Here is a 72089-nt window from a genome sequence, read left to right on the forward strand (position 1 = left end):
TAGATGCTTAAAGGATCCTCTAGCCAGAAATGAAAGTAGTCTCTAATTCCTAGCATTTAGATCAGCTTGTCCTGTATTATCGCTCCCAAAACAAAATGAGCAAAAGCAATATTGGTTATTTAAGAATTTCAGAAAGAATATTGGTTATTTCAGAATTTTTCACAACACTATAAAATGTGATGAGAAGAAGATTTTCATTATTCAGTAAAATGTGATTTGGAATGGCTTCAAAGTTCTCAACTCTGTGTTTTAGATTGTTCTAAAATGCTTGATTAGATTGCTTTCCTAAAAGTTAACCTTGACCATAGCATTATGAAGAATCCAGAATTCAATGGGTGCATCACTTTCCAATATGGACTTTATTCAGGTGATAATAGGAAATTTTAGGTGTTCATGACTATAGGCTTCAACTATAGCAGAGACAACGATTTGCTGAAGCAGCCTTCTACCACACTGACAAGCAACTCAGGCTTTATCTGGACACATCCTCCAAATATCCTCCTTTTCATCCCCTGGGCGATCTACCCCCATATCTGGTCATCAACACAAGTGGCATTCAGATTATTTCTTCTGTAGTGATGATTTTTTTCTAATCACGCTAAATAAAAATTTGCCCAACACTAAGCACTCACTCGTGTGTGTGTGTGTTTGTATGTATGTGATATATGATGTGTTCGTATGTGTGCACATGTGTGCACAAGCATGTGGGAGCCAGAAATCAGTATTGGGTGTCTCCCCTACTGCTCTCCAATTTATTTTTTTGAGACAGGGTCTCTCCCTGATACTGGAAATCTCTTATTCAGCGAGACTGGCTGGCCAGCAAGTCCCCAGAATCCACCTCTCCGAGCCTCCCCAGCTCTGAGATTATAGGTGTGTCCTGCTGTTCCAGCTTTTTACATATATGCTGGGAATCTGATCTGAGGTGATCATATTTGTACAACAAACATTTTTACCTGCTGAGCTATCTCCCCAGACTCCGAACCATTAATTCTTATAAGATGGTCACATCTCAGACATCACTCTAAGGTGACAGGGCCCAGGACATAATACTCCAAAATATGGCAGCTTAGCCACTGAGAAAACAGCAGGGGTAGGAAAGTCCCTTGGACCTTCTACTGCTTTCCCCTGAGGCAGACCATAAACGAGAAAATATCCCTGCTTAGATCCTTTTCCTCCTTTCTCCCTAATTGTCCTCATGTGACAGATAACCTGCCTTATCCATGGAAAGATAACATGTCCCACACAAAGGCCAAGAATCCAAGCAAGCAGGCCTTGCTAAGTTTCCCTAGTTTAATACAGAAAGGTCATGTGTTTTATCCTTGAATCACATTCCTGGTCCAACATCCAGTAAAACATACAGTTTTCCCTGACTCTTTGAGTTTTCATTTCTGAGGGCTCCTGAACTACATTTCAAGTTTATATTTGGGCCAGTGAGGTAGCTCAGCAGGTAAAGGCACTCGCCAAGACTGATGACCTGAGTTCAAGCCCTGGGACCCACATGGCAGAAGGACAATATCAACTCCTGTACACCATCTTCTGCCCTCCACACCAACGCCATGGTATGTGCATGTTCATACACACATACAAATAAATAAATAAATAAATAAATAAATAAATAAATAAATAAATAAAATTTTAATTTATAGCAAATGGGGACAGAAGGATTAGAAGTTCAGGTCATCCTCATCTACATAATGAAGTTCAAAGCCAGCCTGGAGCACATAAGACCTTGCCTCAAAAATATCAAAAAATATATATAAAATCAATTTGTTATGATATATTAAATCAATTCGTTTCCTCTTGGTTTTTTTGTTTTGTTTTGTTTTTTTATGAAGTATCAGTCATAAGCCTTGTGATCAGTAGGGAAAGAAATTTTTTCTCCCTTCCAAGGTATAGGCCACTTTTCACGCACTGGTTCATGGAATCTGTAAAGTTCTTAAGAATCAAGGAACAAAGGCCAAACATTGTGTCCTGTTAGAAGTTATCTTTCAATTGCTGTTCTGAAAATTCGGGAGTTTGCTTACTGCGTTTTCTCAATAAAGCAAAATTTTTTCTGGAAGAGAAAACTTGGAAGTATACTAAGTTTTCCCAAGTTCTGTAAGTACATAAACACCCACAAGAGTGGAGTTGAGTTTAATAAATTTTGAAACTCTTCAAAAGAACACCTATACATCCACTAGACCAGAGTTAAGCTGGAATTTTACTTTAGCCGTCACAACTGAAAAAAATACCAAGGTGTCTGGGTAACAGAAATAGATGAATTTATATAGTGTATATGTTCACAGAGACTTGTGTAGAATTTAGCCATATTTCAATTGCACAAATAGTCCACTTTACTGCAACAGTTATTTCTTTTGCAAAAAGCAGCATTAATTCTTTTGCAAGGAGCTGGAGAGATGGCTCAGCAGTTAAGAACGGCTGGTTGCTCTTCCTGAGGATCTGGGTTTAATTCCCAGCACCCACATGATAGTGGCTAACAACTACCCGTAACTCCGGTTTCAGGGGTTCTGATGTTCTCTTCTGGCCTCTGTGTGCATTGCATGCAGATGATGCACTTACATGCATGCAGGCAAAACACTCATACATGTAAAATATAAATTTTAAAATATTTTTCATTCTTTTGATGAAGCAAAATAAAAATACATTTTTCTTTCTTTTGAATCTTCAGAGCATCTAGTAGTCTGCTTTCTCTGTGCTTGCATGTGTTTGTGTCTGTGTCTGTGTGCGTCTGTGTGTATGTGTCTGTGTCTGCATTATATCTGTGTAATATATTCATGCACAGGAGCCAGACAGGAGCATTGGGTTTTTATGTGGGTGCTGGGGATTTGAACTCAGGTCCTCATGCTTAAGCAACAAGCTCTCTTACCCACTGAACCATCTCCCCAACCCCTAGAAACTTGCTTTCAATGTTCAAGATAAGCTTTGTATGTTTCAAATTATGTACCATGCATTTCTCATAAAAAAGGAAAGATTGTTCTATTTTTTTTTTGTTTCATTTTAGACAGGGTCTCAGGTAGCTCAGTCTCACCTCAAGCTGAGGATGACCTTGAACTTCTGATACTCCTGTGTTCACTTTCCCAATACTGGGATTACAGATGTGCACCCTCACACCCAGTTTATGACGTGCTGGGGATTGAACCCAGAGTTATGTGCATGTTAGGCAAGGACTCTACCAACTGAGCTAAACACCCAGACCATAAAGGAAAATATTCTTAAGTGGCATAAATCATTATTTTCTCATTTGTTTTGTATTATTTCTACTTTTCCTTCTTTCCATTCTCCTTTCTTGACTGGAGGTGAACTCAGAGCAGAAAGAAATCGGTGAACAGAAAGGATGAAGTGACATGGAAAAGGAAGGGAGCAGAGGCAGTGTGAGCTTTTTTCTAGCTATTGATTGCTTGACTCTGCCTTCAGTTTCCATTGATTTGTTGCTGTTGACTGGATTTTCTACTGCTATGTTCGGATTCTATTTTGCCTACAGCAGCATGTCCCTCGTGTGCAGAGGTCTCCCAGAGATCTCAGCCTATACAGAAAACAGGCAAGAGCTAAGAAGTAAGCAAAATGGACCTCTGAGCAGCCAAGATAGATGTCACCATCTCTCCACACACATTCAGAAAGCAGAACAACGTCTGGAGAGCTCTGCGTAATGCCAGTGAACCCAGTTGTGTGGTTTTCCTCACAAGGCACGTTAGAAACAGCAAATTTGTTGGGAGGTTAGGATAGGAAGGCTGCCAAGGTGGGATACCCCGGGAAAATGACTGCCGATAGACTGACTGAAAGAAAGAGACCAACAGCAACAACAACAGAAAGGAAACCTGCAAAAACAGAAATCAAGAGATTTGATCTTGCCGCACCAAGGCAAACAAGCTATCTTTGAACTTTACATGAGAACGTCATTGTAGTTGAGCAGCAGAGAAAGACTGACATTCATCGTGGCAAGCTTGAGCTACAAGGAAAAGCATTCAGAAAACAGTTGGAAATGATATGAAAGTGCCAAATACATTTTAGAGCAATTTCTGATCAAAATGGTTGTGCGTTTGTGTTTGTGTGTGTGTGTGTGTGTGTGTGTGTCTGTGTCTGTGTGCATGTGTGTCTGTGTGTTTATAGGATTAAACAGTAAATTACAAAAAAGAGATTCATAAGTCAATGATTTAAATATACTACTTCTTATCTAATATACTGGATAAACAACATTATTAGATTTCAAACTAAACAAGAAAATATATCTTTAGAAATCTCTTTTTTGCCAGGTGTGGTGGCACACGCCTTTAGTCCCAGCACTCGGGAGGCAGAGGCAGGCAGATCTCCGGGAGTTTGAGGTCAGTCTCGTCTACATCGTGAGTTCTAGGCCAGCTGGAGCTACAGGGAGATCCTGTCTCAAAAAATCAAAAAAAGGGCTGGAGAGATGTCTCAGCAGTTAAGAACACTGGCTATCATTGCAGAAGACCTGGTTTCGAATCCCAGCACCCATATGGCAGCTAACAACTGTCTGTAACTCCAGTTCCAGGGGATCCAACAGCCTCTTCTGTCCTCCATGGGCATTGCACGACACGGGTGCACTTACCTACATGCAGGCCATACACACATACACATAAAAATAATAAAATATTTTAAAAAAACAAGTGTATGAAATGTACAAGAGCTCAATTAAAATATTAAAAATGAATTTAAAAAAAGAAGTCTCTTTAGTAAAAATGCCGCTATAACAATAATGATGCAGTTTAAGAAAGGGAAAGGGAAAAAGAGAGACAGAGAGCTAAGGCAGCTCCCTGGCGCAGGCCATTCCATCTTCCTTGCCATTTCTTCCCGATACATACGCTCTCAATTTCAATGTAACTATTAACACAATATATAATGTATTCTGCTTTTAGTTTACTTACTGTTTATCACATCCTTTACAGGCACCTATATAATAGTCATAATTTCCATTTCAATGGCTGCTTAATAGTCCATTCACCTAAACGTCTTCCAATTTAACTAACTGTTCATAAACAATAGGGTAATAAACATCTTCACATGTATAGCTATTCAGTCCTTTTATAGTCTTGAATTACTGTCGGTGGATACATTCTCCAAAATGGAATTTTAAAATATATCTAAAGTACATTACAAAATGTATTTCAACATTGACCTGGTTTACAAGATTGTGGCAAAGATGAAGGCAACCTCCTAATATCACCCAAGGCCTCCTCCTCCTCCTCACTCACAGACAGCTTTCTCCCACAGCCCTAAACTGCCTAAGAATTCTGAAATTCATTCCGTTAAACTCTTTGCCGGGGTGGGGGGGGTACTAGAGAATCTGACCTCTGATGGGTAGGTCACAATGGCTACTGTCACTTCAGTTACTTCTGTCTGTGACACACAGGGGTCATGTGTCTGATGGATGCCCATGCTCTTACACTAAAGCACACAGCATCCATCTGCAGAGAGGGCCCAGTGTGCATTACTGTTCCTCTAGTAACAGATAAAGTCAGAGACGATCTAAGAAGTAGTGACCCAAACAGGAAGGAAAAAAAAAATAGACATAGACCAGGACTTCATCCACTACACAAGGCAAGTTCGTGTAACACTCATGCCAAAAATATCTGACAATACGGGAGGGCCACTATTAAATTGATCTTTTCTTAATTTCAAAAGATGACACTGCACAGTACATGGAGATAGGCTTCACTTCTGGGTCATAATCTCTAAAACATCTTATGAGGACAGAAAACATACCACATGGGAAACTATGCTCTACAAAAGTCTTATACATTATCAAGATCAAACAATAGCTTAATAGTGTTACTTAAAGAATAATTATAACCCAATTCTGATGCTACTGAAGATGTGATAACAATGAAAGGAGCAGCGTTGGAAATGCAATAATGCAATACCATCTAGAAACAATACATTATTGAACTTTAGATGTACAGCATGACTCATTTACATGTCAGTGATATATGTCACCATAGTGTATGAGTGACAAATTAATAAACTTCCTCTCAACGTTACAATGTTTCTCCGTGGCTATGTACAATTGTGCCCTCTGGTGGATAAAACTTGGTACTGTTTTTTGATGCTATACTTAGTGCTTTAAAGTTATTTATTTAAAATAATTTTCAATGCTTGAATTCTGAAGAGTATATCAGAAATTAGCTGGTTTCCTCCCAAATGAGTCTTCTAACACCCTTTTCAAATTACTAGTCTTCTCATCTACAGAAGATTCAAGTCGCTGCTGAAGATTAGCTCAATACTGTTACACTCGCCACTTCTCTAAAAAGGGCCCATTCTTTAAAATAACAATATAAATAAGGATTCATCTATAAAGCGTGTCCACATCTCACTAAAATGGAAATTAAGCTTTTGATCACAGAACTTAGGTTTGTAAAGAACCAAATAATCACAAGTGCTGTCCCATTTCATTTCACAGTTTCATTTTGCCACAACATAGCATGACAAATTTTGATAATACACAACCAAATAAAGTGTGGTCCCAATTCTCAGGAATCTTATCACTGAGTGGCAGGTGGCAAGAGCTAAATTAATAATTGTAGACTATTTCATGTGGCAAACAGTGGAATTCTCTAGATTCTCCTTCAACAAAAGACTTGTTCCCGTAGCAGACAGCCACTTCTTGCAACATCAAATTCCTTCCCAGGGCCAGGCATCCGCTTACTGATCCACATCTGAGAACAGAGTTTCTGCAACCTCAGCACTACTTCCTACAGCTCAGAAGAACCATTCTGGATTCCGAGATCACCACAAGGTCCACCGAGGCTAATGTCTGCTCCCATCTGATCTCAACCCTTCTCACTACCCTGGTGGTTTTAAACTAGGAGCACTCTGGATATCGAACCCCTAGGGTGTCTCCAATGTGTGGGGTTGCTATTGGCACCTAAAGGATATAGGCCAAGGATGCTGTTAAACAGCCTACAGTGTGTTGGAAAGCCTCTATCACAAGAAACTACACCCAGCCCAATGTCCGTAAGCCACGCTTGAAGATCTTTGTGCTCCACCCAATCCTGGTCCCCAAATCATTCTTTATTAAATAGCTTGCACCCTAAACTCCATCCTAACAGACAGTTTTCTAGGGAACAGTTATATAAAATACCTCTAACAAGAAAATATTTGACTTTATCCATGTGTAAGGAGTCCAGATGTCAATATATTCAGCTGTAAATTCGCTGCTATAAAACAAAACTGAGGAGAAAACAACTTTTGAGGGGTTACTCTAAAATAATGCTGCTGAGAGTTACTCTTTTCATTTGGTTGGTTTGGGAGTTTTATCTTGTTTTATTATGATTATTATTATTTGTGGGGGGTTCTGAAGATTGAACTTGGATCATCAGGCTTGCATGACATGCTCTTTCACCCACTGAGCCATCTCACTGGCCCTGGTTTTGTTGTTGTTGTTGTTGCTGTTGTTGTCGCTGTTTGAGAGAGAGGCTCTCACTATGAAGCTGAGGTTTGCCTCAAACTCTCAGTCCTCAAGTCTCAGCTTTACTAGTGCTGAGATCACAGGCATGCATCATCACACTCAGTGCCAGTGATTTCTCTTTTCCTTTGGGCCTAAGTTGCCTGCATTTTCCATAATTTGTGCTTTTATTGTTCTATCTAGCTATCTCTATCTCTTCCTTCCTTCCTCCTTCCATCCCTCCTTCCCTGTCTCTAGAAAGCACATGTTGCTTTTGCAATCTGGAATGGATGTTCCAATTGCAAAGAAAGGGAGCACGGTCAATTAGTGTAAAACACTGCGGGAGACGTAGAATGGTAAGCAGCAGATCAGAAAGGTCCGCAGTGATGTCAGGGAGACAGATGAGGGACAGCATCAAGGATGAGAAAGAGTTATCTAAAGTTCCTCATCGAAGAGGACCCTTTAAAGTTTTTCTGTAATCCACTGAAGGGTTACTTATCATTTGAAGTTTAAGCCTGGGACAAATGAAAGAAAATACCAGAATATAAGGAATGAGCAATCGCGTTATAAATTCCCACCAGGTGGCGCTAAAACACAAGTAATAATCCAACCTCCTCCAGTTTCCCCCTTCAATTCAGTAGGGTAGTGGTATTGACCATCCTTTTTATATGAGAATCACCTTTTAAGTGCTCACTGTTAAGCATCACCACTATTTTTATGCAAGTAGATCAAAATAAATAACCACTAAAACTCAGCCAAGAAGATGAAGATAGCCACTTAAATCAGAGATGTAGGAGCGAGAGAATCTTCTTGCTTCTTGACTTTTTCTTTAGCTGGACCCCTGGCCACCTGAAAGACAGAAAATTCCAAAACTGCTTTGTCCCTACGATGACTGAGTCATGATGTTCAAACCGTTAGTAGGATGTGAGCATAAGTGTGGGGAACTTCTAAGACAATAGTTCTCAACTGGGGATGACTTTCACCCCAGGGGACATTTGACAGTATGTAAGAACATTTTTAGTGTTCACAATGGAGGAGGGAGTGGATAACTTGCTAAATATCTTATACAGAACAGCCCTCAAAACACGGAATAATTCCAACTCAAATGTGGCTGCTGCTGAGTTGGAAAAACTCCATCTTGGAGGAAAGGGGTGTCCAGTGGTGTTTCCCTCTACCTCTCCCACTGACTAGAAGAAAGGGGTATGGATCGGACAAGTTGAACTAAGCTCTCTCTAAAACAAGAAAACAGGTGTTCAGAGCTTCAAGATAGGTAGAGGGTGAGTTTCTCATTCATGGAGTTGACACGCTACTCTGGATTCGTCACACCCACACTCACTGCTGTGAGAAACTTTGGGATCTCTGTGACAACAGCCAAAGCAAAAGTAATATTCGAGTAAATAATACAGTCTACTACACACACAGTGCATGTATATGTGTGTATACATCCATGGTATTTGAGGACTACACTATTTGAAGCAATTCTACTTTCTAAGCCTGCCTTGTTCTGTCTTTCCCAAGAGCACCTCACCTCTTTCTGTTATCTTACCCACTCTTTTCTTTTCTTCTTTTCTTCCATGAGCATTTAAGTGACCTGTTTCAAGAGACACCTGGAATTTCGCCTAAACTAATCCCCTTCTGTATATATTTTTTCTGCTCCTTACTGTACTATGGTTTTTTTATCATTATTTTCCTTTTAATTTTATGTGTATGAGTGCATTGCCTGTGTGTATGTAAGTGCATCCATGTAGTACAATGCCTTGGAGGTCAGAAGAGGGCATCAGATTCCCTGGAACCGGAGTTAACGATGGTTGTTAGCTGACATTTGGGTGCTGGGAATTGAACCCAGGTCCTCTGCAAAAGCATTCAGTGCTCTTAACCACTGAACCAACTAACTCTCCAGCCTCTTGTATTATAATGTCGTCATATAACTTACCACAATATGCTGTACATGGTAGTGCACGCCTGTAATCCCACCACCTGGGAGACAGAAGCAAGAGAATCGGCAATTCAAAGTCATCCTCAGCTACATAGTGAGTTCTAAGTCATCTTGGGCTACATGAGACTGTCTCAAAAAAAAATAATACATAATTACTCTATTTCATTTATTGTCTTTGCTCTCTACCCAAAGATTGTCCATTTATGGGGTCAAAAACTATCTTACTCACCAGTGTATATTCACTTAAATAAACTACTACTCTCCATTAGAATGATAATGTATGACAAATATATAATTTCATGTTCTAGTGGATAAATTAACAAAGTAAAAATATAAAGATGAAACAATTTTACTCTTATTTAACAAACTGTCCTTCCTAGGATAAGGTTTTGTTGTTGTTGTTGTTGTTGTTGTTGTTGTTGTTGTTGTTGTTTTTCTGACACAGGGCTTCATGTATCCCAGGCTAGTCTCAAAGTCACTATGTAACCAAAGACAATCTTAAACTCCTGACTGTTCCTCCTGACTCCATATCCAGAATGCTAGGATTATAGGTGTGCCACCATGCCCAGTTTTGCATTGTGCTGGGGATCAGACCCAAGGCCTCATTCACGCTAAGCATGCACTCTGTCCATTTAGTTACATTACTGGTCAGGTAGAGAATTGTTTAAAAACTGAGATATTTATGCTGGACATGATGGTGCATGACTTTAATCCCAGCACTGGGGGGGGGGAGAACGGGGAGGGGGGGCAAGTGGATCTCTGTGAGTTCAAGATCAGTCTGGTCTAATAACAAATTCTGGACCAGCCGGAATTACATAGAGATATCTTCTCTCAAAAAAATGAGATATTTTATATTCTATTCCCATATTAACTCTTTAAAAATCCACTGCTTAATTTACCTTACCAACATATCTCAAACTATCACATTTCAGTATCAAAAATCCACATTGCCTAGTGGCCACAAGATAATGCAGATACTTGGCACATAGTAGGCATTCAATATATATTTGTGAAGTATTCTTTCATACTATTTTGATTCGTCCTAATTGTCTTAAGCAAGAGGGAACTCTTGTCCGGCATTTAGACCGTTTCCAGTTTTCACTTTTTGGAAAATTACTGGAATAAATTCCTACAAGACAAGCCCCCTTTTAGGTCTCCCACATTTTGCCAAATAAACCCAGTAATAGTATGCCACTTCGGGTTTTCCTCCTATCTGAACAGGCTCACACCAAGGGACATTTGGGAACACAAAGGTTGCTAAATAGGCCTTAACATATATGACAGAATACATGAAATCCGGTGCTTGAGCTATGGGCTGCTCAGATATGAGGGGGGGTTGTCTAAATACGATCAAGATGAATTGTATGAAATTCTCAAAAATTCGATTAAAAAAAGTAGGAAAACAGCAAAAGAGAACCAAAAAAAACAAGAGCTAAGAGTCCCCCTTTGGCTCTTACCCCGCCTCCAAACAGGCTGGGAACTCAGCTTGCCTGTCAGGACCGCCCTTCACCTGCCTGGCCAAGCCACGCCTCAGGAGCCAATTTCCTTCCCGCGCCACCCTCCAGACTGACGTAAGTACTGGGATAAAAGTGACGTCTGCACCGTGGGCGGGACTTCCGGCGCTCCGCGACCAGTGCCGGAAGCACGCTTAGTTGTCTTGGCAACACCCCCTCCCTTTGTGTACCCCGCAGAAAACTAGGCCGGAGCTTGTCCATCGCCTGTGATCTGCTGCTGCGTGGCCACAAGGTGACTCCGGGGAGTGCTGGGTTGTTTTGGGGAGTAAGGGACTGGCCTGCCACGCGGGGCCTGGCGTCCTCACAAGCTTGGCTTGCCGGTATCTTGCCGGTCACGTTGTGGCACTGAATACCATCATCCCATGGCAAAAAGTGGGACTTGGAAGCCTGTAACAGTCCCTAAGCCTTATGGATTGTTAGAGGAGACTAGTTCTAAAAGCTCTCCACCCGGTCGTGCTTCCGAACCCCTGGATGACTGTATTTCTGGAAATGAGGCTCACGGATGGGGAACTTTTTTTTTAAAGCTCACCCTGTAATTCAAACGTTCAGCGAGTCACCGTGTTACGCTGTTTGTAGGTGAACTGGCATTTTGTCCCTCCAACCCAATGTCTGACTAGAAGATGGCCCAGGACACATCCTTGGAGAGATGTCTAGGATATTGGCCCCCAAAAAACCTGAGTTTCCTTTCATCTGCCTTGCACTTTGGGTGCTATAGATCAGAGGTTTTAGTGGAACTTACCTTGAGAGCATTTGGCAATTGCTATTGATAGATGGACAAAACCTTAAGTTCTGAAGCATTTGAATTTTTTTTTTAAAGAAATGATTGCTATAAATTTGTTTCACAGGCTAGGCCCTGGACTGAGTTGTTTTCACCCTAAGTCAGAGCATCACTTCAAAACTCTAGACTAGAAATTAATAACACAAGCCTTCTAGCTTTCTTTACTCTCACCCCTCCTCTGAAACATGGTTAGAGTGTAGATTAGAGTTAAACTAGCTGCAGAACCGTCAGAATTACTGATTTCCATTAGGAAATCCACCCATTCACAGAACAGTTGGACAAGTGAATGCAGACTGTAACGAGCTGATTAAAGGCCAGATGAATTGAAGATATATTAATGTATTTAAATATTTGCTTGTTGAAAATACTTGGAGCTTTTTACTGTTATTTGAGATGATAATCTGGGGGAGCAGCGATAGAAGAGAACATCACCAGGGATATAACAGACAGTGCCCACAATTTCAGTAGCTTCCAGAAGCAAAAGGTAATAGCTATTATTTCCATGGTGGAAGAAAGGGACTCAAAAGGAATGACTTGTAGGCTCTACCCCTCAGATTAGTGCCCAAATATGCAAAGCACATTCAGTACAGTATTAATTCAGGAAAAGAGAAATTAGCATGGAATAATTATTAATATATTTATAGAAGAAAATTTGAAATAAGTCTCTGGAAATACAAAAGTGTCCTTAACTGCTTAGTCGAGGTTGTTGCTGTTCTGCCTGTAATTTTTAATACCTGTTTATTTGGCCCTTGATCATTTTGGGGATGTGTTGTAGGAAAGATGTGTGCCTGAAACTGAAATGAATTTGGTCTGTTTCTTTTGAGCTGTCTGTTCTGGGTTATCCAAGTTTTCACTTCTCCGGCTGCCTGTCCTGTTGCCTGTTATGTTCCTGAGTCTGAGTAAATTTGCTTTTTCTTGGCCTCGTAGTTCCCTTCTGACTGACACTAACCATAAAGTTTCAGTGAATTTGCAAATAAATCCATTCATAAATTCATCACCCTTGCTATTAAATTAAACAATGCCTTTCTGTGGGTGCAATGTGATTTGTGTGGAGAAAAAAAAAGGCAATTGTTAACTACATCTTTTCAGCCTTCCCCAGCTATGTTTTTTTTTTTTTTGGTTTTGTTGTTGTTGTTGTTTGTTTTTCTTTTTGTTTGTTTGTGGTTGTTGTTGTTTTGTGAAAAGACATGAACATCCACGCAAGTATAAACTGGAGCATGGAGTTGAGAGAATGAAAAGGAAATAACTAAAACTGTTTCATCTCCCTTGGTAGCCATTATGGACGGGAACACAGTAGCATGTGTAAGCAGGCCTGTGGCCCACCAAAGATAGAGCTTGGTGAGATGGCTCAGCACATAAAGACACTTGCCACCCACTCTGGCAACCTGAGTTTGATCCTCAAGTTGTCCTCTGATCTCCCATTATACACACCACACACACACACACACACACACAATACTTTTTAAAAAGATAGAACTTGAACTTCTCCTGTGGGTAGAAGAAGGCCGTTAGGACTTATGCCATCTTTAACATCTAAATGAATAGTAGGGACCATACAAACCCCTAGGAGGAGTCCCATGAGTGTGTCCAGCCCAATGAGTTCACCAGCCACCACAACCAGCTAGGGGTGACATCAAGGCTGCCAGAGTAGGTGGTCAGGAAACAGAAGTGCCAGAAATCCCTGTTTTATCCATTTTCATTGTGAATGTGCCTTCGGTATTTGTACAATTGAAAGGCATTTCTGGTAGGGTTAGAATTGCTTGTTTAGGGAGATTTCTTAAATCCCAGGTGACCTAATTCTGTTACTCAGATTTATTGTGGTGCCTTCATTTATTTTGCTGCAGTCCCTAGCAGACCCCCTTTCTACTTTGCAGCAATGTATACTGAGGGTCTATTATACCCCCAAAATCTCTGGCTGGCTCAGAGCCAAGTCAGTGGGAACTTCTATGGAAAAGGTGCGACTTTCCAGGTTTTAGCTGCAATGACTGATTTAATGATTGATTGTTAATGTCTTTTTATGCAAAAGTAAAAACAAATGAGCTTTCATGTATTTGATTTTCAGAACTGTAGTAGAAAAGGAAGATAAGGTTGAAAGGAAAATCAAGTTATAGAGTATACATTATTGTTCAGAAGGGAATTTGTGGTTTTAATTTACATTCTGGTTGTCACAACACGTCTTACATGCTATATTTATAAGAATATAAATATGCAAGAAAAATATAAATATGCAAGAAAAAGAATACATTTGATGCCACTGCCTTTCAGCAAAGCCATATTATATGTGGAGTTTTTTTTAATTTAGTGGAAGTAGTCACATTTTATCCATTGAAAAATGACAAAACTTTTAACTGTTGTTCGTCATGTATATTTATGCATTTAAAAATATATCTTTGAGAGCAAGCAGAATAACTGTTGAATAAATGCTTTTTTCTTTTTTTTTCCTTAGAGAGGCTGTATGGGAAAATACATCATTCAGGACTGGGAGGCTCTGTCTTGTCTGTAGGCCTCAGCAGTGTTAGTGAATGACCTCAATGCTGGACTTTTTTTCCCTCCCTTCTTTGGTGGTTGAGGACAGACAATGAATGGTCTCTGTATTCCTGGAGCTCAGCTGGGTGGTGACCATGATGCCATTGTGTTCGCTGTGGAGGGCTGCCCAGTTTGTAGAGCTGTGGATCCGGCCTTCCCTGACATTGCCAATCTCTTTTCTTTCAGTTCCACCAGCCCGTTAGAAGAAAACTTGTTCAGTCCCAGAAGGCTTGTGCCAGAAAAAAAGTAGGAGACTGCTGGGTAGGTGGGGAATGAAAGATAAAATGAAAGACCATGGAAAGACGTTCAGACCCGCTGCACCTGTAAGCTTCCGTGAGACAGGAGTGTTGCTGTAATACCTGGGAATTGTGCAGTGTTGGGTTTGCCATTGAAGCCAGGCATCTGCCTAAATCCTTAGCCAGCTTACAAATGTTATCAGGACCCATTTTCAGAGGCGGGTCTCTTCCCTTAGGAGTTCATAGAAGCAGATGAACAGATCCCTTCACGGGGAAGAAAATGTGTGTGTTCCTTCCAGTTACACCTACCCACAGCTCCATTCTGCTTGTATCCTTGTGTTCCTGTCTAGCAATGGCAAGACAGCAGGCTCTCTATCTGAAATCATGGCACTGCCTGTGCTCCTAAGCCCTGTTGCTTGGTATTGTTCTGCAGGTCTTTGTTCTTGTTTCTGCTGCTGTTGCTCTTAATTAAGTCTCTAGATGTCTATGAAGAACTTTAAGAAATGTCCCAATTTCCTTATTTAGGAAACTTTTTTCTTTCTTCTTTTACCCCAAATATGAGAAATCACTCACCAAGACTAGAGTTGATCCTAATTTCTTTCTTTCTTTCATCATAGATAGGGCTTAATAATTCATGAAATATATGAGAATTGCATGGTTCCTCCACTTACTTCCAAGTGGAAAGTAAGCACAATTAGGATGCCCAACATATTAAGGACAGAATATTCAAGGTAATATCATGTTTACGTAAAACAGAGTGCTCAACAGGGAACTAGGACTTGTTTTATGTGTTTTAAAGGGTTGTGTGGTAGGAGAGTGCTTTTATAAAGGATATGAAGGTTATGTGGAAAGCATTGTATGTGGCCCACAACCCTTAGGTATTTCCTATCTGGACCTTCACAGGAAAAGAAAACGACACTATGCAGAAGAGAGCTGCAAATGGCGAGCTTCTCATCAAGCCCTGTGCACACTGCTGTTCCTTTACACACATTCCCTATGGTTTATGTTATCTGTGTCTGAGAGATTAATTTGTAAACTCAAATCAGTTCTTCAAATGATGAATTTGAATATTTATAGGATTTTCAGGATCTTGAAATGTGAAAGAATATGACAAATGAGTTTAGGAATTTGGGGAGAAAAATAATGAAGCCAAGAGTGAAAAGAGCTTTTCTGACGTCAGCCCAGTGACACTGCACTTGTTGAAGGATGGCAGCGAACTTGATTATAATTACCCCAGTGGCCAAAACTAATTTAATTCTTCTTCTACTTGGTACTCAAAACTCATCTTTACTTCATGGACTAGGTCTTAAAGGAAACTAGCACCTGGGAAGGGAGTATAGCTTGGTGTAAAGCGAGCATGCACAAGGTCCTGGGGCCATCCTCAGCATGAGTCAGGGGGACTTTGATTAGTTACAGTATCTTATAGATGATGAGAAACAGGAGGTCCATGTGAATTGCTTTTGGTTCCAAAGCTGTAACGGGCTTTCTTTAGTCAGCAATGATTTTCCTGCCTCCTGGCTTGCAAAAACTGTTTAGAGTGAGCACCAGGTGACTTTCTGCAGCACAGTACCACTGCACTGCTGCCACATTGTGTGTTGAACCAAAAATTAAGACCAACCTTCCCCTTTCTAATCACAGCCATTGCTATTTGAGCGTCCACGAGAATATCACGAACTATCCTTTAACTTCCTCAACAGTAATCCACTTTATCACAGGGTCTGAACTTCTAGCTGTAGCAGAAGGGCTTCTACTATCTCACGGATTTATTATAAGGCATAGAAAGCAGTCTAGATTCCATGCAGTTTGGTTCAGTTCAATTTGATTCGATATGGTTCGGTTTGGTTTGCTTTGCTTGTTTTTTGAGATGGGGTCTCAATATATAGCTCAAGCTGATCTGGAACTTGCTAATGTAGCCCATGGTGGTCTCAAAATCTCTGTCCTCCTGCCCCAGACTCCCAAGTGCTGGGATCACAGGCATGCACCACCGTACACAGCTAGGGTGCAAAGCTCTTAATTTCCAGAAGACTCACAATGTCTCTTAGATTTTTCTTAATTCCTATGCTACTTGTTAATCTAGAAAACAAATTCAATTAAGACATGCCTGGAGTTCACTTTAATGTCATTAGATGCTGCAGATTCTGAAGGCTGTTTAGAGTTCAGTGATAGAAATAGGAAATGGCTCTCGTGAATTAGCCATCTACGGGCTTCAGCTTACAGTTTAGCACTTAAGTGTGTGCTGATTTCTACCATAATTGCATTAGTTTTCTTTCTTTGGGTGGTAACATACCCAATTACTGGCTGTTTTGTATTTCTTTAGTAGCCCATCAAGCACATTCACATTTAGCTAGGTTTTCCGGGAATGGAACCTGTTTTAAACCTTTAAATTCCAGTTGAAAAGTAAGGTTAGTTCAACTTACACATTCACTACATTTGAAGTTGCTGGTGATTCACACTCACTGCGTGTGTGCCTAGTCCTGAATTCAGGGTGACAAGCAGGAGGTATGGGCTATGTTTAAGATAAGTTTGCAGAAGGCCACGTCAGCCTGTTTGAAAGCTTCTTGTGTTTAAAGGGCATATGCTTGGTTCTCTTGAGGCTGAATCCGAAAAGACGGTGGTCAGTGTACTGCCTCAGTCTTTATCATACACGTGGAAAGCATTTCATGGAGGTTAAAAATAAGTCTGGTTTGTTTCTTAAGGCTCGGGAATTTCTTTAATTTTACCCTCTAGTTAAGTAAGATAAATAAGACCCTTCCAGTATCTAGTTTCTAGATTTTCAAAGTCTAAGTATCCCATTGTTTGTGCTTTTGTCTCATAGAATCTTAAACTGTGTGTGCATTTTAGGATATCATTTTTGTTTAACAATTTGTTTGTTTTTTTTATTTGTGACAAGATATCACTCTGTAGCCCAGGCCGATCTTGACCTCACTGCCAACTTCCTGCCTCAGCCTCCCAAGTTCGGGAATTGCAGGCATAAGCCACCGTCTTATTTTTTTTATTATTTCTGTGTGTGTGTGTGTGTGTGTGTGTGTGTGTGCGTGCGCGCGCTCACGAGCACACACTCATGTGCATGTACACTAAGGTCAGAGGACAACTTTTAAGAGTTGGTTCTTTCCTTCCACAGTGGGTTCCAGAGATCATTGGGTATTTACCTACTAACCATACAATTTATTTAATCTCACCAACCATACAATTTTTTTAATTTTTAAATTTATTTTTATTTTATGTGTATGGGTGTCTTGTCTGCATGTATGTAAGTGCACTATGTGTGTGACATGACTGTGGATACCACAAGAGGGCTTGGAATCCCTGGTACTGGGGTTACCAACAGTTGTAAACTGCTATGTGGGTGCTGGGAAACAAACCCAGGTCCTCTGTAAGAGCAGCCAGTGCTCTTAATCACTTGCGCTATCTTTCTAGCCCATCCCCCTTAAATTTATTCTAAGTGGACTATGTGTGCAGGTTGGTAGGTAGGTTGCTAGGTAGCTGGAAAAGGAGTAAGACTGGCAGAGCAATGCCATTTGACAGAAGCAGTTAGAATATGCCATGGCTCAAAATCCTCCTCCTACAAAGAAGAAGGGTGATTAGGGAATATCCTATGAAACCAAAACAAAAGCTGAGGCTATAGAGATATCTTGTTTGAAGAGGCTTCTCCAAGTCCCAAACATAAGGCAAAGCCCAACAGAAACTTCCAGTCACCTGGAAAGATGCATTCTTCTCAAGCCTGGAGAGAAACCAAGGTTAGGCTGGCAAGATGTCTCAATGGCTAAAGGTACTTACCACCAAGTGCCGTGCCCTAAGCTTAATCACCAGAAAACACAGGGTGGAAGGAGACAACTCACACATAATAAATAAATATTAAAAACAAAAAAGACAGGCAGAAACCAAGATTATTTTAAATATACACTAACCTATGTTTAGAACTAGTAAATATACATGCTCTGTATTTTATTTTGTATGTGCACACTACTAAATAATTGCGTGATTATTTTTGTAGACTGTTTTTTCAGTAAATAAATAAGTAGAATACTAAACTATGCTGGACGCTTTGAGTCATACATAAGGGGGCTGTTCCTCTCCAGACCACAAGGTCACAACCTAGGTGTCAGGGTCTTGATATGTAAAGATCGGCAGGATGCTGGCAAGAAACAGCCTGTTAGGAGCCCTTTTACAAACCGTGAAATAGCCCCAAATATCCCATAGCAGTACTGATCAAATGTTCACACTATGCTTGCTTTCTTACTTTCAGAGCCCACTTTTCCAGAGATAGCAGCAATGGTAAGATTACCTATTTTTCTTATGAATTTAAAAAAGAATTACCTTTTCAATTCTTGATGTTTGGAATGGGGATGTAGCTCAGTGATAGAGCACTTGCCTAACATGCACAACACCATAGGTTCAATCACCAGCATTACTCCTGCCACCAAAAAAATTCACAGTGGACTCATTTCATAATGCAGACCAAAGTACAGATTGAGTATCCAAAATTCAAAATGCTCCAAAATCCAAAAAGTTTTTTTTTTTTTTAATTTTTTTTTGGATTTTTGAGGCAGGGTTTCCCTGTAGCTCCAGCTGGCCTGGAACTCACTATGTAGACCAGCCTGGCCTCAGTCTCACAGAGATCCACCTGTCTTGAACCCTGGATTAAAGACATAAGCCACACCTAGCTTTCTAAAAGTTTTTCAAGATGCCAACATGACACACTTAAAAGGTTTCAGATTTTGAAGCAGTAAAGCTTTTGGATTTTCAGAATGTGAATTTTCAGGGATGCTTAACCAGTAAAATGTATGCATATACACCAAAATCGAAAGACCACTGAAATTTGAAACAGTTCTGGTCCTAGCATTTCAGATAAGGGATACCCAGCCTGTACATCAGAAAACTAAAAGTAAAGGTGCCATCTAGCACATTATTAGACATCTGTCTCAGACATTAAGAAGTGGGCTGAGCCAGCAGATCCGTAGAGAACAAGAAGGAGAACCAAATGCCATGGGTCATTAGAATTGGCAAGTCATTTCTGACTTGGAGCTAGTACTGATAGCAAAGATGACAGATAATCAGGTCTGATATCAGATAGGAGATCTCTCATTTTATCAATCTCAATCATTAAACTAGAAAGGGGACTAGTTGAGAAGAAAAAAGATATCAGGGGTCATGAGAGGGAGATAAAAGAAGGTAATGGGGGGGTGAATATGATCAAAATCTGTTGCATACTTGTATGAGGATGTTATAATGAAACCCATTGTGTATGATTAATGTATGCTAATAAAAAAGTATTCAAAATTAACAGAAATAGATATTGGGAATAAAAGGAAGGAACTTTTCTTTTAAAGTTCAATTTCTTTTAAAGTTCAACAATCTTGTAGCAATTCTAATATAAAATATTTTTAAATTAAAAAAAAACAATATTCATTAGCATGTGTCCTAAATAACTGGTTTCTTTTTCCTCTTGTGATGAAATACTCATGCAAAAGAAATTTAAGGGAGAAAGGGTTATTTTGACTCAAAGCTCAAGAGTTCAGTCAGTCCATCATGGCAGGGAAACCAAGGCAGCAGGAGCTTGAAGCATGTGTCATATTGCATACACAATCAGGAACAGAGGGTGATGGAGGCATGCTGCTGCTCAGTTTCCCTTTCTCCATTTAGACAGTCCAGGATCCTAGCCAGGGGAGTGATGCAACCCACAGTGGATGGGTCTTTCCATTTCAATTAACAGAATCTAGGTAATCTCCCACTTGCATGCCCAGAGGCCCATTTCCCCGGTAATTCTAAATCCTGTTAAATTGTCAATACAAATCACCACATTATATAAGGCTCCATAACTTTAAACTATTATCCTGTCAATATCCTCAAAGGTACATATCCTCAAAGAGCAAGTATATGTAAATTTAGTTTCTGTCCAGGGTGCATACCTGTTTTACAGTTTTTTTAAAGCTCAGCAGCATCCTCATGGAAAGTAGGCGTTTAGTAGATACTCAGCAAATGGCTCTCAGTTGATTATACGTTTAAAGATTCTCTAGAGGATGAACCATTTGATGCCTGTCCTATGTGTCCCTTCATTTCCTAGGCGTCAAGCTGGAGTGCTCCCACATCATGGTATTCTCACCCAATATATGCAAGATACTGGCAGCATTATCATCTTGCAATGGCTTGGATGCAAAGCCACCAGAATGCCTACAGAAATGCCAGGGAACACTGTTTGATTTCCCCATGGTACGTCCCTCAGTCAGTTCTTCCCTGGAGCACTATTTATTATGAGGCTGGGGATCTTCAGTCTCAGGCCTTCCAAGGCCAACACACAGCCTGGCAGAACTCTCACTACAGTTCTTCACATTTTGAAAGCTCTGGGCAGCCTCTGCATGACAGCAGCAGGGCCCAGCCATATGCAAGAGAAGACCAAGCTCTGTATGAAGAGGAAGAAGTGGAGTCAGAGTCAGATGATGGGATAGAATGTGACCTGAGCAACATGGAAATCACCGATGAGCTCCGCCAGTTCTTTGCAGAGACTGAAAGGCACAGAGAAGAGCGACGTAAGTTCAGCCTCTCCTTGTGCTTTCTCATTGCCCTGACTTGCATGTTTTTCTTCTCTAACATATCAAGTTATTTTATAACTTTTCATTTGGGTACAGTTAATAATCTAAATCTAGTCATAAACCCAGAAAAACTATGGTGATATTTTACCTCAATAATATTATTCCCCAAAGTTATTTTAATTTTTACTTTGGTTTTTGTTTTGTTTTGATTTTGAAACCGTATCTCCCTATAACCCCAGCTAACGTGGAACTCACTATGTGGACCAAGCTGGCCTCCACCTCACAGAGAACTGTCTGCCTCTACCTCCTGAGTGCTGAAATTAAAGGCATGCACCACCATGCCATACCTGGCTCCCATCAGATGGAGTGTGTTTGTGTGTGTGTGTGTGTTCTCATCTACACAGCAGTCCCTCAAGGTTCTAAACTCATTTTACAAATGAGGAAAGTGAACTTTAAGGAGGTTAATTACACAACCGCTCCTTCTTTGTCAGGATTCACATCATGTCTGCCTGACTCAGCCCTTCCCGTGCATCTTCGTTGATGTCACACTTCTTGAGACTACTGGGTTTCTGAACTGCTGTATTTTCACCACTTCCCTGGGACACAGCTCAGAGGCTGTCCTAATTGTTGTACCCCTTCCAAATCCTGCATGACTCCCTTCAGTGTAAAGATAATTGAACCTAAACACAATAACAAAATGCCTCACACCTGTAGCTTTCTTTGGTCCCACCTTACAGGTTAGCAAATTGCAATAAAGGTCTTATGTCTTTATACCTTCTATCAGAAAGCAGGATTTTGTTTTTGAAATTTCTAACCTTGCTGTAAAGAATTACCAGTACTCACCAGACCATTTAGTAGTAGTAGCAGTAGCAGTAGTAGTAGTAGTAGTAGTAGTAGTAGTAGTAGTAGCAGCAGCAGTAGTACCCGTGATGAATTGACAAATACTTCTCTCTCTACTGTAACCAGTATTTGATCTCAGTACATTTTTAGTAAGGTTTAATGGTATATTATATATAGAATTTTCCCTTGGTTTTGGGTGGGGATTGTTTTGTTTTTGAGACAAGGTCTTCCTGTATAACCCAAGCTAGCCTGGAGCTCATGATCCTCCTGTGTGTTGGGGTTATAGGTGTACCACACAAATCCTTGCCTAGAATTTTCTAATAAACAGAAACAGAAGCTTCAAAATAGGAATGTTTCATTTCTGTTTTTAAATATCTGTGTGTTTCTAGCAAGAGATTAGCATTTATTGATCCCCAGTGGATGCCAGGAACTGAGCAGTAGGATTTGGATAAGGTACTATGTATTTTAGTGTCTGCCCTGTGATTCTTCACTAAGTCATTTGCTGAGTTACTTTTAATAATTTTCTCCAGATTAAACTGTTGACTTTTTTGATGCATATTAGAAAAAATACCCAAGCAAGTGTTATAAAAGCAATACTTTGTGTTATGCAATGAGTATACTTCTTATTTTTCATTACATTTATTTATTTATTTATTCATTTATATTTATTGTGGGTGGGGCATGTGCACATGTGTGGAAGTCAGGAAATACCTTTGTGGAATTGGTTCTTTGCTTTTGTGGGTTCCAGGGATCAAACGCGGGTCATCAGACTTGGTGACAAGAGCCTTTACCCACTGAATCATCTCACTGGTCTCATATAGTACATTTCTTTCCTTGATCTTCACTAATATATTTTAGCTTTTCTCAATATTCAGTACTTAGTCTAATTTAGACATATGCAACAAATAAGGAGAACAGACACTGGAACGTTCACATGTGCTTGAAATGCTATGTGTTACAGCATTCACAAAAGAAAATGTGGTAGAGGTAGGACTTTTTCCTGTGATTCTAACCAGAAGGTAGAATAACATGCTTTTCTCCCAGACATTGATACTTTTTTAGTAGAAGATGTAATTGAGGATGGACACAAATGTCCACCTTTTTTTCTTTTAATTTGTTTTTGCTTTGGAACAGGGTTTATTCTGTTTATTTATCATGCATGTCTGTACACACAACCTAGGATCGGGGTCAGAAGACAGCTTAAAGAAGTCAGTTCTCTCTTTCCACCATGTAAGTTCCAGAAATCAACCTTGGGTCATCAAGTTTGGCAGCAAGCACCTTTACCCACTGAGCCATCTCATTGGTCCAGATTTCAGACTTCTGACCCCCCCGACCCCCCCTAGATCTTTGAGACAGTGAATGTCTTTTACCATAAGCCACTCCCTTCATGGTACTTTGGAAGCCCTAAGAAAGTAATACAATGGTCCTGAAGAATGTCTTTTGTTTCCATTGTACTCTGTGACTACAATATAAATTAGCCACACAGCTTTTGCTATTTCTGGGAAGAGATGAAAATGTGCTATTTGTTTTACTGTGTTGTAGACAGCAAACCATAAAAGAATGGAAAGGAAGGAAGTGGCAAGAGCGAGGGAGGGAGGAAGGGAAAGAAAGGATTTTAGTTGGATATTGTGATGTACTCCTATAATCCTAGCACTCAGAAAGTAGAATGAGGATTGTGAGTTGGAGGCCAGCCTGGGCTACATAGTGAGATGCTGTCTCACAAAGAAAAACAAAAGGAAAGAGAAGGAGGGCTGGAGGGATTTTTTAAAAGACCTTTACTGTCTCCATCGTCTGTAATCTTACTCCCCAATACATATGTTATTGTTTGAAACAGTATGGAAACAGCTGGAGCAAACCTGTTCAAATCGCAGCCTTATTTCTCTTCTTAGCTGGACATTCTCATCCTCTTGCGGGCTTTCTGCCTTGGCTATGCAGTGGGAATCCTAATTAATAACGTGATAATCATGTAAACAAAATGTGGTAATAGCAAGAGGTTTTTGGGTGGCGCTTGGTACAAAGGCAGGCCCAATCAGTGTTACAGTTACTAGCTAGTAATCCATCATGCAGTGAATAGACTATTAACCACACATTAGTTTTATGCTCTGATCACTTTGGCCTGATTTGTGCTTGGGTGAGATTCTGTGTACTTTAAAATAGAGATATTTGGTAGCTTTTAACAAGTCATATATTTTTCCTCTAGGCCACTCCTTTCAAACTTTTAAACTGATTTAGAATACTGAAAACATGGATGAATTAAAATTTTGGTATCTGTGTAATTTAGAAATTAATACAATTTTTAGTTTTGTTTCGAGGACATTCTTGCTTGATAAAATTTAATTGCCTTGTTTGGGTTTTTTGTTTGTTTTTGTTGTTGTTGTTATTTTGTCTTTTTTTTTTTCCAGAACTGAGGACTGAACCCAGGGCCTTGCGCTTGCTAGGCAAGCACTCTACCACTGAGCTAAATCCCCATCCCACTTGATAAAATTTAAAAGAAATGGGGTCTTACTTTCAAGTTCTAGGAGGCAATCAAGGGTTGTGGTAAGCCTATGTAAATCTTGGGACTCTCTTGGACTACCCTGGTGTATTAATCACTTTTCTGTTCCTGTGCTAGGAACACTGACCAAAACAGTTTGTAAAAGGAAGAGTTTATTTAGCTTATGGTTCCAAAAGAGAATGGGTCCATTATGTCAGGGAGGCATGGTGGCAGAGGGGGCTGGAGTGAGAGCAGAAGCTAAGCTCTCACATGTTCCAGCAGGCACAGGAAGCAGAGAGCAACTGGAGATCTGGCAAGGCTTAAGAACTCTCTAAGCCTGCTCCCAGTGACATGCTTTCTCCAGCATGGCCACACCTTCTAAGACCTCCCAAAACAGCGCCATCATCTGGGGACAAAATGTCCAAATACTTGGAGCCTGTGAGGAACATTCTCATTCAGACCACCACAGCTGGTGAACAGCTCGAAGGGAGAAGGGAGGTTTCTCCTGTCTGGCACTGTTTCTTGTTAAATAGCCTTCAGCTATACACATGGACTCATGCAGAGATACTGTATGTGTAATTTTTCAGTAGCTTTTTGAACTAATACATTTCCCTCTGGTTTTTCACACAAGCTAAGCATTATTTATCTACCCCCCCCCCCCGCTCCCATCTAACCCTTCCTGCTCCCTCCCTAGTTAAAATACCATTTTGCCCATTTCACCCTTGATAATACCTATCTCCTATGATCTCCCCTCCCTTAGCTCCTTCTTCCTACTTGCCCCGCATAGTTCCTTGTATAACCCTCTCCCCCTCCCATTTAAATACCCCCATTTTACCCATTTCCTCCTTGGTAACACCTGTCTCCTACTGTTCTTCTCTCAAGCTCCTTCTTTCCTTTTACCTCCCTGGTTCCTTTCCATTTCCCTGGCTCCTGCAATTACATCAGGATATATACTCACATATGAGGATTTGATGCGAGGATCCACAAATGAGGGAGAACATACATTGTTTTTCTGAGTCTATGTTATTTCTAAGAAAATGAACTCCCTTCCATATCACTGATGGTGCTAAACACAACCATCAGGTTCCTTTTGCTTTTAAAATGTGTAGTGCTGGGGGTATACCTCAGCAGTAGAACACTTACGTAGCACACACAAGGCCCGGATTCAATCCCTAGCACCACACAGATAAAATAAAATGTGTAGTTAAAGCAGAATTTACAACTACTTGTCCCAGAGTCTCTTCAGGGCTTTTGTTTCCTACAGCCTTCCAGGACCATTATCAGGTCCCCAGGAGATGTGAGAATTGTCTGATGAGGGTGAGAACAGGTTATAGTGTCAACCTCTAGACTTAGTCTTTATTAATTTATTAAAAAGAAACTGCTACAACTGATCTTGTACCAATAAGAAAATAATGAGCAGCATCTCCCTAGTATTTTTTTCTCTAGTACTTTTTTGGGTACAGGGTGGATATATGTTCCTTCAAGCAGGAATGAAGGGTGGAATTCATATATAAGTAATTTGACTGTTTTATTAAGGCCTGGAATTTAGCTCACTGATAGACCTCAGTGATGGAGGGGGCGTTGCCTCACTGTTCCTAAGGTTTCAGTTATTGCTTTGAACCTGTGGAAAGGCAGAATGACCTGGAGGGGAGTGGTGACATTGACTCACCTCATGGCCAGCAAACAAAGAGATAGAGAATGGAACTAGTAGGGACAGGATAATATCCTTCTAGGGTACAACGCCAGTGAGAGTCTTCCAGCAACTAGGCCTGCTGCCTAATTCTCACCAACTGCCAGTAATGCAGTCAAGAGCCAGGTGTGGGATGAACGAAATGGCTCAGTGGATAAAGGCATCTGCCACAAGCCCTTGATGACCTGAGTTTGATCCCCGGCATCCACACGGAAGGAGAAAACCAACTCCCACAGGTTGTCCTTTGACCTTCATGTGCACACTAGGGCATGTACATGCAAGAACACATACAGATTAATTTTTTTTTAATTAATAAAGTTTGGGGCTGGAGAGATGGCTCAGCAGTTAAGAACACTGGTTGTTCTTACAGAAGACCCGGGTTCAAATCCCAGCACCCACATGGCAGATAACAACTGCCTGTAACTCCAGCCCTAAGAGATCCAACAGCCTCTTCTGACCTCCACGGGCATTGCACGACATGGGTGCACTTACCTACATGTAGGCAATGCACGCATACGTATAAAATAAAATAAAATAAATAATAAAATTACATTTTTTAAAAACTTAGCTTATAAAAAACATTAATAAAAAATTTTAAAAGAGCCAGACATGGTGGTGCACACCTGTAATCCCAGCACTTAGCAGATAGAGGTTGGAAGATCAAGAATCCAAAGATAGCCTTTACTACATAGCAAATTCAAGGCTAGCCTGGGCTATATGAAACCCTATCTCAAACCGAAATAATAATATAATAATAATAATGCCATCAAATTATGAATCCATCTGTAGAAAAATAAGTCAGGCTCCTCATGGTCCACTTACTTCCCAAAAGCCCATCTGCTAAGAAGCACACCTTTCGCACATGGCCTTTAAGAGCCCAGCGGTACCAAATACCCATGGCACTTTGCGACCCATTGCTTTCCCTAGAATTTTTCATGGAGGATTGGTTAACATATACAGTTGAGAATAGCTTTGCTAAAGAGTAATGCGAATAATTGCTTCAATTTTTTGTTCTTTGAATGGGATAGAAGCTGCTTGTGCAGTAAGGGCAAATTCCCATTGGAGCATGAAACAGAGAACACAGGATTTTTAAAACTTAACATTTCAGAATTATTCTCTCCTATAGAAACATGTGACTTTTGCCATCCATCTTCATCTGAGACTGATTTAATACTTTCTTAGAATAAATTGTTCCCACTAAGCAGCATGTTCTTGTCTATGATTTCTGCCCTTCCCCATAATTATTTGACATCTTTAAATCACAAAAGCATAAAACATTAAGTAAGATAGGTCCTAGAAAGCATTAAAAAGATGGCTCAGTGGATAAAGTGCTTGTACAAAAGCAGGAAGACCAGAGTTTGGATTCCCAGCCCCCACATGAAAGCTGGACAGGCATGGCAGCATCTGTATTTCCAGGGCTTGGGAGGCAGAGATGGCATTCCTTGGGGCAGGCTGCCTAGCTAGGCTGCTCGAAATTGGTGAGCTTCAGGTTCAAGGAGAGTCCCTACCTTAGGAAAAAGTTTTTTTTAAGTGGAAAGCAATCAAGAAAAATACCCAACACCAACTTCAAACTTCAGACCTCTACAGGAACTCTCTCTCTCTCTCTCTCTCTCTCTCTCTCTCTCTCTCTCTCCAAAAAATTCTCTCTCTCTCTCTCCAAGAAACCTCCTGAGACTGTGGCTGTAGCTTAGTGGTGAAATGCTTACTTGGCATGCACATGGTCCTGGGTTCTATCCCCAGCACCACAGGAAGAAAAGCCATATTTTATGCATTGGGAACGTGTATGTTTTTGATTATGTTACATGTCATTGTTTCCTCGAAACATACTTCCTCAAAACGTCAGTGATAACATTACTTATGAGAAATAGACAGTTGTGAAATTTCAAAGGTCAGCTGTGCTTTCAATTATGTCTCAGGAAAAAATGTTTACCATCAAAAGAGTATTTTTTAGTCATAAATGGTCATCAGTTGAGACTGCATGACTATATTCCTCATACTTAGAGGGAATGTTGATGACAGTTAACATCCCCCATAGAAAATAAGGCCCCCACCCTTGGTGCTGGAGAGATGGCTCAGTGATTAAGAGCACTGGCTGCTCTTGCAGAAGACCGGGGTTCAGTTCCCAGCACCCACATGGCGACTAACAACTGTCTGTAAGTATGGTCCTAGGGGATCCAACACCTTCTTCTGACCTCTGTCAACATTGTATGTCACGGGTGCACTTTTATATATGTAGGCAAACCACTCATACGTATAAAATAATTTTTTAATTTAAAAAGAAAAGAATGAGGGGTGACACCATCATGTGAGAGAGAGAGAGAGAAGGAGAGAGACAGAAAGAGAGAGAGAGACAGAGAGAAGCAGGCCCTTGGAAACAAACACTGCCCCTGTGATCTTAGGGTTGTGCCAATCAGGTATTTATTCAGTGTGATTTGGGGGTGGATGCTGGGTCAACAAGGACATATTCTAGAGAACATGATATTCTTAAATGAAGATGAGAAGAGGAGCGAAAATTCTATTTAAAATGAAGCGTAGAGGAGCGCCTCTAGGCGTATGGGCCATGATTACTGATGCAAGCAAGGGGTGAAGCAAGGAGTGGAGCCCATGTCCAGGGCATTGAAAGGAGAAGCCTCACCAGGTTGCTGTGGAGACATGGAGCATACTCTAGGCTTTGAGCAGTACGGTCTGTTTAGAATTAGAGAAATGATAAATTCACCCCTTGCTTAGGCACTACTCTGCTGTTTTTACCAAAGGGCCCAGGTATGTTTATACATCTAATGGGAAACCTAGGCTCCAGTACGTTCTGTGCACTCCAGTCAGAAGTTTCCACTCTAGTGTCCATAGTGACCCTTTAAATAGTGTGCTGGAAACTCACCTCCTTCAATCTGTCCTCTAGAAAACCTAGCACATACAGCGGAGCTCCCAGTCCAGGGTGTGCTCGGATGTTTTGGTTCAGACTACATGGTGAAAGTGTGGAATCACAGAGACTGAGCAGCATACCACCATATGTGTTCCTTTCATCTAGTACAGATGTTCAGAAGAACATAAAAGTGATGGGTGAGATGATAGGTGTGGAAGGTCATAGGAAAGTGGAAGGGAGGACGTAAGCGCACTTTCATTGTCAAAGCTAAAATGGCAATTGTCCACTAAGTTCAGTGTTCCATCTGTTGTGGAACAAGGGACACAGGCTGAGAAGGCCCATCACATGACTGCTCCTCTGCTGACAGCACCTGTGTTCTGCGGCTGCTGCTGGCAAACGAGGCATTGTTGATTTAATCAAGTTTGTGCTGTCATCATTAATTTTGGCAACATAGCAGAAAATCTCATCAGAAAGACATGGTAATCCTAGAAAAATGAGAAGGAATAACATTCCTTAACACGCATTATTGTACTGCTGGTCTCTCAAACTCTTCTGCCTATGAGCTAATAATTATCGGAATAGTAAATGAGTGTTGTCCTGCTGCGTAAAATTCCCCTAAAGTCCAAAATTCCCCAAAGTCCAAGTAACTTCCCATGATCGCATTTCCCATTATATAAGGCTGCATTAGTAACATCTTTTTAAAAGATTTATTTATATTATTTTCAATTACATGTCTGGGGGTGGTATTTGCACAGTGCTCCTGGAGTCCAGAGATATCAGATCCCGTGGAGCTGGAGTTACAGGTGGTTGTGAGCCACCTGATGTAGGTGCTAAGAACCAAATTCAAGTCCTCAGCGAGAGCAGTACAAGCTCTTAACCACTGAGCCATTTCTCCAAGCACCCAGTAACATCTTATAGATGCATAGACTGAAGCCAACACACATCAGAACCGTGTACCTTAAACTTAGGTGGATTTTAGTAAAGTTTTTCATTAAAAATAGATCACTGATGGGGAGGGAGTTAGCCCTACATACGCACTAATCCTTGTATTCTTTTCCTAGGGTTGCTATAGCAAATTACCGAAAATTTCTTGCCTTTAAACAAAAGTTTACCCTCTCAGAGTTCTACAAGTCCCAAATCAGGGTGACAGGAGGGCCACTGTCCTACAAATGTTTGAAGGCCTTGTTTCTTCAGCTCCTGGTGTCTCCTTGCATCCCTGGCCTGCGGCACTATCACTGCTCCTACCTATACAGGGCTTTTCCTGTGTCTCCCTGTCCTTTCTCTTTTGTGTAAGGACACAGTCACTAGATTTAGGGTCCACCCTAATCTAGTATAATCTCCTCGTTTATCTTTTATCTGCAAAGACTCTATTTCCAAATAAAGTCCCACTCTGATGCTCTGGTGGTAACAACACACTGTGTGCCTACTTCGGCCCTGTTTTAAAGCTGGACTAAAATCTAAATGCTGTTTCTGATTTGTGGTTAAGCTGATTCCCTTAGGCAAATACCCTTATGTTAGTCAGATTTTCCATTGCTGTGACAAAATACCTTTCAACTAGGAAGGGAAGATTTATTTTGCCTCTGAGTTTCAGAAGTTTCAGGCCAAGATCAGTTGGATCCATGGCTTTGGGCCTGAGGCAAGGCAGAGCATCGTGGTGGCAGTAGGGCGTGGTGGAAGCAGAGTGAGTGAGCCTGGATGCCGCTTTCCCCTTCTTCCCCTTTTGTTCTGTCTGAACCCCCAGCCTTTTGGATGTTCCCACCCACCTTCAGGACTCAGCTTCCTCCCTTCGTTACCCATCTCTGGAAATACGCTCCTAGACATGTGCAGAGGTGTGCTTGGCTAGTCTCGACAGTAGGGCGTGGTGGAAGCAGAGTGAGTGGGCCTGGATGCCGCTTTCCCCTTCTTCCCCTTTTGTTCTATCTGAACCCCCAGCCTTTTGGATGTTCTCACCCACCTTCAGGACTCAGCTTCCTCCCTTCATTACCCATTCTCTGGAAATACGCTCCTAGACATGTGCAGAGGTGTGCTTGGCTAGTCTCGTAGGTGGCCCTCGGTGTAATCAAATTGTCAAAACTTACCATTACTACCCTGCAGCTGCTTTCAATTTAAAAATGACCCAGTCTGTTGCCCAGGCAAGGTGGCCATTCAACTGTGTCTCAGCGTGTGATGTTCATACTGCTTAGCTGCAGTTGGATGATTCACCATCCAGTTGGCTGGGCCCTCACCTTAGAAAATGTGCCAGAGATCAAGTATCATTTCTTTCAGTGAGATGGAAGAAGAAAGCAATAAATAGAAAATAGACTCAGTGGATGCCTTTAGGCTCAGGAATTCCATCCTACAGTCCTTGGTCCCCTAAATCAGTATGTTTTAAAGTACTTTCAGTTGCTAGCTGTGATCATTAGTGCACAGCCAGACAATCTGGGAGTTTGATTTTGAGCTAAATGCTTGGAGCAGAGATATAAGTCAGTTGGTAGAATGCTAACCAAGCATACACAGGGCCCTGGATTCCATCCCCACCACTGCATAAACCAGGAATGGCAGAGCAGGACGATAATCCCAGCACTTGGGAGATGGAGGCTGTAGGATGAGACATTCAAGGTCATCTTGGCTGCATAATGAGTCTGAAGCCAACCTGGGCTAACCAAAGATCCCAGTGCTAAACATTGACTGTATCTTACCAATCTGTAACTGCCCCTGCTGTCCTGGGTCACCCTTCCTCAACACCAGGCAAGCCAAGCTCCCCTCAAAGCCCTGCCAGAAGAACTGGCATTCAGTGATCCCTGGACAGAGGCAGGCCCTGGAGAAGCTAGCCCCCAGCTGGGTGTTTACCCTAGCTACGGTATCAGGAATATGTGGCACCGGAAATAAGAGGCAGACACAAACATCGAGTGCTTTTCCCTGACCCACTTCTGACTTTTGTTCTCCCCCTAGAAGCTAACTTGAAAGTCAGAAAAGTGTCTTAAATTGGGTTATTTTCTCCAGGTAATTGGGATCCCGTTTGTTCACCGTCACACTGTTTCACCAAAACTCTGGTTTTGAGATACGGAATTTAAACACCTGTGAAGACAGAGCAGCTGAAATACTGATATTTTTAAACTTGGCAGAAAGACCAAAATTTTGAGCTTGTTAACCTCCAGTTCATTTGCATATTAGATCAGTTTTGTGTTTCTCACAATAAGTCATAGCTCTTTGGCTAGCAGAGGGCATTTCTTTTGCTTGACAGTTATTTGAGTTAGCAACATATCACTTACACATGTAAAAATAAAGTGCAGGTGTTCTAAGATGGCCGTGTGTGTGTGTGTGTGTGTGTGTGTGTGTGTGTGTGTCTGTGTGTGTGTGTGTGTCTGTGTGGCCATATCCATTTTTAAATTTTTTTATTTGTGTGTGTGTGTGTCTCTGTCTGTGAATGTCATGTGTATACAGGTGCCCTCAGCATATCCTTTTTTAAATTTTTTTATTTGTGTGTGTGTGTCTCTGTCTGTGAATGTCATGTGTATACAGGTGCCCTCAGAGGTCAGCACTAAACTTAATCGTCAAAAGAAGCACTCAGAACTTTTGAGCCATGTCTCCAGCCATACCATATCCTTTTTTTTTAAGGCGCGGTCTCAATATATGTAGTCCTGCTTGGCCTGGAACTCACTATGTAGATCAGGCTGGCCTCGAACTCAGTGATCTGCCTGCCTCTGCCTCTGCCTCCCAAATGCTGGGATTAAAGGCATGCACCGCCACACCTGGCTATATCCATTTTTAATAACAGTTCCAAGTTTGTAAAACTCCTTCCTTCCAACTCCAAGGTGCTATTTGTAAAGAAGGGGATTTATGAGAATGACTTTCCAATAGTCATATTCTGCTGTCTTCCCTTTCAGATGCTAGCAGAGAGAGGCCCAGCCAGGGAAGAGTGATTTATGTCATTGTTTTATTCCCCTCCAGCCATTTTTACTCCTTATCTCCAGGCATTCCTCTCAGTAACAACAGCAGCCACAGATAATGCACCTTCTGCTTGACAGAGTCACAAAATCTCTGTTGAGTTGGCTGCATTTTACCTTCTGCAGCATTTCCTTCATTGACATTTTTATGTCACTATTTACACAGAAATAAAAATTATAATATTGAGACTTGCTGTGGTTTAAAAAAAATCTAGAGAGAGGGAGAGGGAAAGAGATTGCATAAATACTTGTTTTACAGGAATCCATTAAATTAGTAGGACTTGCAGTTTCACCTGGGCTAACCTGGGAAGTGGCACTTGGAACCCCATAGTGAGAAAAGCAGCCCATGTTTCGCCTCTGTTCCTGTAGCAGGAAGGCTAAGAGCACGAAGCCCTCACTCCATTTGGAGAGGCTGTTCCTTTGCCCTTCTGCCTCCAGTGAGTGTTCAGTGGTTGGGTTCTGTTGTCTGGTAGGATTTGTGCTTATTGTTGTGATCTGGACTTACCAGGACTTATTCTTTTCCAGCTTCCCTAAAATCAATACCTCTTTCCGAGGGCATAACCCCACATACACAGCTCATTTGTGGTACTGCGAACTGCTTCTTGGGGGCTGGGGAGATGCACAATGAATGGGTAAAGCACTTGCTGCACAGGCATGAAGCCTGGGGTTTGCACTCACATAAATTACCAGGTTGGCATGGCAGCCCATCTCTAATCCTAGCACCTGGGAGAAAGGTGATACCCAGAGCAAGCTGACCAGCCAGACTTGAAGAATCTGTGCGCTCTGGGTTCAAGTGAGTGACCCTGCCTCAATATAAAAGTGATAGAGGAAGACACCTGATATCAACCTTTGGTCTCCATGTACACACACGTGTCCCCACATACCAGCAAACCACACACACATACATATGCGCACATACAAACTGGGGCCAGTGAGATGGCTTAGTGTATAAAGGCACTCATTGCCAAGCTGATAACTTGAGTTGATCCCCAGGACTCACATAATGGAGAGAACTGACTCAAAAGTTGTCCTCTGACCTCCACACATGTACTGTGACGTGTGTACACATGCACACACACACACACACACACACAGCTAAAATTCCTCCTGGAGGTGCAAACGATGTCAGGCTCCATCCTCCCTTGGTACCTACAACAAACCAAGATACAGTTTTGCCAGACTGCAGTCTGGGAAAACCAGTGAGCTTATTGGGCTTACTTACAGAGCAGTGGGTGAGAGTTTACTTTCAGGAGTGCGTTCCCCTCCTAAGGCTGCACTAGAAAGTCTCCACCCAGACATGGATCGTGACTGCCCGACAGCCATACAAAATGGCAAGAGAGTCCATATGGCTTCCTCAGCTTATATACCCGAAGCCCCTGTCCCTCCTTTTTTGCAAAGTGTAATAGTCAACAAGTTTGACTTGTGATGATCCTGGGTTTCACCAAGCTTGGGAAGAAGGCATCTGTCCATAGTCTGCTGGCCAGAGGACAGTCCTATATAAAAAAATAATAATAAATAAATAAATAAATAGTAATTTTCTTAAGAGTGCTTCTTGCAGGGTCTAGAGAGATGGCTCAGTGGTTAAGAGCACTGGCTGCTCTTGCAGAGGACCCAGGTTCAGTTCCCAGCACCCACATGGTGGCTAACAACAATCCTTAACTCCAGTTCCAGGGAATTTGACACACTCTTCTGTCCTCCTTGGGCATTGTACGACACAGGGGCACTTACATGTATACAGGAATAACACTCATCCATATTAAATAAAAAAGTTATAATTTTTTAAAAAGAGCCCCTCTTGCAACACTGGACTTTCCAGGAAACTTCATTTCCGTCCTGGAACAGCAAATGAAAGCAAAACAAACAGCATCAGCTATCTGTGACCAGCGAAAGTTTGGTTTTGTTCCTGTATTTTCAAGGCGTGTTGCAGAGCTTTGATGGATTGGAGTGCTGCGGGTTTTTTTGGTGGCTTTTTGCCTTTTCTGTTGCTGTATATTAGCCCCTAAGAAGTGAGCAGTGAGCTTACTGACTAAGTAGCAGAGAGTGAGAATCTGAAGGTCATGCCTTATGATCTGCAGGTCCCCTCAGCTGGCCTAACAGGGCCCAGCTTGACAGTTGGAGATGGAAAGAGGGACCTTGGGGGCCACAGGCAGCATGCATAGTGATGGTAGCAGAGGCAGCAGTCTCCAGACCAACCACCTGTCTGTGCATGCATGTTCATGGTCATGTCCTTTTCCAGGGCAGCAGCAGAAGTTGGATGCAGAGCGCCTGGGTGACTATGTGAATGCTGACCACGGTTTGTACTGCGACTACCAACGGTCAGCGGAGCCCCCATCTGAGAGGCCTGGCGAGCGGCGCCAGGCTGAGATGAAGCGCCTGTATGGAGACAGCGCTGCCAAGATCCTAGCCATGGAGGCTGCCGTGCAGCTGAACTTTGATAAGTGCTGTGACAGAAAGCAGCCCAAGTACTGGCCTGTCATTCCCCTGAAGTTCTGAGTCCTGGACACCGGGACCTGAGGGACAGCTTCCCTAACACATTCGCCAGCCTCACTCCCTTCCTTTTGGGTATATTCTTTGTGTCTCTCCTGGGTATTTCTCAGGGAAAGAGTCCCATATAGTGATAGAAACATTTACCAAAGTCCCAGTGGGCCCCTCCCATGGTGGATTCACCTGTCAGCCACTTAGAATCCCTTAAGCAGGATGTATATTGTTGGCCAACATGTTGCTTTCCCTTGGCGTTAAGTGTTGATCGTGTGCATTGCACCAGTTCCTCACTTCCTCATCACAGTGGCGGTTCGCTAAAGTTCTTGCCTCCTGTTTTGCATTTTGTATTTCCTTCTTTAAACCTTCCTGAATGTTACAACAAGCCTTAAACAAACCAGTTGTTTGTTAGTTTTGTATGTTCATTTTTTTAGGCAAGCTCTCATGTAGCCCAGGCTGGCCACCAACTCCTAAATCCTCCAGCCTCTACCTCCCAAGTGCTGGGATCATAGGTATCTGCCACCATACCAGGCTCTAAGCCACATATTCTCCCTGTCACCATTTAGCCCCCTCTGAAAAAAGATATATATGCAGTAAGACAAATACCACTTGTCACTAAGCCAGGCATCAGCCTGCATGTTCTGTGAAAGACCTGAGAGTAAATACTTTCACCTTGGCCGGTCACATGATCTGTATCATGCCTGCTCAGCCTTGTCTTTATAACCTAAAAACAGCCAGAGACACTAAGTAAACAAATGGATGTGAATGTGTTCCAATAAAACTTTATCAAAAAACAAAAATCAGACCATGGACTGGATTTGGTTTACAGCTAGTGCTGTAATCGAGTAAAAATCACCTGTCTATCATTACTGTCATCTCGTTTTCTCCCTAGAGCTTGAAAGGCAGACGAATTGAGAGTAAAGAACAGGAATTCCCCAACTGCATTGTGTTGTCAAAATGCACAGTTGGGCTCTTGCTGTATATAGCCAATACCATTTTGATAAGCAAATACACCTCTGAGAAGGAAAATCTGAAAATTGATGGAGCAGTCCATTTATAGATGCCAGCTGCCTTTTAAATAAGTTATTACAGTGCACCGCCATGGTGAGCCCAGGTTGACCTGAGAAGATTAGCACATCCATCAAAGGTTGGTTAAAAGATTTAGTATTGACGTGTTTCTCCCTCTGAACATTTAGCTTCACATGCAGCCCCTGCCCTGAAACAGTGCATTCCTTTCATCAGCCCCAAGTGTTTATTTGTTCCAAGCTCTCATTTTATTACTGGCATTGAAATTTGTGCTCAGATACTGCAGACCCAAAAATCAGAAATCACTTGTCCCTGAGGTGACACATAACTAAAATGAATGTTTAGTCTTCCTCCTTTGTCTTAGAAACTCATGTGCCTAAATGATAACATTAATGTGACTCAGACACGAGCCAAAGCCGGTGGGAGTAGCAGGTGCTTAACTATTTGAGAGTGTGGTGTTTTTCACACCTGCCCCCCTAGAAGCCACCATGACATCCTGCAGGCTTTGTTACCTTAGCCAGTGACATCTCGCTGCTTCTCTTTCCTCCCTCATCACTGAAATAAATGGTAAAGATTTCCCCTCACTGTCATTGTGAAGACCATTGAATAATAAAAACGTACAGTGCCAACCACATGGTAAATGGTCAATATTTATATTGACATTTATTCCGTCTTATAAAAGTGCCATGAAGTATCAAGGGGGCGCCCAGGGTATAAAACTTCCAAATATGGAGAAATATTTTCCCGTCCACTCTAGCTTCTGGACACGTCATGCCTACCTATATCTTATCCCTAGGATAATTCATGACAGAGTACACCCATGGCTCAATCGGTTTCTCAGCAATTAATTATTATTGAATATATTGAGTGTTGCACTCCAGTTAGCCACATCATAATCTCCTCCCTTAGAGAACTTGCATTTTGGGCAGGGACACAGACACATGCACCATGAAAGTAACTGTTTGCACACAGCTGAGGCCATCTGTGGAAGCAGACAGGAAAGCGCTTAGGGCAAGGCAATGGGAATATTGTGTCGTAGAAAACTATGGCCATATTCAGAGAGTTTGGAGCAAGGGGAAGATTAAAAGGTGGAAAGAGGAGAGAGTCGTGTCAGATATTTGGAAACAATATCCTCTGTCACAGTGACTAATAACCAGAGTGATGTTGAAGATGAAAGAGAAGTGGTAGGGGCTGGGATGCTTTGGTGGTTAAGAGCACTTGTTGCCCTTCCAGAGGGCCAGGGTTCGGTTCCCAGCACCCACACAATGACTCAAAACGTCTGTAGCTTTTCAGTTCCAAGAGAGCCAATGTGCTTTTCTGGCCTCTGCAGGCACACACATGTGGTGCACTTACATGCACGTAAAACACTCATACACATAAATAAAAATTAAAACTTTTCTTTGGTCTTTTTTGAGACAGCCCCAGCTGGCCTGGAACTCACAATGTAGACCAGGCTGGCCTCGAACTCACAGAGAGCCACCTGCCTCTGCCTCCCGAGTGCTGCGACTAAAAATGTGAGCCACCGTGCCCGGCAAAAATGAAATCTTAAAGGAAACATTTGTTGTACTGAGGTTGGCACAAAGGACTCCATTTGGATTCTGACAGAGTTTTCATCACATGCTTGTTTCTGCTCACAGCAGGCTCCCAAGGCCATCCAGGAGCACACCAAGGGTTGCTTCATTAGAGGTCTGCAGAGCTGTCTTAGTGGTTAATAGTATGTATTGCTCTTGCAGATGATCCAAGCTCAGTTCCCAGAACCCACATGGCAGCTCACAACCACCTGTGATTCCACTTCCAGGGGCTCCAATGCCATATTGGGACCTCCATGGGCTCCTGCACATATGTGGTGCACATGTACACTCTCAGGCACACACATATGTGCAGTAATTAATTAATTAATTAATTAATTAAAGGAACTGCTTCATTAGACAAAACATGGTCCTGTCATGCAGAAAATTCCAGGGGATTTAAGAGCTTCATTCCATGAGGATCAAAGAGCAAAGATTAGAAGTTAATATTCTCCAAGATCCCGTCTCTACCAGTTTTGTGAGCACATTGTCAAGAACTAGGGCAAAGATCAATCTATATCACTTTTTACTTATCATGTCACAGGGCCAGAGAGGCAGCTCTGTTGGTAGAGTGCTTGCCTAACATGCACAAAATCCTAGGTTCCATCCCCAGCACCACATAAATAAGCATGGTGGTGTAATCTTGTAACCCCAGCCCTTGAGAGGAGACTCATGAGTTCAAGATAATCCTCAACTGCACAATGAGTTGAGGCAAGCCTGGGCTCCATAAGACCCTGTCTCAACAAAAAGAAAAACCAATAAATCTTACCTTGTCACAAAGTGGAGGCAGGCAGACTATTTACATGTCCATTATGGTAAAGATATGCCACCCTACTAACCTTCCATACCCCTCAAATAAGTAAATATATACTAGACAGTACAGAGGCAGTAACTGATGGTGAGATAGGATTGTAGGACAGTGCAGGAGTTTATTATAAAAGACAGAAATGAAGAGCCAGGTAAGCGATACACAGGATGAGGAGTAGGGAACAGACATGGAGATTCCATGCTCTTTTCAAACACACCACACTCCTAACACCTCTGTATAGTCAGCAGCCTGGAAATCTAGCAGACCTAATTATTCAAATTTATTTGTTTTAAATCTATTTTATTATTATTTATTTTGCATGTATGAGTGTATTGCCTGCATGTGTGTAAGTGCACCTGTGTTGTACAATGCCTACAGAGGTCAGAAGAGGTCATTGGATCCCATGGAACTGGAGTTACAGATGGTTGTTAGCTGCCATGCCATTCCTGGGAATCAAACCCGGGTCCTCTGCAAGAGCAGTTGATGCTCTTAACCACTGAGCCATCTCTCCAGCCCTCAAGTTTCTTTTCATTGTTTTGTTTTGGGTTTTTGTGATGCTGTCTATTGGTTAGGCTTATTCCTACGGGGGTTAGTGTTGGTTTTGCTTTACTTTGCTTTGACTTGACTCGGTTTTGAAGCTATTGAAAATGGGGTAATATTCCCTTATCCCTTTCTCAACAACTTTATTATTGGTATATAGAAAGACTACTGATTTTTGTCCATAGATTTTTGTAATCCTACTTTGCTGAAAATGTTTATTAGGGCCTCACACATGTGAGGCAAGAGTTCTACCACTGAACTATATCCCCAGCCTCTTGTACCAGAGTTTTGTTGTTATCGTTTTAAAATATTTTAATTACGTTAAGTGTGTATGTCTGTGTGGGGGTATATGCAAATGAGTGCAGGTGCCCTGGAGGCCAGAGGTGTCAGATCCCCCTGGGGCTGGAGTTACAGACAGTTATGAGCCATTCAGTGTGGGTGCTGGGAACTGAACTCAGGTCCTCTGAAAGAACAGAGGTTCTCACCCACTGAGCCATCTCTCTAGCATCTGTACAAGAGTTTTTATAGAGCTTGATCTCCAGGTCCCATTTCCCTTCCTAGAGATCAGTGAGTGGGGCTGAATCTTCTTTTAGTGTATATATGTTCACTTCTTTCTTTTCATTAATATTTGAAGTCAGCAGACAAACTAATAGGTTTCATTATGACATTTTCATATGTATTTGTCAAGAGTCTTTGTTCTTATCTCACTACTCCCTGCTCTCTCCCATTCTCCTTTATCTGACTCCTGCTGGTCCCCTTCTTTCCCCCAAATAGATGGCCTCTTCTGCTGCCAAATCACATAGAGACCATTACCTTCTTTTATCCTTTATCTCCTCTTCCCTCCCCCTTTAAGATCTTTTCATCCCTTCATCTGGTCACCTTTCTAGTTTCATGACCTACACATACACACACACACACACACACACACACACACACACACGCACGCACACATGCACACGCGCACATAGCTAAATCTAGGTTCTGCATGTGAGAGAAAGTATGTGGTGTTTTTCTTTCTGAGTCGCTTATTTCACTTAATAGTTTCCAGTTCCATCCATTTTCTACAAATGTCATGATTTTGTTTTTTTTCAGTCCAATCAAATTCCATTGTGTAAGTACCATATTTTCTTTACCTGTTCATCTGTTATTGGCTATCTAGGCTAGTTCTACTTCCTGACTATTGTGAATAGCAAAGCAGTAAACCTGGATGTGCAAGCATCTCTGATATATTGACTTAAAGTCCTTCAGCAATATGAGTTGTTGTATAGATAGAGCAGTAAGACAAGAGAAAGAAATTAAAATGTCACAGATAAGAAGTCAAATTGTCCCTATTTTCAGATGTCATTGTTCTATACTTAAGAGTCCCTAAAGACTACACAAAATCCCTTAGACCTGAGAAACACTTTCAGCAAAGTAACAGGATACAAAATCAATGTGCAGAAATAACTACCTTTTCTCTATATAATAACAAACACTATGAAATAACTTTTGGCAGAGCATATCCTGAGCCTGACCTCCACAACAGGACCTTGCTTTATATTCCTGGCTGGCCTGGAACTCACTATGTAAACCAAGTTGACCTTGAATTTACAGCAAACCTCCTGCCTCTGCTCTCAAGTGCTGGAATCACAAGTGTGCACCACCATGCCTGACTTTGCAAAGGATTTTCTGTTTGTTCTGTTTTGTTTTTAAAACAAGGTCTCATGTAGCCTAGGCTGGCCTTGAACTCACTATGTAGCTAAGGCTGGCTTTCAACTCCTGATCCCCCAGCCTCCATATCCCAAGTGCTGAGATTACAGGCATAGGCCACCATGCCCAGCTAACAAAAACAGTTTTTAAATTAAAAAATGTAATTGATTTTTTGCAAATCAGATTTATATCACTTATTCTAGTTTGTAATGGGAAGAGATAAATTTTCTTTTTTAATATTTCACAATGAGGCCCGGAGAGATGGCTCAGCAGTTAAGGAGCTCTTGCTGCTCTTGCAGAGGACCTGAGTTCAATTCCCAGCACCCACATCAAGTGACTCACAACTGCCTGTAACTCCATCTCCAGGGAACCAGACAGTCTCTGAGGGCAACTGCATACACATGTACATATCTCCACATAGACACACATAATTAAAAGTAAAGTCCTAAAATATGTTACAATCCCTTTTCCTTCTTTTGAGTGCTACAGAATCTGACATCTAGGACCCCAGAGGACAAGTCTGAAAGTAAAATGAAATAAAACTCCAACCTTATAAAGTACCTAAAGAGTGCGTTATAGTGGTAGGCAAGTTAGACACATACCCCCGCCCCGCATTGTTTCTGAACAGTCTTAAGAAGCATGACCCACCCTTCGTTTCCTGATAAGGAAATTGATCAAAATAAGAATAAGTAACTTGTTTGGTCACATCACCAAACTGGAGATTTTCCTTCATGGTGGTTCAGTTTCCTCTGATTTGAAAAGTACATCATAACCGTTCATTGATTCTCACCTCCAAGATCTTTGAACTACCAGACCCTTACGTTTCTTTTTATTAGAAAAGGTGTTTTTGCTCCATAGCAACTCATTCCAAAACCCAGTGAGTAAAGATAAGCCTATGATTCTGTGGAGCAACAACATGGGCTGGCCTCAGCAGGACTCACTCTTAGAACTGCACAACCAGTAGATCAGCCAGAGACTGATGGGTCTGAGGTAGTCTCTGTTTCATGTCTGGGTGTATTAGTCAGGATTCTCTCAAGGAACAGAACATGATAAAATGAATATACATTATATTCATCATATAATGTACTAAAGGAGATTTATTAGATTGGTTGACAAGATAGAGTCTGAATAGTTCAACAATGGCTGCACCACACTGGAGAGGCTGAGAATTCGGTAGTTGCTCAGTCCATGAGGCTGGATGTCTCAGTGGTCCCAACCCGGTGCTGAAGGCCTTGAGGAGTCCTGAAGATCTGGTAGTCTTCAGTCTACATTGGAACCCGAAGAAGTTGGTTCTATTATCATCCAGTGAATGCCACAGCAACAAGATAGTTAAACTCAGCAGTGAGACTGAAGGCAAACGGGCAAAAAGCAAAAGTTCCCTTTCTGTTATGTGCTTATATGAGCTGCCACCAGAAGGTGCTGCCTACGTTTAAGGTGGGTCCTCGGCTTCAAATAATCTGCTCACAAAAGTCCCTCACATTTTAGTTAATTTCAGATGCAGTCAAGTTGAAAACCAAGATCAGCCATCACACTGGGCTTTGCAGCTGGCTGATTTGGGCCATGTGGCTCCAGCAGATTATACACGTGCTGGTAATCGCAAGGTTCCCAAGAGCAACACAAAAGGACAAGCCTAGAATCCAAGCACATCTTGGATTTCTTCACATTTGCTGCACTCCTACTAACTAAGGCTGTCCCAAGACCAAGCCCAGATGCAAGGGATGGGAAAAAACCCTCTTCTCTTTGTTTATTTGGAGTATTGTTGTTTTCTTTTCTATTTTCATGTGTATGAGTGTTTTTCCTTCATATATATAAATATACCACATGCATGCAATCCCCATGAAGGTCAGAAGAGGGCGTGAATCCCCTAGAACTGGAGTTACAGGCAGTTGTTAGCTGCCATGTGGGTGCTGGGAACTGAACCCAGGTTTTCTGCAAGAGCAGCCAGTGCTCTTAACCACTGAGCCATCTCCCCAGCCGTCTCTCCAGACAGGGTTTCACTCTGTAGGTCAGGCTGGCCTAGAGCTCATTATTTGACCAGGATGGCCTTGAACTCACAGCACTCCTGCTACAGCCTACTGGGTGCTTTGATTATAGGCATAAGTCATCACTCCCAACAAGACTTGACCTCTTTCTTCTTTTAAAAAAATTTTATGACATTTGTGGTGTGTGTGTGTGTGTGTGTGTGTGTGTGTGTGTGTGTGGTATGTGTGCATGTGTTTCTATTTCACAGCATGTGTGGAGGTATGTCCTAGTTTGTTTCTTCATTGCTGTGACAAAATACTCTGACCAATACCAACATAGGGAGGAAAGGGTTTGTTTAGCTTACATCTCCTGAGTCACAGCTCATCAGGGAACCCAAGGTAGGAACTCAGGGCAGGAACCTGGAGGCAGGAGCTGGAGCACAGGCCATGGAGGAACGCTGCTTACTGGCTTGCTCCCCTGGTCCCTGCTCAGCCTGCTTTCTTATGCAACATAGGCCCACCTGCCCAGGGGTGACACCACCCACAGTGGGCTGGGCCCTCCCACATCACTCAACAATCTAGAAGGTTCCCCATGGATATAGCCACAGGCCAGTCCAATGAAAGAAATTCCCCAATTGAGGCTCCCTCAACCCAGGTGTGTCAAGTTGACACTAAAGCTATCCGGCACAAGGTAAGACAACTTGCAGGAGTGGACTCTCTCCGTCATGTGGTTCCTAGGGATCCTACTCAAGTCTTCAGGCTTGGTACAGGTACCTTTATCCCCTAAGCTATCTCACTGGTCCCAAGACTCCACCTCTTGAAGGGAAGAACTGTAAAGTCACACTCTAAGGCATTATTGATGCTGCTTTTGCAAATAATCTCTTGTATTCGTTCTTTTTTCCTTTCTGTTTGTTGGCTCATAGACTTTCACTCCTAAAGCATAGGATTGATATTCTATTTTTAGCACCTCTCCCAGCATCCTATGGAACTCTGAATGTCCCATGAGCCTATGTCTCCAGGCTCTCAAAATCACAGGGTTGAAGAAAAATTAAGTTGTCATCCAATTCAATTAACACCCAATTGCAGGCCCTCTATATATGGTCTGGGAGGACCATTTTGTACACATGTTAAGTACAAACCTTCCTCCCTGTGGCAAGTGTTGTGTAATAATTTCCTGCAGGATAAAATCCTCCATCTTGGAGGGAAGCTGGGTAAACAACAGGATTTTTGAGGGGAGGTGAAACATTTCCATCCTGCAGGGAACTCAAGCCAAGCTGCCTGAAAGAGGTTCAGACCAACTAAGCTACCTGGCAGGGACACTCTTCAAGCTGTTGAGTTGCCTGCAGGTTGTGTAGTGCACTGCAGTTCTCCTGCTTTCATCAGCTATCACCCATGCTGGGGTGGGCTTTTGGTGATGTAGCTGTCTGTGAGTCATTTCTGCTCCTGTAAGTAAGCCCTCACCCATAAAACTCACTGGTGTACCAAGCTGAACTTTGGTGCTATCCTTGCTTTGGGCTATCAGTGAGTCACTGTCTAGGGTGAGTAGACATTTGTTCACATCTCCCCAGGAATAGTATCACACAACAGCCTGCCTCCAAATCCTTAAAGAGTTGGCTCAAAGATTTCTCTTTTCCAGGTTACATATCCCAAATGTCTTTAACTGTTTCCATTTTATATAATGCACCAATTCTCTTCCCTCATCATACCTGTCTGATAACACATTTTTCAGTCCTTAAAATGTACCAAGAGGGGCTGGAGAGAAGGCTCAGTGGTTAAGAGCATTGGCTGTTTTTGCAGAAGACCCAGATTCAAATCCAGCACCCACATGGAAGCTAACAACCATCCATAACTCCAGTTCCAGGTTATCCAACACCCCCTTCTGACCTCCTCAGGCACTGCATGAGACGGGCACACTTATACAAATGCAGGCATAACACTCATACACATAAAATAAATTTCTTTTAAAAAACTTAATGTACCAAGAGCTATATTTGCTTTTCTCATAAACATATATTTAAGTGATTTCTTTTTTAAATGTATTTTATTTATTCTTTGTGTGTATGAATACCTGTGCATGATGCATGGGGTAGGGGTGCATGCATGCTATGGTGCACATGTGGAGGTCAGGGGACAGCTTCGTGGAATCAGTTTTATCCTTCTACCTTTGTGAATTCTACAAATTGAATTCGGATTAGCAAGCTTGAACAGCACTTTTGCCATTTGAGCCATATCATCAGCCTAGTTTTTCTTTTCTTTTTCTCCCATGCTGGTATGAAACTCAGGGTCACAGGCATGCTGGCCAAGTGCTCTACCACTGAGTCTTATCTTACCCCTGGCGTGCTAGATTTTTTGTTCTATTTAATATTTTATTTAGGGGGGGTTGTGTAGTGCAGTTTTATGTAGCTTAGTCTGGGTTCAAACTTGCTATGGAAGAGAGGATGACCTTGAATCTTTGATCCTCTGCCTCCATCTCCCAAGTGCTAGGATCACAAGCATGTGCCACCATACCAGACCTCTGCTAAATATTTTGAATGCTTTGCAAAGAATATTCTGTATGAATTTCATATTTTATATTTACCTAAAATGAGGTACACTAAGCTCTTGACAAGGAAAAGTTCCCTAAGGAAGCTCTAGATAGTTCAATAGAACACTTTCACATTTTGATTTTTATGCTTTTATATGCTTGTTTAAAAAAATAGGGCAGGGGGAATGGTAACACATGCCTGTGATGCCAGCACTCAGGAGGCAGAGGCAGGTAGATCTCTGTGAGTTTGAGGCCAGTCTGGTCTACATAGCAAGTTCCAGGCCAACCAAGGCTATGTGGTAAGACTCTGCCTTTAAAAAAGAATCATATATTCTTCCTATGTATCATGGTATTCTAAAGTAGTTGCAAGAAGTAAAACTGCCCACGTAGGTCCAGGTTTTACACCTAAACAACATACATTTTGGTTTCCCTTTTGTTCCTTATATCCAGATCAGTTCTTAGCCCTGAGAATAGACAGATGTTTAGGGTTTGGGACAGACAGCCAAACACCCCTGCATAAAGTTGGAGCTTACAATTATTATTCTAAGTGGTGAAGGTTCAGGGTGTTAGAAATAGTTTAGGGTTGTTCTGGGGAGATGTTCTAACGTTCTGTCAGCAAGGGGCAGGAGATAATAGCAACAAAGGAATGGAGTGGGAAGTAGATAGGGTTGGGATGGCTAACCCTGGGTCCCAAGGGAAAAAGACTGGACATAGGAGAGAAGTGCTGCATATTTTCCAGATGCACAGGTCTTCAAGCTGTACTTCCTCCTCTTCACTTACATTGAATTGACCCTTAAACTGGTCTGAACAGAGTGGGAAGTCAAACAGAAATAGAAACACAGCTGTTGGCATAGATCTCAGAAATGGTATGGTCAGTAGGACCTCCTAGTCCCAGGAACTTACGCCATTCCTTTACATTGCAAAAGAGAACTTTGCAAATGTGGTGAAATGAAAGCTCTTGTGATGGGAAAGATGATCCTGTACTATCCACGTACATGGTGTCATCACAAGGAACATTATGAGGGAGGCTGGTGGGTTAAAGTGAAAAAGGAACACAAGAAGCAGAGGTTGGAGGGACCACCAGAAGGAGTTGTATGCGAACGACTGCCATGGGCAGCCTCCAGCAGTTGGGAGCTGACAGAACTGATTCGCCCCTGGAGGTTCTGGAAGAAATACAGCCCTTCTCATGCCTCGATTTTATCCCTGCAAGACTCGATACAAGATTCTGTCCTCAAGAAGTGTAACAAGATATATCTGTGTGGGTAGAGCCACTGAGTTGTTGGTCATTTATCATAGAGGCAACAGGAGACTGGAATGGGAAATGTGTGAGTGATTGATGCCATGTACTGAGCATTTCATACACACTCTGATTCGATCCCAGAACCCAAAACACCCCTGGAGGTCAATTCCTCATTGCCCAGATTTACAAATGGACTAAGAGGAAGTTGCCCAAAGCCAGAAAACTAGGTCACATCAGGAGTGAAGACTGATCCAGATTTTTAGTCTCTCTGAGCTCTTGCCTCTGTGCTATGCTTTCCACCTTGAGACAGAGGGAAAGACTTGAGCAAACTCCAGATTTCTGGCTTAGGAGACACAAAGTCTAAAAGGAAATAGGGCCAAGGGTAGAACTTTAAGAAGAGCCAGTACTAGGGGATAAGTATCTATAACAGAAACTGAGAAGTCTCAAAAATATGTCAATAAAACTAGCCAGATGCAAAAGCTCCACCCCTACCCCAACTGCATAAGTCCATTGATATGAAATGTCCTGAATAGACAAATCCATTCAGATAGAAAATAAGTTGGTGGTTGCCAGGAACTAGGAATTGGGTGGAAATGGTAAACAGATACTAATGGGTTTAGGTTTCTCTTTGAGGTGATGAAAATGTAAAACTCTATAGAAGAATTGATTATTCAACATTATGAATATATGACAGGGCACTGACTTTGTTTCACATTCAAGGGTTTCCTCTTATGCTATGAGTTTCCGCTCTGTAGGAATGTAATGAAAAGAGATTAAAGGCTAAGGAGATGTCTCCGTGGCTAAAGGACTCATCATGCAAGTGTGAGGACCTGAATTCAAATCCCCAGAATCCACATAAAGCCAGGCACTGTAGCACAATGTCTGCAATCCCAGTGGTGAGGTGGGAGGTGAAGACGGGAGAATCTCATGAAGTTCACGGTCCAGCTAGCCATGGCATACACAAGAGTGAACAACAAAAAGGAGACCTTGTCTCAAACAAGGTGGAAGACAAGAACTGATACCCAAGGTTGTCTTCTGATCTCTACATGTGCACCATGGCACACAGTGAATATGCCCACACATACATACATCACACACACACACACACACACACACACACACACACACACATCATACAATTTCAAAAAGAGATAGATCAGGCCAAGAACTCATGGGTAGGGAGCTCATAGGCTTCAGAGGTGAACCTGCTAGTATTATTTTGCTAAACAGACATAGTATCAAACTGCCTTCTAAATTCATGTCTAAACCCTTAAATTAGTGCAGCTCTCAGACATTTATCTGTATCATATCCCCCCACACTACAGGCTCAAGGACCATCGTGGAGGAAGAAGCACAAAGATTACAGGAGCCAGACATTTTAGAGGACCAGAGCAGAACGGTATCCTCTGGACATAGCAAGACTGCCATACTCGCGAACTCAGAGCACGCGTGGTTGCCTGGTAACATTCCAGCATGGAGGGGGGAGGGTCTCACACTTCTAGCTGGGGAGCTATGGACAGTTGATAGCTCCTGGGTAGGGAAGAGTCAGTTTTCTTTGAAGATGCGATCTTCAGTAGGTCAACCATGCTGCAGTGGATGGTCCCATACCTGTGCGTATATGGGAAGCACAAATTGGACTTGGTGGGTTATGGGGAGGGGGGGAACAAAGTTGGTAGAGGGAGGGGGTAGGAAGTGAATCTGGGAGGAGTTAGGAGGAGTGAGGGGTGAAGATGCTCAAAATACATAAATTGTATGTACTTTGAACTTCTCGAAGAATTAATAAAAATATAATATTTTTTAAAAGAGAGATTAAAACCCATTGTATTTAGAAGCTTTGGTTTAAGGATAGGAGAAAAATGTGAAAAATAAAGTGGTATATAGAAGTCTATGTTTATATATGATATATATCTAATATATCTCAACTTTTATGTTTTACCCAAGAAGAGTTATTCCACAGAATAGTAGTAGTATGTGTCAGAATACGACACCACAGGATGCAGTTTGACAAACTTTTTCTCAGAATGAGTCCTCATTTTAGCAGAGTACATTGTAGGGGTCTTTTCAGACCACAAGGGCTATAACTGCTACTCATGCGGCATTAACACAAAGAGAATACTCCTTGGTGCTGCATGAAACATCTTTTCATAAGTAACATTTGTGAAGCCCACCATGTTCTAGGTCACTGTGAAATATCAAACAGATCAAACTCGTATACACCAAACACATGCAGTAAGAGGACGGGTATAAGTGATGAATAAAAACAGTGGAGAATTTAGACAATGAGGAAGTATAGCTCAGGTGCTGCAGGACTGGAGGGAGACAAGGATCAGCATGTGGAGGTGTGGACAGAGTTGGCAACACGGGTGGCACTCTAGCACTCTGGGGAGCTGGAGTAGTGTAATGCAGGAAATACTGTTTTATATATAGGAAGCAGAATGTAGAGTCTCCTGCCAGGTTGTTAGACCTGCTGCCCATGACAGTCATTAGATCCCAGCCCAGCCCAGCCCAATCATATTGGAATCACTGGTAGTGGAAGTCCGGTGCTTTTGTTCTTACTTTAAAGCTGCCTGGATGATTCCAGTACAGTCCAAGGTGAGCCTATGAGACTAAACCAGCTGTTCTCAGTACAGTGTGGGAACCTACTGATGCTCAATTTGTGGGGCTGTAATAGCCACTGCTTCTCATACTTTGGTATACACAAGACTCTCCTGGAAGGCTCATTCAAACACAAATGCTTGGCCCTGTTTTTGGAGTCTCTGGTTCAGTGGGTCTGGGGTGGGACCAGTTAACTCATATAACTGTCAAGTCTCAGGTGATCCCGGACTCCACATTGAGTAACATGGATATAAGAATTTGGGTACAATGATAAAAGAATAGGTAAGGAAAGTTTACAGATGGTTTGTTTTCTTAAACTGTGTAACAAAAGTGGATTCAAGTGACCAGGAAACAATGTGGTGGCATTAAACTTGCTATACCAGAGCCTCAAATTTCCCACAGTTCCTCATTGTGGTGGTTTGAATGAGAAATGTCCCCCATATGCTCAAGAATTTAACCACTTGGTATATGGTCCAGAGTTGGTAGTACTGTTTGGGGAGTTCATGGAATTTTTAGGAGGTGGAGCCATGCTGAAGGACGTATGTCACCAGAGGCGGGCTTTGGCAGTTCATAGCATGGCCCCACTAATAGATCTTTCTCTGTCTTCTCTCTCCCTCCCCTTCTCCTCTTTCTCTCTGCATCTTGCATGTACTTGAAGATGTGAACTCTCAGCTTCCTGCTCCAGCTGCTGGCTGCCTCCATGCGCCCCCACCATTATGGACTCTCCCTCTGGAACTGTAAGCCCAAATATATCCTTCCTTCTATAAGTTGCCTTGGTCATGGTGATTTATTATAGGAACAGAAAAATAACGAATATACTCATCTTCCGTGTCCTGTACCTCATGATGGGGAAAAGTTTGTAAAGTCTTGGGCTAGAACAGTGAGTTCATGAAGCATATTGGTGAAGTAGAAATGTGGGAAGGGGCCAGTTTCTGAAGGGTCTCAGTCCGTTTTCCATTGCTAATAAAATAATATCACAGACTGGCTCACAGTTGTGGTTCAAGGTCAAGTGACTGCATCTTCTTGCTGACAGGGTCCTAAAGTAGTACAGGTCATCACATGGTGAATGTAGTAAATGTGCATGAGGCCTAGTTAAACTGGTGTTTATAGTGGACTTACATGAGTGAACTAATCCATTCATGAAGAGAGAACCCTAACCACCTCTTTAAGGTTCCACTTGGTCCCGCCTCTTAACATCTCATATTAAGGATTAATTTCCCATGCAAATTTCACAGAAGTTTTCCCTATTACACTATTAACTCTGTGAACAAGTGTCAAGTCTTTACAAAGACCTGAATAGAACAAGCCCATCTCCCACTAGTCTAGTTAGCTTTCCACTGCTGTAATAAAAACACTGACCGAAACCAACTTGGGGAGGAAAGAGTTTATTTTATCCAACATCTCCTGGGTCATAGTTCATCACTGAGGGAAGTCAGGGCAGGAAACTGGAGCACAGCTCATGCAGGAATGCTACTTACTGGCTTGCTCCCCTGGCCTGTGCTCAACCTGCTTTCTTATACAATTCAGGTCCACCTGCCCAGTGGTAGCACTGCCCACAGTTTGCTGGGCCTTTCCACATCAGTCAACAATCAAGGAAATGCCCCACAGACATGGACACAGGCCTGTCCAATAGAGATAGTTCCTCATTTGAGGTTCCCTCTAGCCAGGTTTGTCAAGTTGACAACTAAAGCTATCCAGCACACCCACAAAGATATGTTTGAAGGCAACAAAAATAATGAGAATCAATGGGGCCTAACATGGGAAAGTGGCAGGGGAACTGTAGACAGAAGATGGATGTGACAGATGGGGCAGAAATGGCAAGTACATCTTTCCAGGTACTCCAGCAACTCTTTCTCTTCTCCAACCAACCCATCCAAAATCCTGTTGGCTCTGCCTACTTTCACATTGCACTCCTGCCTTCCTATCCAGAGAGCACCATCTGTCCCCAACCTGGACTTTTTCAGTAGCTCCCTACTTACTCTTGCTCTCTTACAATCTATTCTCCCACAGCTCTTAGAGGTACTCCTAGAACACAAGCTGAATCAAGTCACTATTCTGCTCCCTCCTCCTTTGCAGCAGCAGTTCTACCCCTTACTGGCCTGTTACATATGGCAAGATCTGGTCCTCTATTATCTGTCAGATGTCAGTTCGTGCTACTTGCTCATCCTCTCATTCTGCTCCATCTCCACTGGTCTCCTAACTCTGTCTAGGAATGTGCTACTCAAGATGTACTCCCATGGGTTGGGTAGATAGCTCAGTCAGTAAGGTGCTTGTTATACAAGCATGAGGACCTGAGTTTGGATCCCTAGCCGTCATGTAAAAAAGCTGAGCATGGTGGTTATATCTGTCTGTACCCCTAGAGGCAGGGGTTGGTGGAGCAGTGACAGGCAGACCTGTGGATCTCACTGGCTAGGCAATTTAACCTAATCAGTGATCTCCAAGTCCCAGTGAGAGACTCTGTCCCTCAGAATAAGGCAAAATAAGGTGAAAATGATTGGGGAACATCTGGTCTCCACACAAACACATACATATATGCACCCTCACACAGACACAGACACACACACACACACACACACATACACACACACACACACACACACACACACACACAAATGTGCTTCCCAGGACCTACCGCATCAGCATCAACTGGACACTTATTAGAAACGCAGAATCTCAGATCTTACTCCACACTCAAGAATTAGACTCTGCACTGTAAACAGTGTCTGCCAGGAATTCTTCCACATCTCAGTGTACAGAATACCAATCCAGAACAGCCTGATCCATTCCCAGCCCTAAGTAGAGCCTCCACCATTTCCTACCTGGAAATGGCTTACTCTATGTTATGGTTTGAATATAAAATGCTTCCCACAGGCTCATGTGTTTGAACCCCTGGTCCCTAAGTACTGATGTTGTTTTGTGAGGTTGTGGTACTTTGGGGGATCTGAGGCCTACCTGGTAGAGGTAACTCAGCTGGGAGTGGACCTGAAGGCTATACCTACTTTGTGATTGTAGCCTAAGCTCTGTTTCCTGAACTGGCCATGTACCATATGAGGAACTCCACCACAAGCTTCTGTTGCCATGGAGTTGCTCCACCGTATGTTTCCTAGCATGATGGACTGTGACCCTCAGAAACTGTGAGCCAAAATAAACCTGTCCTCCCTTGAGTTGTTTCTGTGTAGTATCTTGGTCCCAATGGTGAGACAGTACCTTGCACATCTTCTAGGTAAAGGTCTACACAAATCACTTCCTCCCCTCTGTACTCATATGTCACTCAGAGAAGCTAGATAGCAGAGCACAGTCACAAGAAATTAGTTCTGGTGTTCTATAAAACAGTAGGTTAACCACAGTCTATAAAAGTTTATGATGTACTTCAAAATAACTAGAAAAGTATGAAGGTTTCCAACCCGTAAAAATGATATATATTTAAGAAGATAGCCCTGGGGGCTGGAGAGATGGCTCAGCAGTTAAGAACACTCACTGTTCTTGCAGAAGATCCAGGTTCGAATCCCAGCACTCACATGGCAGCTAACAACTATCCGTAACTTCAATTCCAGGGGCTCCCACAGCCTCTTCTGTCTTCTGCAGGCATTGCATGACACGGGTGCACTTACTTACATGCAGACAGTACATGCATACATATAAAATAAAAATAATATTTTTTTTAATTGAAAAAAGATAGCCGGGCATGGTGGCATATGTCTTTAATCCCAGAACTTGGGAGGCAGAGGCAGGTGGATCTCTGTGAGTTTGAGGCCAGCCTGGCCTACATAGTGAGTTCCAGGACAGCTGGGGCTACAGGGAAACCCTGTCTCAAAAAGACAAAAAAAAAAATTTAAAAAGAAGATAGCCCAATTCAGTCAGTATGTATTTACACATGGACTGAACTATCATACTGTACCCCAGAAATACAAGCATGCTATGTCAAAAAATAAAACACACTCCAAAAAAAAAGAGGGCTGGAGAGACGGCTCAGTGGTTAAGAGCATTTACTTCTCTTCCAGAGGACCCCAGGTTTGGTTCCCAGCACCTACATGGCAGGTAACACCCATCCTTAACTTAGTTCCAGGGGATCCCATACCCTCTTTTGGCTTCCAAGGGCATCAGGCATGCATGTGGTACACTTATATACATGCAGGCAAAACATTCCTACACATAAAATAAAATAAAAATCTTTCAAATAATTAAGGGTCAGAAAGATGGCTAATAAGGTAAAAATGTTACCTGTGAAAACATGAGGACCCGAGTTCACTCCTTAGAAGCCATGTAAAAAGCCAGAGATGCTGACACACATCTGTAATCTCAGCATTGCTGTGGCAAGATGGGAAGAGGAAGTGGGAGAATCATCCAGAAGCTAGGAAGCTAGCCTGGAATGTGCAACACGGCAAAAGCAAGAGAGACCCTGCCTCAACCACGTGGAAGACAAAAACACAGCTCTGGAAAGTTGTCCTCTGACCTTCACAAGTGCACTGTGGCACATGCACACATGAATACACACAAAAAATAAAAATAAAATTTAAAAATAAATTGAAAATTGCAAGTCCCTACCAACTCCTTAATCCCTTGCTCTTTTCATTTTTCCCATGATAGTGTCTTTCCCAGAAAGTGGTGGCCTCTGGGGAGGTGGAATCAGGTATAGAGAGATTGGGTACAAGACTTTTTGTAAGACCACATTTTTGTGGGATTGACTTTTTTGTTGTTTTTGATAGTTCAAATAGCCCATATAGCCTCAACTGACTGTGCAGCTGAGGATGACCTTGAACCTCTGATCCTCCTGCCTCTGCCTTCTGAGTACTTGGATTACAAGTGCTGGGGACTGAACACAGGGCTTCATGTCTACCATGCTAGGCAAACACTCTACCAACCAAGCTACATCCTTACCTATTTGACTTTTAAATTATATATATATGTGTGTGTGTGTGTGTGTGTGTGTGTGTGTGTGTGTGTGTGTCTTTCATTGGTTTGAGATTGAAAACTACTAGAGAATAAAGGCACACAGACCTCACAACCACCACCATCCCACCCTCGATTTCCAAAAGAAGCTAGAAAAGAAAAAGTCCAAACCCAGTGGCTGTTTCTGGACACACACTATCAGGAACACAGGCACCAAGTGCGCAGAAACCAGCCAGAAGGCTCAGCAAAGAGCAGCTGCAATGACTCATCCCTGTGCAGTAAACCATAGAAAAAGAAGAAACAGTTGGATATGTGAGAGAGCCAGTGTCTCCTTAGCGCTGTGAGCAGAGGTTTTTGGTACTCCTGGCGGAGGCAGTACTGCGCTTACAGTAGATGAGTTGCAAGATTTGTATTGGCCAAGTAGACACAAGTGGAAGTCACTAAACACCTGAGCACAGCCTTCCCTTCCGTTCCCTTCCTCAGACCCCAGCAACACCAGCATTGGATGATGTAAGACCCAGGATGGTGACCTCTGTTGAGGGGGATGCAAGAAATAAACCTTTAGGGGCTGGGGAGATGGCTCAGTGGTTAAGAACACTGGTTGTTCTTGCAGAAGACCCAGGTTCGAATCCCAGCACCCACATGGCAGCTAACAACTGTCTGTAACTCCTGTCCCAGGGGATCCAACAGCCTCTTCTGTCTTCCATGGGCATTGCACGACACGGGTGCACTTACCTACGTGCAGGCAATACACACATACACATAAAATAAAAATAATAAATAAAAATTTTTTAATTAAGAAAAGGAAATAAACCTTTAGTGTTTTAATGACCTTTTAGAGTCATTCTCACAGAGTAACCTAGACTCTCGTGACTGCTGCAGGGAGGAATCATGGAAATGAAAGAGAAGATTTTTTAAAGTTTTTATTTATTTGTTTTTGTTTTATTTGTATGAGTGTATTGCCTGCATGTGTGTTAAGTGCAGCTATGTCGTGCAGTGCCAGACGAGGACAGAAGAGGGTGTCGGATTCCCTGGAACTAGAGTTATGGATAGCTGTTAGCTGCCATATGGGTGCGAACCCAGGTCTTCTGCAAGAACAACCAGTGTTCTTAACCACTGAGCCATCTCCCCAGCCCCTAAAGGTTTATTTCTTGCATCCCCCTCAACAGAGGTCACCATCCTGGGTCTTACATAGAGGAAATAACTCAAATTGACAGGATACCAACTCATGCTGAAAAGCTAAAAGTAATGCAGAGATGCTGGTTAGGATAGTATTTGTTCACGTGTTAAAAGAGGGAAGAAGTAGGAGTGTGTAATTTATTTTCCTCTTACCTACAGTGTCCACTACTCACTGTTACTTACAACAGCCTCACGTGACTCATGTGCTTGCCTGCATAGACCCTGAATGTACTTGGCTTTGTATCCTAGCCCTGTCTAGCATCAAACTTATAGAGAGAGAATAGGATAGCTGTCGTGAACAAACTATATCAGAAACATAGATGAACGTGATTGTGTCTTTTCACAGTGTATTTTGTTTGTTTTTTGAGACAGGGTCTCCCTTTAGCCCCAGCTGGCCTGGAAATCACTATGTAGACCAGGCTGGCCTTGATCTCACAGAGGCCTCACTGCCTCTGACTCTCCAGTGCTGAGATTAAAGGTGTGCACACCATGCCCGGCAGTACTTATCGACTAACAATAAATTTACAAGGTACGGTGGTCTTACTGACAGCAATTCCCAAGTTGTCCTGCTTTCCTTGATATGGCAAAAGCAAGCACAGGTTCTTCTACTCGTCTTAATAATCAATATTTTCTCTCAAATCACATATTGCATATTATACAGTGGAGTGTGTGTGTGTGTGTGTGTGTGTGTGTGTGTGTGTGTGTGTGTGTGTCTACAAAGGGTTAAAGATGCTCCAGCAGAGTTCAAGGAGTTCCAGAGAGAGGTTTGTGAGGCAGAAGTCGATAGAGATCCAAAAAGAATCTATGTGAGAACAAATAATAAACCATGTTGGGGGGCTGGAGAGATAACTTAGCAGTTAAGAGCACTGTCTGCTCTTACAGAGGACCCTGGTTCCATTCCTAGCACCCACAAGATGGCTAACAACCTCCTGTAACTCCAATTCCAAGGGATCTGATGCCCTCTTCTGACCTCCACAGGCATTATACAACACGGGTGCACTCACATACATGCAGGCAATACAGTCATACATACAAAATAAAAATAAAATATTTAAAAATAAAATAAACTGTGTTGGAGGTCTTCTGGAGATGCTGCATCCATTGCTCTAGAGTCAGATTGCAAGGTCAGAGTCGAGTCCTACTGAAGAAACAAGATACAGGACCTTGGGGACTGTAGAAGTGAAGGGCAGGGCCAGGTCTAGATGAACAAATGTGTGAACAGATGAATTAGCAACTGGACAGATGGCATCTCGAGTTAAGCTACATCAAGAGTGGGAACCAACCTCCACTGAAGCTCTTAGGACAGTCAGGAGTTCAGTTTGTTACTCTCTTGACATACACATCTGGTGGTCAAATGACAGGTCTGGGGCCATTGACATTACAGTATTAGATGTCTTCCTCTTTGTGGAGTCCAGGTGAGAGTGTTGTATGCTTTACTTGGTGTGTCAAGTAAAGTCTTGGGCCTAGTTTTCCTGATGTGATTTTAATATACCCATGTGCTCTTATAGTCCCACTATACTTTGATAACTTTATAGGGTAGCATTCTTTCAACTCTTAAGAATAGTTTATTTATCACTTTGCCTCATGGGTGGTGCTGGACAGATGGTGTTTTTTATGTGTCCACCAAGGTGCACAGTCATCCTCCATCCTGAAAATGGAGTCAAAAGCTGGTTGTAAAATGGAGTCTTTGGAGACAAGACACAGCTGGGGGAAAACCCCACTGTTTTACACAGTATGGAGTAACTTAGGGCAGGGAACAGCCTGATCTCAGTAGTCTTCACCATCCTCACCTAATAGCCATAGAAGCAGACACCCATCTGGGCATGGTGGTAAATGCCTGTAACCCCAGCAATTGGGAGGTGGAGGTAGGATACTCAGATGTTCAAGCTCATCCTTGACTACATAGGGAGGTCAAGGTCAGCCTGGGAAACATGAGACCCTATCTCAAGAAAAAGGAGGTGAGGGGAAGGGAGGGAGAGAGGGAGGGAGGGGAGGGAGGGAGAGAGGGAAACCAGAATCCCCAAAGAAGCATTAGCAATGACACAGGTTAATGGTAGGATTGGGGCATGAACCCGAAACACGGATTCCCATGCTGGGGACCTGCCTTGTCTTCTGTAATGGCAGCCATCCCAGGAGGTTAATGCATTGATTGCCTAGTCAGCCCACACAATGCCTGACTGTATCACCAAGCAAACTCCCATTTGTTTTTACCGAGAAAATCACGCCATCCAGAAATGCCTTGAACCCAACTCTTCAGTCTCAACAAACAGCTTGCCTTTTAAATCCATAAGCTAATCACGAGGTTCATTGCATTCTTTCTACTAAGCTCCTGCAGCTCTTTTTTCCTCCCAGCCTGAACTTGTTTGCGATAAAGACAGCCAAGAAGAGGAAATTAATGAAATGACTCCAATGGAATATTTCCAGGACATGCTATTAAGTACAAAAACAATGAAGAAGAGATATGGAATAAAACCATTTGTCTAAATGAAAAAGATACATATATATGGACATATGTGAAAATTTCTCTAATACACCAAGTCTTTCAAAGAAAGCTGATCCTAAATTGTTCACTGTGTGCTGGTTCCCAAAACTGACTGGGCTCCAATTACCCATTTGCAGACCTACTGTGCAATGTTGCAATTTCTGGCTGAATATTTCTGCATTCCAGAACTCTTCCAAATCCTTTACAGGTTGTATCTCAGGGCTGGTTTCTAAAGGAATAGTGCTTTCCAAGAATACTTTCTTTTAAAACTTTTTATTTATTTTTATTTTATGTGTATGAGTGTTTTGCCTGCTTGTATGTAAGTGTACCTATGTCATACTGTGCTCTCGGAGGCCAGAAGAGGGCATCAGAGCCCCTGGAATTGGAGTTATGGATGGGTGTAAGCTGCCAAGTAGGTACTGGAAACCAAACTCAGGTCTGCTGGAAGAGCAGCCAATACTCTCAACCACTGAGCCATCTCTCCAGTCCTCAACAAAACCTTCTTAATGTAGGAAACATTCACTGTCTCCACTGTCCCTTGTGGTAGATAGTAGCCACCTGTGGTATTGAAAACAGTTTCTGGGTCACACTTGTCTCATAGCATATTAGTAGATAACACATCCATCATTAGCCATAGTTCTGTTGAGCAGTACAGATTTGCAGACAGCATTGGTGAGTATGATCCAGTGTCACATCAAGAAGCAAGTAGCTGGGGCTAGTGTGATGGCTCAGGATGTTGTTAAAGCATTTACTGCCATGCTGACCTAAGTCTGATCCACGGTACTCACATTAGTGGAGGGAGAGGAAACAACTCCCACAAGTTGCTCTCTAACCTCTACCTGCAAGCACACATGGGCTTTTTTTTTAATAAAATAAAGAAAAAAGAAGCAAGCAGCTGTTTGGCAGTTTGTTTGTTTTGGTTTTTGTTGTATTGGGCTGACCTGGAACTCCATATGTAGACCATGCTAACCTCTAAGTCACAGATGTCCAGCTGTCTCTCTACCTCTCAAGAGCTGGATTAAAGGCATGTGCCACCATACCAACTTAAACAGCTGTCTTTACAGGAGTAAGGAGAGGCTGGAGAGATGGCTCATCAGTTAAAAGCACAGTGTACTCTCATAGAGGAACCAGGTTCATTCCCAGCACCCATGTGGCAGCTAACAACCGTCCATAGCTCCAGTTTCATGGGATCCAATGCCCTCTTCTGACCTACCTGGGCATTGCATGACTGCACTTGGAAAATACTCATAAACATTAAATTAAATTACAATAAAAGAGGGGCTAGAGAAATGGCTCAGAGGTTAAGAACACTGGCTGCTCTTGCAGAGGACCCAGGTTTGGGTCCCAGCACCCACTCAGCAGCTAACAACTGTTCATAATTCCAGTTCCAGGAGATTGGACACCCTTTTCTGACCTCTACAGGCATTGCATGACACAGGTACACTTACATGCATGCAAACAATACACTCATATACATAAAAACAAAGCAAATATTTTTATAAAGCAAAGAAGTAAGAACACAGTTGGCTCATGACCTCCCTGAGCCTGTCTGGGATCTAGGTGGGGAGTTTATGTGAGAAGCCTGGTTTGAATTCAGGTATCATCACTATCTCTGTTGCCCAAATATGAACGCCCCTGGATGTCAGCTAACATCAAGGCTACTGTTAGTTCCCGTGGCATCTTTATGCAGATGAGATCAAAGCACTCCTCCCTCATCCCAGGAGGCATGGCCAATGTAAGTGTGTGTGTGTGTGTGTGTGTGTGTGTGTGTGTGTGTGTGTACATGCCAGATGACAACTTCTGGGGAGTCCATTCTTTCCTTTCACCATGTGCCTCCTGGAGATTGAACTCAGGTCATTAGTCTTGGCAGCAATTGCCTTTATCCACTGAGCCATCTTGCTGAGGATTTTACACTGTAAAAGTCAGGAAGCATTTCTCTATTGTTCTATGTTCTGCATGTGTTTATTTCAACCTTTCCCTTGGGGAAGAACCCCGACAAATGGCAGAGCTTAAATTTGGGGCTTGGCAGAAAGGTCAAATCTTAAAGAAGCACCAAGAACATATTTTATTATGTTTTGATTGCTTTGTTGTTATCTTGAGACAAGGTCCCCCTACATAACCCAGCTGGCCTGGAACTTGCTATGTAGACCAGGCTGACCTCAATATCACAGAGATCCACCAGCCTCTGCCTCCCAAGTGCTGGGATTAAAGGCATGCACCATTACACTGAGCTATAACACTTTAAAAAATTGTCTGAGTCAAAAATTTGATTTTAACACATAAGTATTAATTTTCATATAGCTTATTACTTTACAAAGGAAATGAATAGTCAGGTCCCATCTGTTTGTTTCTATGTGACTGGATTTCAGCCTGGTTATATGATTATGCCCATTTAATGACAAGTATAGGTCTCTTTGGTCTGTTTAACTGACATGATTCTGTTTATGTCACTTGGATACATTGCCTTTGGGCCTGTAGTGAGGTAATACACATGGTGGAAAATTGTGGCAGAAAAGCTGCTCACATTCTAGCTTTACGTCAAGAAGCAAAGAGAGAAAGAGAGGAAGGGGGCATGCCCCAATGACCTAACTTCTTCCCACTAGGTCCCACCTCTTATAAGTTCTACTATCTCCCTATAGTACCATGGCCTAGGGACTAAACCTTGAACACGTAAGAGTTTAAAAATATATAGGAAGGTTCAGAGGGGTTATGTAACATATCTGCGATCACACAGCCAGTAAAAGACTGAAAGCTTATAGAATTCTAGACTCCAACATTTGTGTTCTTTATCCTTTACTGCATCACATATCTACAAACAAGAATCAATTTCATTTTAGAGCTGGAAGACTATTAAGATTCAGAGAATTTTAATACATAATAGAATAGACTTTAAATATATAAAACACGAGCTTCATTCCTCTTACTCAAAAGTCACCCTGTGAAAGTAAGATAATTTCATCTCTCTGTACTGTTTCTTTATCTTCAAAATGGAGATAATGCAGTAACCTATCTCATAGAGCAGTGTGTATATTAGATACTGTTCTAGTTTGCTTTCTGTTGTTATGATACACACCATAACCAAAAGCAACTTGGGGAGGAAAGGGTTTATTTGGCTTACAGGTTGCCATCCATCATTGAGAGAAACCAAGGCAGGAACCTAGAGCCAGGAATTTAAGCAGGACCACAGAGGAATGCTGCTTCCTTCCTGGCTTGCTTCTCTTGCCTTGTCCAGACAGCTTTCTTATAGATCTACCTGCCTAGCGATGGCCCTGCCCACAATGAGTTGATCCATCCTACATCAATCATCAATTAAGAAAATGCCTCATAGACATGCTCACAGGCCAATCTGATGGAGGAAATCCTCAACTGAGGTTCCTCCTTCCCAAATGTCTATTTTGTGTCAGGTTGACAAAAACTAACCAGCAAGATGGCGATATACCAAGCCCTAGGGAATGACTCAAGATTGTTGTAAACCACTCATGGTCATCCAGTGATTCAGTTCTGTACTTTGTCAAGACAAAGAGTCCTAGAAAAAGTTTCCTACTTGAAAGAAAGCAAAGGCTCACTCTTTCCCTCTGTGAATGGTCAGGAAAGAATGTGCCAAGAAGGTTTGATACAGCTGAACACCTGAATTAGCTTCTCTACTTCCTACCTTCTTATCACATAAGATGATTCAATCCATACAGGTATCCATACAGATGATTCAATCCATACACTTGTCCTTCAGCCTCAAGCCTTCTAAACTACAGCTCATGGTCTTTGGAAGAAGGATCTCAGGCAGCTGTGCATGGATATAACAGAGTCTGCCCTGTGTCTGCATGCATCTGATTTTACAAAAAAATGGACAGTGTGTCAAGGAGCTACACGGGAGTTCCCAAGCCCCAACATAGTGAAAGAAGTCACATCAGGCCATTCCTATGTCCCCAAGAAGAAACCGAGAGCTGAGAGGTACTCAGGGACAATGGGGCCTTGACAGCTTATGGGGAGACATATATGAAGAGGGATACCCCCAACTGATGCAGAAATGAACAGAACCCAGATATCCCTACCCCTTTGCACTCCATACTTAGACACTATGATATCAAAATGTGAAGAAGGGTCTTGATTTAAATGAATCTGAGTTTCTTTCAGCCTTCTTATGGGGGATTGAAAGAGGAATTATAATCGGCTGCAGAAAAAAAATCAGGTGTCATTCTTGCACATCTGAGCTAAAAGACCAAGAAATGTGAACTCACTACACAAGTAACAGGCTATACATTGCCACAGGAAAGAGAACCTATTGACTACTTGAAGGAGGTTTCCTGTCAGGCACTGAAAGTGGAGTTTCCAGAAGTAGATACTATGGAATTCCTAGAAAGAAAATTAATTAGGAAAAAGGATAAAGGGTATCCAACCACCACATATCCTCATCATAATTTCAGAAAAGAAACAACACTGTAACATGAAAACGTCCATGGAATAAAATGATAACATGGGGCCATCCACTGAAATGGATCAGAGGGCAAAGCGATGACACTAAACTTGACCTGAGTTTCAGACCCACAGTGTACAAGGAGAGAACTGACTCCTCTGACCTCCAGTCGGCACACATGCACACACATTCTAAATAAATAAGTAATGTAATACAATGATAACATAAATGCAAAATGAACACAATCCCTTAAAACTATTTAAAGACAGCCACATTTGCATAAATGTGTTCACATTTCAACAGAGCCCAGTAAATTCTTTTTTGTAGTTCAAGTCCATCCTAAGAAACAGCATTAGAGACCAACATACAAAGGGCAAAGTAAGCATTTTATGGCTCATTGTGATTATCCTTACTATCTAATATTCCTTATTCTACTGGAGTAGATGTACACTTGATCTTAGCCACAAGGCTGAAAAACAGAGCAGAAACTCTGATTAATGGTGGAGCCATGAAATGAAAAGATCTGGGTTCTCTGAACTTCATGAAGCATTTCAGCTCTGGGCTAGGGAGGCCAGAAGGGGGCTTCAGATCCCTTGAAACTGGAGTTACAGACAGTTGTTAGCTGCCATGTGAATGCTGAGAACCAAACCCCTAAGAGCAGCCAGTGATCTTAACCGCTGACTCATCTCCCCAGCCCCACATATTTGTTTAAAATGCTGCCTTTCAAGGGAAAAATATTAAAGTTGAGAAATTTTTATTAAAATATTTCTTAGGAATATAACTATGAGCATGTAAATCTTAAATATACTAAAAACTTCATAATTAATATTTCAGGGATTATTTGCATTCAATGCCTTAATAGTCCTAGAATATTTTAATGTTTTCTTTGTCTTAATGGTCCGGATATATAAATTTTCATTCTTTTGCATTTGAATATTCTATATTCTAAATAAAATTGATGTTCAAAAACAATTTTTAAGCACAAATGAAATTAAAAAGATGGAAGGGGTAAGGCGATAACTCATTGAATAAATCACTTGTTCCACAATTGTAAGGATCTGAGTTCAGATCCCTATAACCCACAGACATTTGGATGTGATAGTATGCAATCCCAGCCTCCTATGGAAAGATGGGAAGCAGAGACAGAAGAATCCCTGGAACCTCACTAGTCAGCTAGACTGGTATGTGCAGTGGTAAACAAGAGACCATGTCTCAAACAAGATGGAAGTCAAGGACAGATACCCGAGGTTGTCCTCTGACCTCCACACATGCACTGTGGCACATGTGCACCCACATTCCTCCACCTGAATGTACACATCGTCTACGCACCGTGCGTGCACATACACATACACACACACACACACACACACACACACACATACACATAAAGATTGAAAGAAAAACACACCGTGCCCATCCTTGACTCCCACCTGTGTGCCATTTATAGTAACTTGCTCTGTTTGACGCTTCCATTTCCCTACCATTAGTCAATTTCCCTTCTATTTTTGCTTAGTGCCATTTCCGAAGATATTTCAAGGGTCTTTTTCTTCTTTTGGGTCCAGTAGAAATAGAACTAGTTGCCAAACAGAAACAACACAAGTAGCAGAGACGCTCATTATGCTTGAGCCTCATTATGCAGGAAGTAAAATGTGAATGCGTAAAAGAATCAAGTTTCTGAAAGGAAACCATAAAAGGCATTACTATGCTCTCTTCTGTGATTCCCTTCCGCTTTCCCTGGGGTACATGACACTCCCTGTGCAAGTTTCTTTTTATGGTAGACATGTACATATGTTATTTCTGTCTTAGAAAATACTGTGTCGCTCTAGGTCACAAAAGGCCTTTGTTGCCCAAGTCATGACAAGAATAGTATTACTCAATCATGTGCATTTGTCAGTACATAGTTCTTTTATGTAATGTTTCCAAGGAAAAAAATGAATGTTGGAACAGCAGATTTCTGATACAATATTCTAATATTCTGTATTTAGTCTTGTTTCATATAAGGAGACAATAATACTGAGCAAATAGACCCATAAAATATCATTCCAATGAAGAGGATTGGCAGAGAAGAAAGGGGACAGGGTGAATAGAATCAAAATACAATATGTACATGTATGAAAATGTGATGATGCAACCCATATTATGCATAATTAATATATGCTAAAAATACTAAAATATATCATTCCAACCAGACATAGTAATGTGCCCCTTTAATCCCAGCACTCAGGAGGCAGAGGCAAGGGGATCTCTTTGAGATCAAGGCTAGCCTGGTCTACATAGTGAGTTCCAGGCTAGTCAGGACTGTAGGGTAACCCTGTCTCCAAAAAGCAGACAAAGAAACAAAGAAACAAACAAACAAAAAAACACAGCAGAAATAAAATAAAATAAATATATTTATCACTCCATAAACCGAACATCAATGAATCTCAGTTATTTTTGTTAAGTTATATTTTAAAAACAGTCAGTCCATAGAAACAATCATCTATCTATGTGTCATCATCTAAGGGCACCATCTGAATTTGGTTTTTCTGCCAATTAAAGAATTAGAAGGCAGGAAAAGTCTCAGACACAGCAGAGAATAACAGGTAAACAGACTTTATTGAAAGATGAAGAATTACACTTATACAGAGAGAAAAGCTCTCCACAAATGGAGAAGAGACTCAAAAACTGAAAAATTCAAAGCCCCTAGAAGGGCATAGGCCTTTTAAGCATTTTTTTCCTTGTATGGGGCAGGTCCCCCTCCCCTAATTTTGGATTCGTCAACTGAAACAAAGAAGAGAGGGCTGATATATTACTGTTACAGCTCCAAGCAGCCACCACTCACCACTCACACATATGGGGAGGGGGTCAGGTGTTTATCTCAAACCAAGAAACAAGAAGTGTGTCATTTTTTCATTCATCAGTGACCCTGTCTGCTTATCAAGGATTTAGTTCCTTACATTCTGAGATTAAGAACCTAATAAAATTCAACTCTTTTTTGTTCAAGTTTAAGACTAACTGAAAAATAAATGTAGTAGTCCAACCAGAGAGGGAAATATCAGTTTTGTTATTAATAAGATGGAAGAATGTGAGTTTAAATCAAGGTCCAGGGCTAAGGATGCAGCTCAGTTGGTAGAGCATTTGCCTAGCATGCACAAAGCCCTGGGTTTCATCTCCCAGCACTACATAAACCAGCCATGGTGATGCACACCTGTAATCCCAATCCCAGCACTCTGGAGGTGGAGGTAGGAGGATCAGAAGATCAAGGCCATCCTCAGTTACATAAGTGAGTTTGAGGACATTCTCAACTACATGAAATCATGTATCAAAAAACAGAAATGGTACCTCCCCCAAAAAAATCTGAGTGAAAATGGGTTTGTAATACGTTGTCATTATATTGCCATGGACTTACGAGTAACTTACAGACTCCTCTGTTTCTGGAGGCAGTGTCCATCCTGTAAATTCCTCTCTTACGGGACAATAAACTGCAATAGACCATCTATGACGGCAAACAAATTCAGAAGAGGACTAAACCAAGACCGTCTTGTGATGAGAGGTTGTTTCTGTAGGACAGCCTGTTCTACATATCAAGTTCCAAGTCAGCTGCGGCTTAGGGAGACCTGTCTCAAAAAGCCATCAAAAGAAAAGAAAAGACAAAGACAAAAAGAAAATGCCCCACAGATATGCCCCCAGACCAGTGCGATAGAGAAACTTCCTCAGTTGAAGTTCCCTCTTTCCATGTGACTCTAGGTTTCTGTCAAGTTGACAAAAAATAACCAGCACAACACCAAGATGGTATCATAGTAAATTCCCCTTTAACATATATTTATTCGATTGGTTCTCTTCCTCCAGAGAACCCAGGGGGACAGAGCACTTTTTCTGGAAAGAGCAAGCAAGCAAATATTTGAGCATTGCAACTATTCAACTAGAGTAGTGTGAAAGCAGGCACAGGGAGTAGGTAAACAAGCATAGGCTGTATTCCAATAAAACTTTGTTTGCAAACTACGAGGTGGACTGGATTTGACCTGTCAGCCAAGACATTTTGCTGACTCTTGTTCTGAAGGAATCCAAGGTAAAACATTCCCAGTATTACTTTTTTATAGATGTTTAACAAACTACCACAAACTCAGCAACTTGAAGAAATATCAATTTACCATCTCACAGTTTCCACAGGTTGAGTCCCAGTACCATAAGAATGGTTTCTCTGTTCAGGGTCTCCCACAGCTGAAATAAAAATGCCAGCTGGGCATCTTTCTATCTGAAGTTACGAGTCTACTCCCAAAACCAAGTGCTTGTTGGTAGACTCAGTACTTTGTGATTATAGGCTTCAAGGCCCAGTTTTCTTGCAAGCTGTCAGTCAGGAGCTGTTTTCAGCTTCTATAAACTATTACGCCCTGCCATGGGGCCCTTTCCATGACTGCACAGGGATTTTGCTTTTTGGGTTTTGCTATTTGCTTTTTGGTTTTGGGTTTTGTGGGTGGTTTTTTTTTTTTTTTTTGATTGGTGGTGCTGAGGATTTTGCCTCTTTAAAGATAACAGGAGAGGGCTGGAGCTGGAGAGATGGATTAGCAGTTAAGAACACTGGCTGCTCTTGAAAGAGAACCTAAGTTTGATTCCCAGTACCCACATGGTGGCTAACAACCATCCATAACTCCAGTTCCAGGGGATCTGACAGCCTCCTCTGACGTCCTCAGGCATGGAACCACAGGGGTGCACTTACACACATGCAGGCAATATACTCATATGCATAAAATAAAAAAAATATGTTTTAATGATAACAGAATTCCTTTTTTAAAATATTTTTATTATTTTTGTTTTATGTGTATGTGTATATTGCCCGTGTGTAGGTAAGTTCACCCATGTTGTGCAGTGCCTGCAGAGGACAGAAAAGGCTGTCAGATCTCCTGGAACTGGAGTTACAGACCATTTTTAGCTGCCATGTGGGTGCTGAGATTTGAACCCAGGTCTTCTGCAAGAACAACCAGTGTTCTTAACCATTGAGCCATCTCTCCAGCTCCCAAAATTCCTCTTTCAAAGGGAGTACTTGGTTAGGTCAGGAGTCCAGCCTCCTAGGATCATAGTATCTTACATTTGTTTAACTGAAAGTCTACTTATTGGAGACTTTGATTGCGTATCCAAAATGTATCTATCTTAGCCAGATATTGCAAACTAATCACAGAGCCAGTGTGGAACAAGGTATATTAAAACCAGAATCCTGACCCCATAGCTCATGCTCTTAAACAGTTTCTCATGCTGACTGTCTTCAGATACTTTTTAATAGCATTCATTTAAAATGTTTTAATTAAATTTATTTTTTAAGAGATACATTAAAATCCCAGGGCTTCATGTGTACCAAACAAGTGCTCTACCACTGAGCTACAACCCCTAGCCCCACAACTGTACATAATAGAGTGCTATGTGAAGTTTTGATACATATACACATTCTATAATAGACTAGATACCTATCTCTTCAAACATTTTGCATTTTTATGGTGAAATCATTCAAACTCACTTCTCATTGACTTTGTTAAATATGCAGCATTGTCATTATGTATAATCACCCTATCGTTCGGTGACACCTGCAAATGTCTTATTCTTATCTAACTTTAACTCGGGACTTCAGTAACTTCAGTTACTTCTCCCTATCTTTCCATCCCACCTGCTCTCCCTAGCATCAAGGAAACCACACTATTCTCTCAACTTCTGTGAGCTCCATTTCTGTATCTTCCACATATAAGTGACATCCTGTGGTACTTGTCTTTCTGAGCCTGCCTATTTCCCTTAATACAAGGACATTCAGTTTCATCCATCTTGGTACAAATGACATGATTTCGTTCTTCTGATTGGTGAAGAATACTATATGTATTCTGTAGTTTGAATGTGAAATGTCCCTCATGAGCAAACACTTGGTCCCAGTTGGTGGCACTGTTTTAGAAGGCGGTGCACATTTACAACGTGAAGCGTTACTGAAAGAAGCGAGGCATTGAGGGTAGGCTCTGAGATTTTATAGCTTGCCCCACTTCCTATCAGTTCTCTGCTTTCTGACTGTGGATGCAATGTGATCAGTTGCCACAATGGAGCCATCTGCCATCAAACCTTCCTCTCCGTGATGGGCTATGTTTTCTCAAACTGTAAGGCAAAATAAACCTGTCCGTCCTCCGATAAATTGCTTCTTGTCAGGTAATTGGTCACAGCGACAATAAATAATACAATGTGTATTCCAACTTGTACCTCTAACAAGCCATCAGTGGATAGACACCAGTTGTTTTCATTTCTTGGCTGCTCTGAAATTGCATATCTAAGTCTTCACACATTCAACACAGCCATCTAATTCAGGCACTGTCATGCTGCTTAGCTTTCTTAACATTTAAGATTTTCCCAAGCAATCTTCAAATGTTTTTTAAAAGTCGAGCAATATTCACAGAAAGAAAATTACAGACAAAACTTTATCTATGATTATCTATGATTAATTGACTGTGTCAAATGTGAGAACATAAGACTCAGGTTAGAAGATGATATGATTGTTTTTGCCTTCCTTTGGTGCTTGTTTCCTCAGATAAAACAATGACTGAAAGTCAAGAAGGAAAATGGAGAGGAAGAAACCAAATATTCATAGAGCATCAGCATGTGTTACATCCATCATTTCTTTTGAGCCTGACATCAAACCTAAAATCTATTTTTAAAATACTTTATTATTTTTATTTTATATGTATGAATGTATTGCCTGCATGTATGTAAGTGCAGCAGTGTCATGCAGTGCCCACAGACGACAGAAGAGGGTGTTGAATCCCCTGGAACTGGAACCACTAATGGTTGCTAGCCACCACCTGGGTGCCAGGATTTGAACCCAGGTCTTCTGCAAGAACAGCCAGCGCTCTTAACCACTGAGCCATCTCTCCCACCCCAAATCTATTATTTGTCAATCTTCTCTTACAGATGAAGTTAAGCTTACGAGGGTGGGACAAGATTTTAATTTGTTACCTAGTATCTTTTCTCCCCTTCTTCCTCAATATCAGAAAGCTAGGTATATTCAGGCTAACAGTGTGATTAGCTAAAGGACATTTCCCAGCCTCCTTTGCAGCTATTCTTGATCATGCCATAAGTATTTTGCTAGTGAGAGCTAAACAGAAATATTGTATGGGACATCTTGGAAGGCTGCTTAAAGAAAGTCAAATCAATGAAAAGTTTCCATTTTGGTCTTTTCTTCTTTTTATACCTGCTTGTTATTTGGAATTTATAATGACTGGCACATCAGATGCTACCCTGAATCATAAGACAACTTGAAGATGGAAACCATTTTCCAGGAGGATGAAGGAGATTGTATCCCTGATGATCATATAACAGCCTTCGAGTTCCATCTCTGGAATTATTTTTTTGTGATAGAGCACTTTTAAGTCGCTGTTATTTAGAGTTTTTCTTAGGTAGAGCTTTTTAAATGAGAGAAGTGCATTAAACCATATGATTTAGGTCACCCTGTAAGTGAGGAGTAGATTCATTATGCAAACCCAACTCTCTCAGACTACAGTGTCATTGGAGCTAATCATCTCTGTGTTTCAGTTGGAAAATAGGGGGTAACTTTCATTAAAAGATGATGATAATCCTACTTCCCACCTGAACTTCAATTTATTTTTCAAATTCTTTTTGAACCTAGCCTCCAATTTTTATTATTGCTCACAAAGATAACATGACTGGTGAATAAAATACTTTCCATAACTGAACCATAGTTCCCCAAACCATTTTGGTGTACTGTTCAACCTGGTTTAATGTTGCTGTGGTAAATATAATGCATCTGTCTTGTAAAAATAAATGAAAATCATAAAGGGACTATAAAATGAGAGGTAAAGCTTTTTTTTAACTTACTACCCAGAGGCAACATTATGAGTCTTTCCAGAAAGTCTCATCAATGTTTACAATAATACCTTTCTGTATTTACAATAATATAAATTAATATCCATTCAACCATAAATGGGAATATACTACATGAGTGGTTTGAACTCACTATATCTTTTATCATGTGCCATATAATTACAGATAAGCCACAGATCGCATATAAAATGACTATATGGCATTCCATTGTATGGATGCAACATTTTCTTATTACTGGGCAATTCAGTTTTTTGTTGTTGTTTTTGTTTGTTTTGCAGTGCCAGAGATTGAACCCAAGGCTTCTTGTATGCTAGGCAAGCATTCTACTACTGAGTTAGGGTTGAAATTTTCATTTTTTCTTTTCCTTTCTTTCTTTTTCTTTAATTCTTTTTTTCTTCTTTCTGGGCTGTTCAAGAGTTATTTATTTTGTGTTGTGTGTGGGCACATGTATGTCACAGCATGTATGTGTAGGTCAGAGGATAACTTGAGGGAGTCAGTTCTCTCCTTCCACCATGTGGGTCCCACAGTTAGAACTCAGATTGTGAGGCTTGGCAGCAAGTACCTTTACCCACTGAGCCATCTTACTGGTGCAGTTTTTATTTTCTAATGCAGTGTTGACATATATATCTTTGAATATGAATCTTAGTGTATAGATGTGGTTATGGATATTGTTGTTGAGATATTATTTCTCAGGAGCCATTCATTTTGGCTTTTTGAGACATGTCTCTTACTGGGACCTGGGCTCACTGATCAGTTAGATTGGCTAGGCAGTGAGCCCTGGAGATCCACCTCTCTTCCCCTTCCCAGTGTTGGGGTTAAAAGCACACGCTACTACACTCAGCTTTTTAAGTGGGTTCAGGGATCACATTCAGTACTTTACTGACTCAGCCATCCCAACTAAGCCATCTCCCCACCCCTACCACCACCCATTTTTGAGACCTGATCTCATATAGCCAAGGCTAGCCACAAACTAGCTAAGCAGTGGAAGATGACCTTGAACTTCTGTTTCTCATGCTTCCATTTCCCGAGTACTGAGATTACAGTCATGTGTCACACTGGGTTTATGTGGTGCTGGGGATCTAACCCAGAGTGTAACCACATCAGTTTTACACAGTGCTGGGGATGGAACCCAGCAAGCGCTCTATCAACTGAGCTACATCACAAGTCCTGTACATAAATCCTTTTCCAAATTTCCCCCTTGTAAGACAAATGTAGCAAAGAGTATTTCCAGCTGTGATTGGCACAGATACTGCCAAGTGCTCTGCAAAGATATTGCTCAGAATTGCCCTGCCCTCAACAGTGCCTGTGAGCGCCCTCTCCACTTCTTTGCCAGTATCACTTATTAACAAATTGCTGGAACTTTGCCAATCTGATACTGAGGAAAAATGTATTTTGTTATTTAAATTGGCTTTCTTTTTCTTCATATATATGTATGTATGTGTGTTTCTGTGAATGTCTGCCACATGTGTTCAGATGCACAAGGAGTCCAGAAGAGGGTGTCAGATCCCCTGTAGTTACAGGAAATTGTGAGCTGCCAGTCATGAGTGCGGGGAAGGAAGCTTAAGTCCTCTGGAAGAACAGCAAGCTCTGAGTCATCTCTCCAGCCCCAGGGCATTTTTATATTATAAGTGAAAGAAGGCATTTTGTCACTACTTACTGACCATTGGGATTTCTTGTTCTAAGAACTACTTATTCCTGACCCATTTTTTGCCGCTAAATTATTTTCCCTTATTGATTAATAAGAGTTTTTAAAATAAATTTAGGAAATTATACTTAACTTATGTATTTTAAAAAGCTTCCCACAGAATGCGTTGCCTTTCAACTCTATCTATGGTAATAGTCTCCATGGAGCTTTTCCCTTTTATTTATTTATTTACTAATCTTCACCTGCACATCTTTTTTTGTAGTTTTGTGTTAGGTACAAAAAAAGCAGTCTTCATAGTTAAAGATTAGTTCCTCCAAATTTTAATCTTAAAATTTTTGGTATATTTCATATTTTTTATTTTAATTTTTATTTTATGTGAATAAATGTATTGCCTGCATGTAGGTAGGTGCACTTGTGTCATGCAATGCCCATGGAGTTCAGAAGAAGACATCGGATTCCCTGGAACTGGAGTTACAGATGGTTGTTAGCCACCATGTAGGCGATGT

The 72089-nt window shown here is 41.7% G+C and overlaps 1 protein-coding gene across 3 annotated transcripts; it reads left to right on the forward strand.

Moving 5' to 3' along the window:
• Positions 1-10952: 10952 nt before the first annotated feature.
• Positions 10953-36841, forward strand: Gemin8 (gem nuclear organelle associated protein 8). 3 transcript variants are annotated; one of them, XM_017803129.2, is made up of 5 exons: positions 10953-11078; positions 18633-18661; positions 20451-20596; positions 20726-20913; positions 34942-36841. In XM_017803129.2, exons 2-5 carry the CDS (start codon positions 18659-18661, stop codon positions 35196-35198), a joined length of 594 nt encoding a protein of 197 aa, XP_017658618.1. In that variant the 5' UTR covers positions 10953-11078; positions 18633-18658; the 3' UTR covers positions 35199-36841. The 3 variants fall into 3 exon arrangements, with proteins under 3 accessions (XP_017658618.1, XP_008851097.1, XP_008851098.1); XM_008852876.3 differs by adding an exon at positions 14337-14411 and having other exon boundaries at positions 10963-11078; positions 20451-20913; XM_008852875.3 differs by having other exon boundaries at positions 20451-20913.
• Positions 36842-72089: the final 35248 nt, after the last annotated feature.

The sequence above is a fragment of the Nannospalax galili genome, unplaced genomic scaffold (genome assembly GCF_000622305.1).
Source record: "Nannospalax galili isolate Female #2095 unplaced genomic scaffold, S.galili_v1.0 scaffold606, whole genome shotgun sequence".
Taxonomy (NCBI): Eukaryota; Metazoa; Chordata; class Mammalia; order Rodentia; family Spalacidae; genus Nannospalax; species Nannospalax galili.

Bases quoted from the DNA above. Each gene is read 5' to 3' on its own strand.
- Gemin8 (XM_008852875.3), top strand. The intron at 20,914-34,941 runs GTAAGTTCAGCC...GTCCTTTTCCAG, and splicing joins AAGGCACAGAGAAGAGCGAC to GGCAGCAGCAGAAGTTGGAT.